Source organism: Pinus tabuliformis, chromosome 1_1 (assembly GCF_031772625.1).
Source record: "Pinus tabuliformis cultivar Carrire ecotype Pingquan chromosome 1_1, CPIR1, whole genome shotgun sequence".
NCBI classification, from domain to species: Eukaryota; Viridiplantae; Streptophyta; class Pinopsida; order Pinales; family Pinaceae; genus Pinus; species Pinus tabuliformis.
In genome coordinates this window covers 545,738,007-545,810,095 of record NC_142297.1, presented here as the reverse complement: position 1 = coordinate 545,810,095, position 72,089 = coordinate 545,738,007, and the positions used below count along the sequence as shown (strand labels likewise).

Sequence of the window (72,089 nt, the reverse complement as noted above, 5' to 3'; positions counted from 1 at the left end):
ATGGAGGAGGAAATTTTAGTTCCTAAGGTTGAGGAGCCTCATATTGATGTGGAGCAACCACATGCAGAGGTTCCGGGAGTGGAGAAATCCACTTAGGAAGAGTCTTGCATAGAGGGAAGAAAGTGCACTAAAGAGGTTGACAGATTGTTGGATGATGCAAAGGAGAATGTGGGAGCACCTTATTCTCAACGCAGACATAGGAGGTGACTAGAGAGGTACACTGGATACATAGCACTTATGAGTGCACATGTTGTGACAGAGCCATCTTCCTTTCAGGAAGCAGTGCAACAAAAAGTTTGGGTTGATGCGATGGTGGAGGAGTATGACTCCATAGTTTGAAACATTGTTTGGGATGTGGTCCAAAGACCAGAGGACAAGTCAATTGTGAGCTCCCGTTGGATTTACAAGGTAAAGCAAGCTGCAAATGGTGGTGTGGAGAAGCATAAGGCCAGATTTGTGGCCCATGGCTTTTCACAAGTAGAGGGGATTGACTATGATGATACCTTTTCTCATGCTGCAAGGTACTTATCTATCAGATCTATTTTGGCACTATCTGCACAGATGGTTGGAGTATCCATCAGATGGATGTGAAGACTGCCTTCATCAATGTCATGATTGAGGAAGAGGTGTACATAAAGTAGCCCGAAGGTTTTGAAACCTTGGACTATGAGTCGCATGTGTGCTGACTCAAGAGAGCGTTGTATGGGCTGAAGCAAGCACTCTGTGCTTGGTACACCATGATAGATAACTACTTCACTGGGTTGGGCTTCACGAAGAGTGAAGCAGATGTGAACCTGTATCACATAGTGGTGGAAGGTAAGATTTTGATCATTGTAATTTATGTAGATTATCTCATAATGATAGGTGATGAGAAGCTCATCAAATATTACAAGGAGGACCTTGCAAGAGAGTTTGAGATGAAGGAAATGGGGCTCATGCATAACTTTTTTGGCATGGCGGTATGGTAGGGAGATGGCGAGTTGTTTGTTTCTCAAGGAAAATATGCCAATGAGATACTCAGGAGATTCTGCATGGAGAGTAGTAAACCCATGGAGACTCCTCTAGCTGGTAACTAGAGGAAGGAGGATGTTAATTCAAGAGAAGTAATGGAAGCTACTATTTACAGGTTAGCAGTTTATGGGTTCACTCATGTATTTGGTGAACACATGACCAGATATGTGTTATGCAGTTAACCAACTTATTCAAGCGATGGTTAGGCCTACCAAGTTGTATCGGAAGGCAACAAAGCATGTAATGAGATACCTCATAGGCACTACTCAGTTTGGGTTGTGGTATAGACGAATAGATGGAGTGAAGCTTCAAGGCTTCACCGATGTAGATTGAGTGAGGAGTCCATCTGACGGGAAGAGCACATCAGGAGGGATCTTTAGTATTGGGTCAGTTGTAGTTTCTTGGTACAACAAGAAACAAAGATTGGTTGCACTCAGTTTGGCCGAGGCAGGGTACATGGTTGCAAGTCAAGCAATATGTGGAGCTATCTGGATGAGGACGATCCTAGTTGGTTTGTTTGGTCAACAGATGGATCCAACAATGATTTACTGTGATAATAATAGTTGTATCAAGCTCTCTGAAAATCTAGTTTTTCATGATCGGTCCAAGCATATAGATATCTGGTATCATCATCTCATAGATTGTGTATTGAGGCGGATCATGTTGTTAGATTACATTCCCACGAAGGAGCAAGATGCTGACATCTTGACAAAGGCATTGCCAAGATGTAAATTCAAGTTTCACAGAGACAGGATTAGGGTAGTGGATAATCCCTTTCTTGTTGAGAGGGAGTGTTGAGAAATGGCAACAAGAAATTCCAGTTTAATTTTTCCTTGAATTAAACTGTGAATTAAAATAGAATTATTTTCTCATAGCAATTTGAAAATAATTAACTAACTTTAATTAACTTAATTAATTTATGAAATTCGATTTGGAAGTCTTTTAGATGACATGTAATGTTCTCCCTAACTTATAGGAGTTAAGGATGAGTTATGAAAGAGTTGTAATTAGTTAACTTTGTCTATTAAGTTAAGTCCAGTTAAATTAGTTCCAATAAGTTTCACGAACTAATAGTGAGTAAACAGTCAGTTGGGACACTAGTGACCTAATTAGTGCTACTCTAGTTAATTGAAGATTCCACCATCAAAAACTCATGCATGTTGATTCTGAGAAAGACCCATTTGAGACTAGAGTGCACAGGCATTGTACTATTTGTTTTAGATTTTTCTAAGTTGCGCTGATAGTGCATGCATTCAAGAACTGATCCTTGAGGTATTACGTTATTTTTTGAGGCTTTATTTCCCTTTAAATACAAGCTATTCTTCGTAGGAATTACACATTGGAATAGAGACTTGGAGAGCTTGTGAAGAGGCTAAGCTTTGGCCATGAGCTTGCTTATGAGTTGGAGATTGAATTTGTTGAGTGCTGGGATTGTTCTAGAGAGAAAAAGCATTGTAATTTCATCTTGATTTTCTGGTTTAATACAAAACAAAAAGTGGGGTTTTGAGCCGTGGATTTTCCTGGATATTTATTGTGTTATGTGCCTTTGGTTCTCTTCCTCTATTAATTATTTTTTGCTCGATGTTTACGGGCTTCCATTGTAAAGAGTAGAAGTAGATTCTTATCTCTTGTTTTAGTAGATTACATGAGCTTGTGAATCTACAGTTTTTTCTACAGACTAATCACCTCTCTCCTTCGAGAATATTACATTTTATTGCAAATTAGTGCTAAGATTTTGTAGGTTCCAAGATGATCAAATAAGATAAATTTATGCACAAGTGGTTCTCAAAGACCAATTTATTTTTCAAGAAGAACATGAAGAATTCAAGTCCATATCGAATCACATCCATAATTCCATTACTACACATTCATTTTCCTCTTTCTAAGCTTACAGTCCATCCATGAATTTCCATCTTCATACTACTAGATCATAACTTCAAAACCATTTTCTTTGCAAATTTCATAGTTTCCTGCCTCACTTACATTTCATGAATAAATTCCTTTAGTTCACTTACAATGTTGAGTTACCTTATTGTCCTTTTCCATTTGCAAAATAAAATTTGCTTCATAAATGAAATATTTCATCTATGGTCCTTTGCATCATTACTTTATACTCACATTAGATGATGGGGGATTCATTAAGACCCTCCTTCTAATAATTCTTGACCCATCGACTTCAGCTAATTATCTAGGTTCAGGACTAGAGTTCTTTTTAGTACCTTGAGGCTTGCATGCCATAATGACAAGTTCTCTCACCAGTGAACAGTGGGAATACATCAATGTTTCATGTTTTTCAGATGAGGTGACTTGACTTCAACTCAATTATTCGTACCTAGTAATATGTACTTGGGCATCTTGACTCTCATTTACATTAATGGTGAATAGTCTCATGTTGGTTAACAACATTCATTAATGGCTGGTAATCCAATAATTTCTTTGTATGTTCAAAATCAACAAAACTTATTCACATAGATAAGAATTATACCATGATGTGGATATGTATAAAGACTATATGATTTCAGTAGCTTGCAACAATATTCCAATAAATACGATTTGGTTTTTAGATTTCAGCAGCAATAGCATTAGTTCAAGAAATAAGAAGACACAAAGATTCCACTTTCAAGATTTCATCCACTATTCATGCAACCAAAAGAAGAAGAAGCAGATCAGATTCTTTCACTTTACATTCCATGATCTAGCAGTAACAACCCAGATCTCACACATGCATAGCTTATTGAATTTTCAGGTAGGTGAAGGTATGTTGTTTTCTAATATTTAATCATTAATTCCTTGAATGCTAAAAAACATGTATTTGGAAAATTTCCCATGTGACATTTCTTTCCCCATTTTTAGAAGACAAAAACACCTTTAATCGGGGGGGGTGGTGTGGCGATATTCATTACCATTTTTCATTTTCATATTCCATAACCTCATACATTCTTGACCAACATACTTCTCCCAACTGAATGTTGTTGCTATTTTTGGTTCTTTAAAGATGGATAAGTTTTGTAAAAGATTCAAATTATGAGCAAATATTGATTGATATGTATAGATCTTCATTTTGAACACATTCTTAAGTATTCTTTGTTGCAGTTAGAAGAAGAATAAAAGAAAAGTGTTTTCACACAAGAACCAACACTTGAAATAGTTATGGTTTCTACACAAGAACCAACCATAAGAGTTGTCACTTAGTTATCTTTCAGATAAAGAAGTCTTTTTCAAAAGATGTAAGTCTTGCAAAAGTACCCCAAGCCACAAAATGGCTTATTGACAAATCTTTAAGGCTACAAAAAGCATAAAAAGTTATTCAAAATGATCAATGAAATGTTGCATGAGGACATGCACCATCTTCAGTTGGGGGCAATGTTGGATCTCCAAAATATTATTCATTTCACCCTCTTTTATTTCACTTTGCTTCAGAATTTTCCATATTCTGCAACTCCATAACCATGAACTAAGACTATCTTCATGATCAAATATGGTTTTAGACATATGATTTCCCAACACATTTATTTTGGTATTTTGAATGAATTTATGGTTAAATATTATAAAAATAACATGTAATCACTTATATATAAAATTTGGATAAGTTTTGTGACATGTGTAGGCATATTTGAAGATTATAGCACAAGCATATTTTGCCTCTAAGTCTCAAATTCGAATTTCCTCTTCAAGCTCTTGAAAATTTGAGGAAGATTTGAGATCATTGATCAAACACAATTCATGAAGAAGAATCATGGAAGTTTTCATAAGTGTCTCTTATCAAAGCTAGGAGAGATTTGTGAGAGGATATGAAGAGATGGTAATTGCTAGATGTCAACACATGGTTGCTGTTAGTGTCAGTCTTTACAGCCTTCCTCCAGTGATCAAATATGCTCTTACAAAGTGATTTTGAAGTGTCAAGGTCAAATTTTGTCATTTCAATGAGTCTTCAAGCAAAATTTGGTCACTAGCCATTAGGTCTAGGGTTTGCCCAAATGTCAGTCTATGTCACTATCCAGCTGAGTCTATCATCATTCATAGGGTTGTCATTATTATTTCAGTGTCTAATGAGTCATTTTACACCTTGTTCATGCTTCATGTTGTGCCCAGGCAAGGTCATTTCCCTCTCCTAGGGTTTTGAAGGCAATTTCTCTTGGATGGTCAAATCACCGGCAAAACTTGTTTCCTGATGTTCATACACCTTCCCCTATCCTTAAAGTACCTTATCAAACACTTCCCATCCCTTAGATCCGCCAAATTCTTCATTTTTGCACAAACCCTAGTTTCTAGCTACAACCTGGCAATTTTCTAGGTTTGGCCTGTGTTTTTCCCTTTTCGACCCCTTCCCCTCACTCAATCTCTGAGATTCCACTTTCCTCTGCTTCCTAACATCCCTCCCTACCCCCAAAAATTTCCCCAAGAATTTAGAAGCCCTCTATCCCCTTCATTTCGCTCCATTTCGACAAAATCCCTTGTTTCACACATCGGGACAAGTTTCACTCAAAAGCTGTTTCTGAGCAATCAAAGATGAATTTTGCAAAACTGAGAGAGGTTTTTGTCCAAAACATGCCAAGGAAGACAAACCTCTTTCACTTTTTACACAGGTGTCATGGTTTGAGAGAAATGTCAAAAATACCGGTGAAAACGAAGGTGCTCCAAGGACGGTTGGCCAAAGCACAAAAACGAAGGAAAACGCCCGATCCACTCCAAACTTTGGCCAAAGCCTCTTTGACTGAGCATTTTACTTGATTGGGGACTCCCAGCCCAAATTTCAAGAAATTTGGAGAAAATTTTGTCATTTGTGAATTTTTTGTGCAATTTACAGGTTTTGGCCATTGGAGTGGTCTCACCCCGCGCGCGACCATTTTGGAGGACTGCTCGGAATTTTGAAAACTTGGCATTTTTGGAAAGGGCATGCAAAGAGAAAAATTACCAATACTTGGGAGAAGCCTGATTTTGAGATTTGAGCCTCCAAAAGCTCAAAATACATCAAAAAAATGACTTTCTGCCCACTTTTTGAGTTGCAGAAAGTGACCTTGGGAGAAATGGTTTTTGAGGGGGAAAAACAACTCCAAATTCATAAATTCCACTTGGGATGGAAAGTAGACAGACCAAGATTTCCAATGAGCCATCTTGCACCTGATTTGGACTAGTGGAACCCACTCAAAAGTTGCTGCAAAGGGGCGCGACCATTTGAACAGGGGGCGCGACCATTCGAGCCAGCTTTGCCAGAATTGACCTTTTTTTTCAAAAAACACTGTTTTGACTATGGTTGACCATTTTTACTTGTAGATGATGGATAAATGTAATATTTTCATGGCACTTTGATAGATTTTATCTCTCTTTACCCTTCTAGAAGCTTCCATGATGTAAAAAGTGAAAAATTAATGCATGGATGAGTTAGCTAAGTAATAGAGGCAAGTTGTTTGGCTGCCTATTTTCTAGTTCTTAGTTTAGAATTAGTTCAAACTGCTCCTAGGAAGCTGAGCTCGACCCCTAGAGGTGGGGAAAGGAGTTAGATGGTCTAGATGGTCTATATTATGCTCTCTCCTTCTCATTTTCATGGTTGGACTCTTGTGGGAGAAACATTATTGTGTATTGTACATCTATTTCTGCAATTTAAGGAAAGGAAAGCCAGGGTTTTGCAAATTTCATCGTGGATTCTTGTGGATCATTGTGTTGATGGTGTGTCTTCTAATTGTTACTGTAAGTTTGTTTATGTGTTACATCTCTCTTTCTTTGCTGCTATTTGAACAAGATGAAGTGATAAAGTTTGAATTCATGCATGCCATGCTCAGCTTTTAATTTTGTTCAATATCTATGTTTTCCACTGTTTAAACAGGATTCAAAGTCCTTGTTTGCCCTCTTTAACCTCCTCTCTTTCTTCCCTGATCACTCATCCAAGCCAAAGGCATCAGCACAAGTTCCTACCTTGCCCCAAAGAACCCCCTGCAAAAACTGAGCCCAATCCCCGCACCCTGAAATTGCACTCCCTCCAATTGCCACCAAAAACCCCAAAAATCATTAAATCCAACCCCCCTATCAATTTACTAGCCTAAAATATTTATTCTTAATTGGTCAGCCTAATCATATTGAAAGATCTATCAAATTTTACCCGAGAGAGCCTTCTCATACCTCGTAGGGATAGCTACGAGGTGAAATGGTTTGATGTAGCCTTGAGAGTTTGTCTATCTCAGCCTAGGTGAATTCCAAGCGCTAACATAGTGGCGACCATACTAGGGAGAACAAACTTGTTTGTGGGTTGATGTGTTTGTTTCATAAGTCTTAGACGGAGCCTGAAGTTACGCCAGAAGCCTTCGAAAACGCTCTTGTTTTACATCAGCGTTAGTAGATAAACGCTGCTTCAGTCAATCTCCGTGAGCTTGTGAAAACAACACTTCGATTGCATTTTACCCCAGTACATGTATCAAGTTCAGATCTGATTGTTGATAGTGGACAACGATCAGACACTTGAAAGGCTGAATCATTCACTTGGCGACTCCTTTCACTGAAGAATCCAGCAACCTATGCTTCATGGTGACTTCACTGCAGGAAGATCAGTAGCTGTGAGATTTTCATGATGGACCTAATCGCAAGAAGATATGCTCCCTTGAGCCGAGATCACATTCCAGGTTTTCCAAATAAAATTCCAAAGGTAGATTGGTCAAGGAATTTGCCTACATTTAATGATGATGGTAAGAAGGATGCTGCTCTACATCTAGTTAGATTTCATATGCATATTCGCAAGTTGAAGGTGGATTTTCCTGAAGATTGCTTGATGAAGATATTCTTGGCTACTCTGGAAGGTAAAGCCCAATCATGGTATGAAGGTTTGCCGCCTGCTTGTATTTATTGTTTAAAATATTTTCATGCTATGTTCATTGAAAGATATAAGGACTCTTATCCATCATTGAATTTAGTTCAAGACTGTTGCAAGCATGCCTATAGTTTTATTGAAAGCCTTGAGAAGTTTTATGAAGATGATAATTTCATGGATGATGAGATCATGGAAGCCCTGTATGAAAAGCCGTTTCAGCAGCACATAGAAATCTTAGAGGATACTTGTCAAGATCAACAGGTTGAAGATGGTCATATGGCTGTAATTGATGAAAGAGAAGAGCTTGTTTCAGATTTGCCTACAGAAGAAGACAGCGTGCAAGATAGCCAAGATTCAAGTTTAGAATGTAAGGCAGTCAACTCAGCTATTTCAGATCAAAATTCAGATCATGGTGACCAAGAATACCTTGTGCCGAATCCTGAAAAGAATAGTTTTGTTGTTGAGATCATAGACAAAGTTCTTGATCCAAATGTCCTTATGCCATCAGAACAGAACCTGCATGAGGAGGTAATTCAGCCAGCTCATGAACAGCAAGATGAGATCTTTGTTCAAGTAAGTGAAAACTCTTCTTTCAATCATAATTTGGATAGTTTGATTGCCATGTCATATGAAGATGATCAACAATGTTTCCAAGTTTCAGAAGATCAGGATTGTCATTCAGATTTTTCATGTTTTGAAATGTTATTTCAAGAAGACAAGACTTGTTTGAGCAAAGGGAAACAGAAAGTCTTATCTCCTTTGTCTGAATAAGAGATAGATCAGCTTTTGAAAGGTCATGCTACAACCCAAGCTAAAGCAAATCGGAAGTGTGCACATGGTCACGAAAGTGTTGGTGAAATTTCTTCCTCTTTTGAAAATGATGACAGTGTTGTAATTAGTTTTGTAGATCAGCAAATAGATAATGTTTTCCTTCACAAAGATGATAATCCGGCTGTCATATCATTTGAAGATGACCTACCATATTGTCAAACTACCGAAGATCATAGCATTCAGGATTCCATTTCAGATTCTTCCTCATATGTCTCATGTTTTGAAATGTTATTTCAAGAGGAGATCTGCTCATCTACTTGTTCAGAATTTTTTGAGGACCATGAGCATACTTTTACTGAAGCACATGATGAAGGCAGATCAAAATTTGAAGCAAAAGACACCTTGTTCTTTCAGCAGGAGGTGGCAGTGGCAAATCTTCATGTTTTTCACGATCCTCTAGTAAGTTTGTTGCAGCCAGCAGTGATAGTGTTTATTGCAGTGTTCAGTGATGAAGGAGATCATGGTCAGCTATATTTTTGGATGCCCAGTTACCAGTATTCATTGTTGACCAGAAGATCTGATCAGGAGAACCAATCAAGAAGGCATCTGTTGGATTGGTTACATTGGCATTATGATATAGTTTGATGTATATTGTTTTGTAAGAAGCACAGGTGGTTGTCATCATGATTTCACATCTTGATGGACTGCTGCCCTTCCATAAGCTTTGTAAGTTCTTGTTTTAGTTAAGTCAGTCATGAGTCATTTGTGTTTGGTCTATTGAGTGAGTTTTTTCAAGTTATTTCAGTTTGCCATCGAGTCGGTTTGAGTCAAGTTTCAGTCAGTTTTCATTCAAGTTTTCAGTCAATAAATGAGTCAAAGTCTTGTGTTGTTTGCCGAAATAATGACTCCATTGCCCAATGATTGAAAGGCACTGGTCTGCTCTCCCAGAGGTCTAAGGTTCTTGGCACCTCCAAGGAGCTACCATCCCCATTGGAGCCAATGTTAGTGTCAGTCTTTACAGCCTTCCTCCAGTGATCAAATATGCTCTTACAAAGTGATTTTGAAGTGTCAAGGTCAAATTTTGTCATTTCAGTGAGTCTTCAAGCAAAATTTGGTCACTAGCCATTAGGTCTAGGGTTTGCCCAAATGTCAATCTATGTCACTATCCAGCTGAGTCTATCATCATTCATAGGGTTTTCATTATTATGTCAGTGTCTAATGAGTCATTTTACACCTTGTTCATGCTTCATGTTGCGCCCAGGCAAGGTCATTTCCCTCTCCTAGGGTTTTGAAGGCAATTTCTCTTGGATGGTCAAATCACCGGCAAAACTTGTTTCCTGATGTTCATACACCTTCCCCTATCCTTAAAGTACCTTATCAAACACTTCCCATCCCTTAGATCCGCCAAATTCTTCATTTTTGCACAAACCCTAGTTTCTAGCTACAACCTGGCAATTTTCTAGGTTTGGCCTGCGTTTTTCCCTTTTCGACCCCTTCCCCTCACTCAATCTCTGAGATTCCACTTTCCTCTGCTTCCTAACATCCCTCCCTACCCCCAAAAATTTCCCCAAGAATTTAGAAGCCCTCTATCCCCTTCATTTCGCTCCATTTCGACAAAATCCCTTGTTTCACACATCGGGACAAGTTTCACTCAAAAGCTGTTTCTGAGCAATCAAAGATGAATTTTGCAACACTGAGAGAGGTTTTTGTCCACAACATGCCAAGGAAGAAAAACCTCTTTCACTTTTTACACAGGTGTCATGGTTTGAGAGAAATGTCAAAAATACCGGCGAAAACGAAGGTGCTCCAAGGACGGTTGGCCAAAGCACAAAAACGAAGGAAAACGCCCGATCCACTCCAAACTTTGGCCAAAGCCTCTTTGACTGAGCATGGTACTTGATTTTGGAATCCCAGCCCAAATTTCAAGAAATTTGGAGAAAATTTTGTCATTTGTGAATTTTTTGTGCAATTTACAGGTTTTGGCCATTGGAGTGGTCTCACCCCGCGCGCGACCATTTTGGAGGACTGCTCGGAATTTTGAAAACTTGGCATTTTTGGAAAGGGCATGCAAAGAGAAAAATTACCAATACTTGGGAGAAGCCTGATTTTGAGATTTGAGCCTCCAAAAGCTCAAAATACATCAAAAAAATGACTTTCTGCCCACTTTTTGAGTTGCAGAAAGTGACCTTGGGAGAAATGGTTTTTGAGGGGGAAAAACAACTCCAAATTCATAAATTCCACTTGGGATGGAAAGTAGATAGACCAAGCTTTCCAATGAGCCATCTTGCACCTGATTTTTACTAGTGGAACCCACTCAAAAGTTGCTGCAAAGGGGCGCGACCATTTGAACAGGGGGCGCGACCATTCGAGCCAGCTTTGCCAGAATTGACCTTTTTTGTCAAAAAACACTGTTTTGACTATGGTTGACCATTTTTACTTGTAGATGATGGATAAATGTAATATTTTCATGGCACTTTGATAGATTTTATCTCTCTTTACCCTTCTAGAAGCTTCCATGATGTAAAAAGTGAAAAATTAATGCATGGATGAGTTAGCTAAGTAATAGAGGCAAGTTGTTTGGCTGCCTATTTTCTAGTTCTTAGTTTAGAATTAGTTCAAACTGCTCCTAGGAAGCTGAGCTCGACCCCTAGAGGTGGGGAAAGGAGTTAGATGGTCTAGATGGTCTATATTATGCTCTCTCCTTCTCATTTTCATGGTTGGACTCTTGTGGGAGAAACATTATTGTGTATTGTACATCTATTTCTGCAATTTAAGGAAAGGAAAGCCAGGGTTTTGCAGATTTCATTGTGGATTCTTGTGGATCATTGTGTTGATGGTGTGTCTTCTAATTGTTACTGTAAGTTTGTTTATGTGTTACATCTCTCTTTCTTTGCTGCTATTTGAACAAGATGAAGTGATAAAGTTTGAATTCATGCATGCCATGCTCAGCTTTTAATTCTGTTCAATATCTATGTTTTCCACCATTTAAAGAGGATTCAAAGTCCTTGTTTGCCCTCTTTAACCTCCTCTCTTTCTTCCCTGATCACTCATCCAAGCCAAAGGCATCAACACAAGTTCCTACCTTGCCCCAAAGAACCCCCTGCAAAAACTGAGCCCAATCCCCGCACCCTGAAATTGCACTCCCTCCAATTGCCACCAAAAACCCCAAAAATCATTAAATCCAACCCCCCTATCAATTTACTAGCCTAAAATCTTTATTCTTAATTGGTCAACCTAATCATATTGAAAGATCTATCAAATTTGACCCGAGAGAGCCTTCTCATACCTCGTAGGGCTAGCTACGAGGTGAAATGGTTTGATGTAGCCTTGAGAGTTTGTCTATCTCGGCCTAGGTGAATTCCAAGTGCTAACAGTTGCAACCACATGAGATATTTGTGGATCTAGGAGAGATTTGTGGATCTACATTTATGGGTAGTTATATTACTTTTTGTATAAATAGGAGTGCCTACTCCACTCAAAAGATGTGAACAAGTTTTGGAGTTATGCTCATGCTTCAATGTAGAGTTTTGGATATTAAGTATTGGCATTGTGCTTAGGATTGATGTAAAAAATACTGGTATAGTTCACTTTGATATGGTTGTGCCTTCGTTTGGTGTGTGATCAAGAGTTTTCTCAAATTTCCACCTCTCATGCACTTTGGGATGACCACCTAATGAGTATGGGATGTATTCTAATGTTTTATTTATTTTTTTAGTGTCTTTATGTTCATGTTTAAGTCTTTTATTGTTTACATTCTTTCATGAGCATTCCATTTATGTTATTTTGCATGTTAAAGCATTATTTCTATCATTTCAGAGATTCATTGCTTTTCAATTTGTTTGATAGATACTCATGAATGATTCTAATTTGAAAATGCACACATTAGTATTTTTAATTGATCTCTCACTTTTTTTAGAATAAGTTGCCTTTAAATTTCATAGTTTAAGAATTCAATGTTTTCTTAGTATATGATTTATTGCTTTCTATATTAAGTTTACTTTCAAGTAATTAGAATATATTTACTTTCATGTCACTAGAATAAATTTATTTTCATGTCAATAGAGTAAGTGTACTTTCATGTCAATTGTCATCTCAATTTCATAGATTAAAATATTTCTTCCCAAGTTCTGAATTTGAGACTTTTGAAAAAGAAAGTGTGCGCATAGTCATCTTAGACAATTTTCACGAATAGGTTTAATTTCAGTTTGGCCATTTCTTTCAATAGATTAGGATTCTCCTTTGAAATTGAAAGTTGATTCCTAGCATATATGGTGCAAGTATACTTTGCAAGTTCACAAACCTCGGGTTTGACAATTTCATGACCAGTAATTTATTTGACAATTAAATTACCCAACACATTGTAAATATCACATCGAGCTATGTTTATAAAGCTCCAATAAGTGATATGTTTGTCAAAGGAAAAGAGGCAATAAATGGAAATTTAATATGATAAATAAAGGAAAATAGGAGAAAAGGAATATGAAGAGATACAAATATGCATGCAAGGGAAATTAGAGAGAAATTAGAGGAAAAGGAAAGTAAAAGGAAAAAGGAAAGGAAGAGACAAGACTTCAATGATAAAAAGACATCTGAGAAATAGTTCACAGCTTTCTCCAGTTCTATCTTTTGATTACTTTTAGAAATAGAACTCTAAGAGAAGAGAGAGGGATCACTTGGACATGCAAGAAAGAAAATGAAAGAAAAGGAGAACAAGGAAAGATTGAAAGAGAAACTACAACAATAGGACATTGCAGGTAACAGGTTGCAGGTGTGATTTCATTGCAGAGATTTGGATGCATGGTACATGTATTTTGTTATTGGTTGCTTTGTTTTGTTTGGCATGGGATTTTCCTGGATTGAGATTGGTTTTTAGCCTTGCCTTGCCATTTCTTGGATAGCCATGGTGTTGTGGGTTCCTTGTTTTGGTTTAAGCTTTAGGTGACCAATAGAATTTGGATCTTGGTCAGGTGGTCTTGAGAAATTCCCAAGGGTCAAGGGTGGAGATGGTATTTTTCCTAAAACTCTTAACAGATGGTTGGAGATAGGAAAATTCCTCTTGGGTATGATGAAGAAAGTTGGAGGCATCCAAGCTTGTTTGGTGTTAGTGATTTATGGACTAGTTTAGGTGAAATACATTTGGTTGAGGGTTAAGGTGGTTTGGCCTCTGGAAGCCCTAGTTGGTTCTGCTTTGATTTATCCCATGAGATCCCACATTCAAGCTTGGAATTTGGCACAAGGGTGATTTAATGAAAGAAATATTTGGTTCAACCTAATCTATGGTTAGGTGGTACATGGAAGTCCTTGACTTGGTTGGAATTCAAATATATTAATATGATTTATTTTCTTATTGTGATCAATGAGCACATGTACTAGTTATTATGTTGATTTTATGACTGGTTGTCATGGATTCATTTTGGTTATAGGCCTGGTTAAATTATGTGTTATTGTTATGGATCCTATTCATGATTTGATACGTCGTGTAATGGTTATGAGAATGCATGGACTAACAAGTGTTGATGCAACTAGTTTGAGAGGGAATTGAGCCTTCTTATTGATTCCTTGATGAAGTTAAGGATATATTGAACAAATATGCACTCATGACATGTAGGTACTATGTTTACCATGTGTTTGATGAAATGTTTCTCATGTGTTTGGGAACTTTTGAGAAATATCTAGCCTTAATACCTATCGTACAGACTTTTCATCACCTTAGACTTGATTCTAGAATGTTATGGGCATGTTTGGGTAGTGTCCTATAGGCTAGCCTTGAAAGAGTGGCATTGATTTTGTAGTCACACCCTTTGAATTGAGAGATCTCAGTTGCAACCACACGGAGGAAGGCCTTTTCATGCGGTTGGAGCCTTCCAACCGCATGCACAACTTTATGTGTGTGTGAATGGAGTGTAAGGTCAGGGAAAAACAAAGTTCCAGCCTAGGTCAAGGTCATCAATAGATGTTGTCTGGTATCTGGGTGATGTGATGCTCCTAGGAGGTATCAATATGTTTTTGATTAGTATACCCCACTTCCATAACTAGAACTTAGATGTTGGGTCATGTCATAGTAACTCGTAGCTCATGTTTACTTGGAGAGCTTGTAAAAGAGGGTAAATGTAGGATGGGGTGGTTACAAGTAACAAAGAAAACTAATCTTTTGTCATGATCGTTTTTGTTGAGGTTCAGACCTTTTAGGGTTATCAGAGTAAATATGATCTTTAATCCAGTCAACACGTGCCATAAAGGATGCGATCTTCAATATGATTCACTGAGATGTGTCATAGGTAAAATGTGTATTATTAAGCAAATCACAGAACATCCCTTAGTTTAGAGTGTGGGTTAGTGTTTGCGGATTGTAAAGATATCATTGTTGAAAATTCAAGCCACTGTTTTTAATGTTATTAAGAGTGGTGCCATTGATGCCATTGTTGGCGAGTGATACCACAAAAACAATATAATGGGTCATAGTGAGATCTTGTAGAGAATAGATGTGAGTTACCATAAGAGATCCACATATTTATGAGAGCGAGTCACATATATTATGAGAATGAGCCACAAAATAGACTACAATCCATAATACAAAGAGGATGCGAGCCATGTGAGCCATATGCAATGCTAAGAATGAAAAACTTAGTCAACGAACAAAGAGTATAAGTTTCAGATCCATTGCATGTTGTAGAATTTATACCTTTGACAATGATCTTCAAATGCCAATAGAATGCAATCTTTAGGTCTCCTTCTTCAAACCTTCACTTTGATATCATGTTGAGAAATCATATTATTTGTAGATTAGGGTAGATTTCTCTTCTTTGAAAATTGTTTGTGAATGTTGTTAGCTTCTTATTAATGTTTATTATGTTCTTTTCATCAAAAAATTACAAAACATACAAAACATGAAGATCAAAAGAAACAAAGAACACAAGATATAAACTCTAAGCGAGGGAAAAAACCTAGAAAAATTATCTTCTTATAGAATCATATCAAAGTGAGATATTTGAGACCCATGACCATAAAAATACTCCAACCCTCAAGATACCAAGTCAAGGTCTCCCTCCACAGAACAAAACCATAAACAACAAAAGACCAACAAAATGTATAGCATCGAGAACAATCTTTCAACAAGAGGTGTCATGGCAGAAATTCCACAAAACTGAGCTCAAGAAAAACCCTTCTTTACACTTGTCAATTTTAGACTTCGACCCTTCTTTCTTCGTTGTACCTTTATGTGATATTTCAAAACATATCATACTAATTGTTTTCTCTTAAATGAGCTCAACAAGTCTTGTATTTATATTGTCCACAGGGTTTCGATTAGATATATCTTCTTGAGCAGAGCCAACTTGGCATCAAGAGGTGAATTTTGACTCAATTTACATATTTGAAAAAATCCTTTTCCAGGCTATAAATGAGCGTTTGACTTTGACAAATGCAAATAAAAATGAGCATGAAGAACATGTTTAAATAAAATAATAATTTGACTTGAGACTAAAACCCATGCTTGAAAAAAAAAATTTCTTTTTCTTTTCTTTGGTTTTACATAAAATATACAATAACACAAGTACAATGATAATTATGAAGATTGAACCTAGTTACATTTTCCAACACACACACAAATATAATTGGAATGATAATTTTTGGAGAATTGAAAACTTTGAAAGATTACTTGTCACTATTACGCCAATTACATATATTTCATAAATGACACAATGGATCACAAAAGAATCTAATATGGTCTCTATGGGTACAACCAATTGTATAACCACTACCTCAAGATCCTGTATAGAATAGATGTGAGTTACCATAAGCGATCCACATATTTATGAGAGCGAGTCACAAATATTATGAGAATGAGCCAAAAAATAGACTACAAGCCATAATACAGAGAGGATGCGAGCCATGTGAGCCATATACGATGCCAAGAATGAAAAACTTAGTCAATGAACAAAGAGTGTAAGTTTTAGATCCCTTGCATGTTGCAAACTTTATACCTTTGATAATGATCTTCAAATTCCAATAGAATGTGATCTATATGTCTCCTTCTTCAAACCTTCGCTTTGACACCATGTTGAGAAATCATATTATCTGCAGATTAGGGTAGATCTATCTTCTTTGATAATTGCTTGTGAATGTTGTTGGCTTCTTATTAATGTTTATTATGTTATTTTCATCAAACAATTACCAAACATACAAAACATGAAGATCAAAAGAAACAAATAACACAAGATATAAACTCCAAGCAAGGGAAAAAACCTAGAAAAATTATCTTCTTATAGACCCAGATCAAAGTGAGATATTTGAGACCCATGACCATAAAAAGACTCCAACACTCAAGATGGAAAGTCAAGGCCTCCTTCCACATAACAAATCCATCAACAACAAAAGACCAACAAAATGTATAGCATTGAGAACAATCTTTCAACAAGATGTGTCATGGCAGAACTTCCACGAAACCGAGCTCAAGAAAAACCACAACCACTCTTTACACTTGTCAATTTCAAACTTCGGCCCTTCTTTCTTCATTGTAACTTTATGTGATATTTCAGAACATATCATACTAATTGTTTTCTCTTAATTAATATATTCAAAGATAATAAATATTGACATTTAAAATTAATGTTAACGAAAAATCATATTATAATTATAATTTAAATAACAAAATATATAAATGGATTAATTAAAAACCTAGAAACCTAGATAAGCATTTGACTTGAATAAAGAGAAATAATAATCTTAGGTATTTAAATAAGTTTATATATATATATACATACATACATACATACATACAGATAAAAATAAGGAAGAAGAATTAAAACACCTATCAAAAAAATCGAGGGAAATTAAATTATTAATATAAAGCTTAAGAAAATTATTTTAACAATCAAATCCTATAATGCATAAAAAAATTACTTTTGTATCCCTTTTCTTTATTTAATATTTTTATCCATTAGAGGATTTGATTGTTAGATAATTTTCTTGAGCTAAGAATTAATTTTCCTCAAACATTTTTTTTAGGTGTTTTAATTAATTATATATATATATGTGTGGTTATTATTTCTCCTATTTTTTAGTTAAGTCAAATGCTTATTTAGGTTTGTAGGGTTTTAATTAATCTATTTATATGTTTTGTTTCTTAAATTAGAATTATAATATGAATTTTCCTAATCTAATCAACATAAATTTTAAATATTAATATTTATTTATCTTTTTATTTAAAAAACTATTTAGGATTTGTTTAAATTAATTTTATCCCTTTCTTTAATCTAGTTAAAAGTAGTTGTTTTATAGTCGTTTCTTTTTAACCGTTGGAAGAATTTATCCATCTATTTAACCTGATTCTTCATCTTGTCCTGAAGATGAACCACACTAGTTGGTTCAAAATGCGTTGGCAAAATTCCACTTGATGTGATTATTTCTAAATTAATTCCTTATAATATTGTTATGTATTATAGAAGCCTAAACTCTGTAACATGATATGTATCATGAAGTAGGTGTTTCGATGCCTATCAACATTTACTAGCTATTTAATTTATATGGTTGTTATAGTACATATTAATACGTCAAGCTTGGCCTTAAGATAGAGAGATTATATTAGCAATACAATCTATTTAGTTGAAAGAATATCTCAACCACACCTAAAACTAGAAGTTATCTTAGTTGGATCAAACCATTTAAATCCAATGAACTAACAACCTCCTATATAATATAGTCAAACAATTGAGATAGAGATTATAACAATGTATACAATTAATAAATGTCAACCTTATTCCATGATAAAGAATATCACACATTAAGCAGAAGAAAGGTAGGAGTCAATAACTCCAACACCCTCCCTCAATGAGTACTTGTCGTGATTTTTGTCAGGTAAGATCTTGATTAGCATCTCTAAACATTTTGAAATCTTGTAGATTATGAACTCCTTTAAGCTATCTCATAACCCTCATAAAGGGGTAGGTCCCAAATTGTGCTCTTGAATTCCACCTCCCTAATCTCGAATCACGAATCTTTCAAATTGAATTACTAGAAAGTAATATATACACATGTCTCATAGCATCAGTAGTAGACTGAAATCCACATGTGTGTCTCAACAACTAATGATGAACCATTCCTGAGATCCAAAACTTCTAAACTAACTGGACAACCATCCATGTTGAATTGAACTTCCACTTGATCCCTTCTAACTTTGAAGATACAAATTCTTTAGAAGACTATCAATTCCTCATGTAACAAATGAACTACTAGCCATCATATGAACATAATTCCATCTACCGAGACACCTATATATCAAACCATGGTGCTCGCCAATTCTCTAGGAAAATAGTCGGTCTTACACCGTGACCTATTTCATCTTATTTTAGAGATTCAACATCATTCATTTCATAAAAAATATAAATATAATACATTAACAAAATCTATAAAATCTCAATATAATTATATCACCAAAGATCCTAATAAACCTTTGAACACTAGCGACATTCCATATAGTTCCAATGGCATGCTCAATAATTGCAAATTTTTCTAATATATTATCTCATGTATTTTTCTACAAATTCAAACACTTGAATTACAATTTGAAGAAGTAACTTAGAATACTCTCTATTTGACGTTCTAAACAAAATAGATGTAATAGCCAATGCTACAATTGTTTTAGTGCCACCTTTTGAGTTAGGATTATATTTAGTAATCATGTAAATTATTCTAGGTGAGTTCATGTATTTTTTATCTCTCCCAACAATTGTGATCTACATAGTGCTCACTAACCTACACATATAAAGTGTTTAGATAAGATGGTGATTTGAGGAAATAATCTATAGCCCTATAGATTGAACTTTTATCATTTTCCAACTCATTGTGCACAACCCTTCAAAATCCTTTCACGCTCAAATATAAGATAGTAGTTGTAAAAATCATAGGAAAACACACTAATTATGGTAGGAACATTCTCTGAATTAATCTATCATGGATGATTGACTAATAATAGATCCTGGTTTTCACCAATGATCACACTCATGAGCCATGGATCAGGGCCACAATATGGGTATAAATTTCTATGTAGAACGATTGTATAGTTCTTGCAAGAGGAAATAGATTCAACAAGAAGTTTATTAAACATGTGCTAAAGAACCAAATGTGCATCGAGCACACAAAGTGGGTAGCACAATGGATGCTTACTCTAATTATTCACATAGAAAAACTCACACTAGAAATCACTCACAAAACAACTAAATAATTTACTCTCACCTAATATAATTCCGTATATTTATCAAAGATTAAAACTCACATCTCTCACAATTTCATAGGCCCTCCCATGAGGGAGTTAAGTCTAGACTAGCTTTGATACCATTTAAAAAAAATGGAAGAATAAACATGGTGTTCATACTCACAAACTGTTGTGAATATCTTATATTATCATCTCAAAATATTACATATTTATACATTAAGCTTGGCCTTAAGATAGATTGAGTATATTTTTCATACAATCTATTCAATTGAGAGAATATCTCAACCACACCTAAACTTAAGAGCTATCTTAGTTAGACCAAATCTCTTAAATCCAACTAACAATCTCCTAAATAATACAATCAAACAACTGAGGTAGAGATTACAATAACCAATATATTTAATGAATGTCAACCTTATCCTATGATAAAAATATCACACATTAAACACAAAACAAGTAGGGTTTAATAACTCCAATAGTTTCACTTGAGTCATTCAAAATGAACACGAGTTTGATATAGTCACAATGTGCATAGCTTCTTAATTATTACTATTGAAATAACCAAAGAGGAATATAGGAATGTAAAAAGAAATTACTAATAGTGTTTTTTTGAAAACTTATCAAATATGTGACATTCAATACATTCCTCATTGGTTATGAGGAATGTGTACAATTGTGCATCATTTCAATAAGTAGTTTTTTTACTTAGTTAACTTATTTATAAATTTTTTAATTAATTGTTATGTACTAATATAATTTATTTAGTGTGTAAATTTTATTTTCCGTTATTTTTATTTTAAGAATCAATTTTCATAACAAATGTTAATATTTAAAATTTTATATAGAATTGAAATACAATATTAATAAAATTTTAAGGTTTCCATTAATTAAGCTAATCAACGTTAAAATTTAATATTTTATATGTAATTGATTTATTTTTTTTAACAAGAATGAAGGATAATTTTGTATTTAAAAACCTTAAGCATAAAACTAAGATACATTACATGGAAAACTTATTTAGAGAGACTATTTCTAAGAGCTATGGTTTCTGTATTCACACAATCTCTACTTTTTTAGTATATCATATTTATACATTATGTGCTACTAGTTTCCTTACATCTCTTATAGGAGTGAAAAAACAATCAAACAAAAAGAAAAATTTACAGTTCATCAAGAAGATTATATCTAGTTATGTGTCTGATGGTCCTTGAAGGTTGCATTCCTTCCGAATTGGCGGAGATTTCCTGGTGGATTGTGTTGAGAAGGGTTTCATTTGTGTTGCCCCTTGAGGTCATGACGTTCTAAGAGGCAACAAATAGAGGAAAACACTAAATAGAGAGAACACATAATTTAATATCATAGTCTATCTCGGCCTTGTGGGTGTTGTTGCGTAGTTCCAATAGGGGCATTGATGAAGTAATCTCTATTAGGTAGTAAACCAAGGAGAAACAATCATTTTTTCAAAGGCCATATCAACTTTGTGCTAAGATGTGTTGAGAGATACGCAGGGTTACTGGCTGTGATATCAGAACCACTGGAGTGATTTTCCAATTGGGAAAATGACCCAGATAAATACAGGAAAAATTTCCTAGCAGATAATGGATTGCTATATAAATATCCCAAACAGTCCAAGAGGCAGTAATCGAATACAATCAGTCACTGATGATCCAAGAAAATAAAAACCAGGTAGATGAGAGGGAGAGGATTACCTTTATTACGAATGCTCCACGAAGGATGCCATAAGCCTTGAATTGCCATAGACGTGAATTTCCACATAATGTAAATTGTATCAGGAGGATTTCCACAATTGCGTAGCTTGGAAGATGGTGATTCAGGACCACTTACAGATGAAGGCTTTATATCCCATATTATGTTGTTAGGTGCCATGATGTTTCATCCCTCGACATTCACTCAAATACATCTAATTTATCAACATCTTTCCCTGCTCCTGGAATCATAAGGAGGATGTTTTGTCACCATGTCGTACCATCCCACTTCCTTTGTTTATCAAAGAGTTCCCCTCTGATCAAAGCATGCCTTGAAGTGGCCTCTGGCATCACTCACGTTCCATCATAAATGAGAGCGACGGGCTAAATTCACATGCACCTCCACTTCCCTTGGATTATGTTATGAGTCAAATATATATAAAAATAATATAAATATAAATAATAATGATAATTGTAATAATAATTAGTTAGTATAGAAGAGACATGTCTCTAAGGACATGATCATTCATGAAGGGGCACCTGCTTAGTATATAAGAAGGCCCTCATTTGTAACAATCATCATCTCATATCTTCTGAACTTTTCTATATAAATATATTTGTCGTATCATGGATATTTATATATTTAAGATCTTTTGAGTATTTTATTGTGTATACGAACTTTGTTCATAACATTTGGTATCAGAGTTGCTCGATCCTCTAGTCGCTCAATTGTTGCACAAAGCCAGTCTAATCCGGCCTTTGGCCATCAAACTTTCATCAACCTTGTTTTCGTTAGGATTCAAGCATTTCACAATACAATTTTTAGAGTTTATACATCCTGCCATTAGGGCTTTGGCCATAGAAAAAAAGGAAAAAAGAAAAAAAGAAAAAGAGAGAAGAAAAGAAAATAACAATTTATTTTTAAAGAAAATATATATATTAAAAAACAAAAAAAGAATATATATATATATATATATATATATAGAGAGAGAGAGAGAGAGAGAGAGAGAGAGAGAGGTGTCCAAAAAAAAGACAAATTAAAAAAAGGAACAAGAACAAAACTTGTTTATCGTCAGTCGATCAACCACATGCGTCTTCAGCTTTCTCATTTCTGCATGCAACATTCGTCCATGACGCCATACATCATTTACCGATTTCACTCCACCAGAGTCATTGCCTCTTGTGAAATTGCTACATCCACGAATCTACAACATTGTTGTCAACCTGGTTTCTAGTTGTTGTTTTTTTTCATCAAACCTCCGCCCCTAGTCCCTTCTCAAATGTGACAATCTACGACCCACCGTCGCTTCACTGCACTAACAAACAACACATCAAAATCCACCCATAATTAATATGTACACCCTGTTGTCAATCTTAATATTCTGTACATGCCTCTATTATTGTACTGTTAATTGTACATAATTCATCCATTTTAAATTGTACAAGAAGAATAAGCCATGTAAAGTTAACAGTGGATTGTCTTATTAGTAGGGCTTAATAATTTTCCAAAATGACGCATCATACTTCGTGACTCATGTTAATTAAAGTATAGGCACACACACATATAAAATAATGGACATTACAAGTAAAAAAGAAAAGGGGTGTATTATAAAAAAAATAATAGCTATATCGTAAAATACAGAGGTATAAGGTATAAAAGGGAAATTAAGTATTTTAAAGGAAAAAGTTTTGAAGGTTATTAAAAAAAAGGTGGTCACTTTTAAATCCTAAAGCTCACCTCGAAAATATAAAATGGAGACAAGTAATGGAAGATTCCCCAAAACTTTGATATATGTGTTAATACACCATTTAAAATCAAAGGATCACTTGCAGGAAAGGAAATTACAATCTCTATCAATCCTACTCAATATAATAATTATGTTAGTACTGAATGTGTTAACCAATTATTGATTCCTAAATCAAATATAACTTAAAGGATGGATTCGATAAATAAAAAAAATATGATGTGAACAATCTACAACTAAGTATTGGAAACTACACTTTTGTCTCACAACTCACAGTCAAAACCTTATTTTGTAACTGATATAATCTTGGGTTTTCCCTGGATGAAATCACTTGGATCCTTTATCCTAAATATGAAAAAGATTCTTTTGATAGGATGTTACATTGAAACCAAATTCAATAACACCAAAATACGTAAAATATATCTCAAAAATAATTCTTCAAGAAACCATAAGTCAATGCAAAATATATAGAAAGAAGCTGAAAATATTATTGCATGCAAAAATGAATAAGTTACCTGTCTCAAGGACCACAATGAGAAATTATTAATACAAATTAAGAAACTTAAAAATGACAGGAAATCATTGAAAAACAAATTAAAAGAACTCATCACAAAAGACACATCAAAGCCTTTAGACGTTATCGTCGAAGTTGAAGAAAATGGAATGAATACTGATGTAGTCAATATCATAACTGAAAGATGATAAATCAGTTTAGAAGATGATAAATCCAAATGAAGATTTTGTAACCAACTCAACAATTTCAGTATTTGAAGTAGATAAGGAAATTTACACACGGAAGATAAGGGAAAATCAAACCACAAGAAATCTTTATTGAATCTTATGATAAAAATTCACATGAAGTATCTAGTAACTGCAAGGTTCCTTAGAAGATTAATTTAGGATGGTTAGATCCCTTCTTAGTTCGACAAATTTATTTATCACTCCAAGGATCCTAACATCTCATATCTTGTGTACTTTTCTATATAAATATATTTATCATATCATGAATATTTATATATTTCAAATCTTCTGAGTATTCTATTGTGTATCATCTTGTATCATCAAATATGACAAATCAAAGAACTCTGAAAGATGTAAATAGATTACAAGACAAGAATAGGTGGCAAGCCTTTACATCAATAAGCTCTGAGAACAAACCCTTTTCAAAAAGAAGGAAATGTTATGAATAAAATAAATATAAAAGTAATATAAACATAAATAATCATGATGATTATAATAATGATTAATTAGTATATAAGAGGTATGTCTCCAAGGACATGACCATTCATGAAGGGGCACATGCCTAGGTATATAAGTGGACCCTCATTTGTAACAATCATCATCGCATATCTTCTGTACATTTCTTATATAAATATATTATTATCCTATGATGAATATTTTCATATTTCATATCTTCTAAGTATTGTGTTACATATACAAACTTTGTTCATTACAAATTGTTTTTGTCGTCTGCACATCAAGTCAAAGGTTTGAGGAGTCGATTGATAAAAGAGGTGCATGTATGCCTCATGGAATGTTTTGTGAAGGCTGAGGAGGGAAGGCATGTTAAGATTATGCTTATGACATATCATATGAATTGTTAGGGGAGAGGGACCCTTTGGGTCTAACCCTGACAAACTACGTCTCCTTTGGGGAGAGTAGAGCTAAGATTAGCCATTTTGTCTACAACCAAATTATTCACCCTTAAGACATGGTAACATTGGTTTTGGGGTTGAGACAGAGTAAAACAAGAAGCCTTTTAATGATTTGAGATAGATTGAGATCATTAGCGAGTGTTCTATCTAATATTTTGGAGAGAATGAGAAGAGAGACTCCAATCACAATGATATCTTGAATTTTTAATTGGACTACTTGTTTCCAGGGAAAATTTAGCGACTAATCTCCGCAGATGGGTTAATTTTCCGTGTTTTTTCCAAAAAAGGATTTGTTAATTTCCATTTATTATAAAAATGATTTGCCCAATATTTATAGTAGGGTGAATGCATGAATATGGGTTACACTTTTTGGAAAGCACACGAGTTTGGAGGGAGAAAAAAAGTAGCTCGATTAAGCATTAGTTTAGCACTCAATTGAGCTATTTAAGGGATTAAAAATAGACCATCGATCAAGCTACATGCTGGATTGAGCTATTTTTAAAAAATTCTTGTCAAAAACACAACAGTGAGTTTATGGTTTGAAGGGCTTGATCGAGCTATAAACATGTCAAGAGATCAATTGAGGGTTTGTTAAACCCTTGATTAAGCTATTTCAAATTTTACCTTAAGTGCTTGATCGAGCTTTTTAAGTGCTCGATCAAGCTGTTGAGGGCTAAAAAACGGGGTTTTAGCTCCCCTTCCGTCGATTTCTCTGCAACATCATTTTGTGCTCTAGCGAAATTGGGGTTGAATTTGTCCTTGAGTGGCGGACTTAATCATGTTCGTGAAGGAATCCTCTATACAATGGCATATGATTTTGACATTTTCGAATTCATATGATATTTTCCATCTAATTTCTTTTAAACATAATGTTTGAAATTTTTATGGACAATTTCAAAGGGGTTGAATAAAAAATCAATAACATAAAATATACGAAATGAAAAATTTTCAAAAAATACAAATATCTTCGTTTACGAGTCCTCTTCAAAAGGGTACACTTGGTTTTTGATTTCATTTAAATAGTAGAAAAAAATCTTGCATGAACACATGTGTTTGCGAAATGCAATTGAAATATTACTTAGCCAACTTTGAAAAATAATAAAACATATAATTTTGCATAAAAAAATATTTATTTAATATGCATAACTTTGTTCTCTTTGTGTAGATCATGGTTATATATATATATATATATATATATATATATATAACACATTTTAGACTAACTTATGCTACATGAACACACACATACCTTTTAAGATATGCGAAAATTTACAAGGACAAACATTTCATTTAATGGAAAATTGACATAGTATACGACACTAATTTTTTTTTTGCAAAAAATATAATTAAGACAACAATATAATTCTCCACAAATTGTCTTTTTACTCAAAATCAAAATTCACAAAGCTTATATGAATCTTGAGGGCTTCAATTCTATAAAAGACTAAGATTTTAAAATTTCATGGTCACATTTGGTCCAAAAGTGTAAGATATCTTCATCCATTTACCCAGTATACAATTATTTTCCCTTAAAAAGAACCAATCTTTTGTAGGGACTATCAAATAATTAGAAATTTCAATACTTTTACAAAAATATCACCAAATTTTTACAAGTTCCATATTAAAAGCTGCTAAAGATTCAAGAAAGTTTCTAAACTTCAAAATAATTTTATTTCCTTAAAATTTTTCCTATTTTCTTTATACCTTAATAGAGAGCATAAGCTTCATTTATGTTGTTTGTTGTCTTTCTTTTTTCCGAGGAAAATAGAGTTCGTAATTTCTATTAAGGAGTAAATAATAGAGATTACATGTTGTTGATGCCAAGGCATATGCGTAAGTGTGGTATTGACCACAGTTCTGAGATGTTACAAAAATACAACCAGTAGGTGTCTCTTGGATACGAAGGGGCTGTATCCATACAGTATAAACAGAAAAATAACTTAGAGTTCAGTAGAGAAGTATAGAGTGAGGTATAACCTCCGGTCATGTACTAAAACAAAAATAACAGTAACGGTCAAGCAAAGCCGATTATGTACAAAAAGTTTCTGTATATCCAAAATCTTTAGTTGGGGAGGCCGCCCCCTTGTTGGAGACCATCAATGTATGGACGATGATAAAACCTGTGCATCCCAACTGGACTGTATTCTTCGATCATCCAATCACCTAAAGGCCGATCCGCCGCTTCTTTCGAGAGCCGGTCAGCAGTTGAATTTCTTTCCCTGTAGATATGAGAAACAGTGATCCGGTCAAAAAATGTTTTGAGAAAAACAATTTCTTCCAAGATATGTTTCAAAGAATAAGTATGACAGACGGAATTATTATTTGCCCAGTCAATCACTATCTTTGAGTCTCCAAATATTTGTATTTGTCGATAATTGTTAGATAGTGCAAAGAATAGAAGATGTCTCAGTGTAATAAGCTCAGCATGATTATTGGTACCCCTCCCGAGTCCCAATCTCAGGTGGAAATAATGTGTATCAGTAACATGAAAAAGAATACCCCCGCCACAACCGCGATCCGATGCGGCCCCATCAAAATAGGCCCAAGGCATGTCCCTGTTGATGATTTCGGGCACAATATGTCTGGGAGGATTTGGTTTCGACTCAAAAGGGATTTCTGAGTAGGCAGCGCAAATGGAGGGCGGAAGGAGCTGCCAGTTGACCCTGCCCTGCTCGAAAATGATATTGTTGCGATTGATCCAAATATACCAGGACACAACTAGAGGTAGATTTCTAGCCTTTTCCGAGGACACGGCAGTCCACCAGTGCGTCCAGGCAGCTTGTATGTCATTAGCCTGCCAGACAGTGGGGATATTGAGGGTCTGGGTAACCTGCTGCCAGATCGCAATAGTGGTCTCGCAAGTTAGAAAGAGATGTGTTGTAGATTCCTCCGCCTTTCTGCAAAGAACACACCAGTTCGGACCCGCAAAAGCTCTTTTTTTAAGGTTGTCCCCAGTAGGTATTTTATTTGCCAAAATATTCCACATTAAGAGTCTGGTCCTAGGCTGAGCGTGTAGCTGCCAGATATCCGACCACCAGCTATTGAGAGTTTCAGGCTGTCTGTCTTCAATGAGCTTTATGTATCCGAACTTAGGAGCATAAGAACCAGATTTGGCCGGTGCCCATATAAGTTCGTCATCCAGCTCATGTAACTTGATATGAGATTCTGTGAGAGCCTGTGTGTATCTTTGCCAAATATCAGACCATTCGTCAGTCAGATGCCACAGTGGATCCGTGACCCATGCCTGAGAGAAAATGGTGGATCTGTGTGGATCACCAACCTGTGCCAGATATTTGATGCCCCTATTATTGAGGTGACGGATAAGGTCGTCCGGCAAGAGATGAGCGTTCCCAGACCCAGTCCATGGATCAAGCCCAATACGAACTTGAGTACCATTTCCTATTTTCCATAACAGATTATCCTTGATGAGAGGCAGAGCTTTGAGGGTAGCTCTCCAAATAGCAGAAACACTCTGTTGGTTCCATGAAGGTCTGCGGAGCCAATCAATGATGTTGGATGGCCAGATGTATTTATAATGAATGACTTCAGCCCATAAACTATCCATCTTAAGTAGAGACCAGCCCTGTTTTGCTGTTAAGGCATGAGCAAATTCAGAGAGGGATTTAAGTCCCCATCCACCCCATTTCTTGGGCATGGATACAAGAGACCATCTTGTCCAAGCAAATACCTTACCCTTTTTATTTCCATTCCACAGGAATCTGTAACAAAGTTGTTGTATTTTTTGTAAGATGCCCTTTGGAATCCATGTGAGGGACATCCAATAAACAGGTGTGGCCTCCAGTACAGATTTGATCAACTGTAGTCTGCCTGCTTTTGACAGAAAACGATGGTGCCAGCCTGTGATCCTTCTTTCAATTTTGTTGACCAGCCAAGCCCAATGTTCCGATTTATATCCATCCGGTCTTAATCTGAAACCAAGATATTTGATGCCTTCTAACAGGTTATTTTCCAGATATGGGAAAAATTGTTCAGCCAATTGAGTTTCCTGTTGTGTACATCTCGTCAAAGATCTGGTGGACTTGTCCCTGTTAATCTCCATGCCCGTGGCTTTACAGAAGAGAAGGAGAATGTGATATAGAGCAGTGCTATCTCTGATGCTGCCATTGAGGAAGATAAGAATGTCGTCTACAAATAATAAGTGTGTTATGGAGAATTGATCAGTAATCTTGAGGCCGCACAGCTCCCCATTCCGTTTTGCATCCGCAATAAGCCTACTCAGGCCCTCCATAACTATAAGAAAGAGTAGTGGAGAGAGTGGGCAGCCTTGCCGGATACCTCTGTTGATGTAGAAGCGATCAGAGGCTGCGCCATTTATGAGAATGGCAAATGAGACAGAGGATACACATCCCATGATCCAATTGATAAACATATGAGGAAAGCCCAGATGGGTGAGTATCATTTTCAGATATAGCCAGTTAACCTTATCAAAAGCCTTTGAGAGGTCAATTTTTAAGGAAACACCTTTTAGGTTCTTCAACTTAATGGAGTGTAATGTTTCCTGGGCAGCACCAATAGCTTCTTGAATATGGCGATTTTGAAGAAAAGCAAATTGTTCAGCAGATATATGGGAGGAGAGAATCGGCTTGATGCGATTTGCAATAATCTTGGCAATAATTTTGTAGAGGCAGTTACAGAGGGATATAGGCCGAAAATCATTGAAGGATGTTGGATCATCGGATTTGGGAATCAAGGCTATGAAGGTCTGGTTCATAGGAGGGTGGATGTGCCCCGAGATCCGGCTTTCCTCAATAACTGCTAAAAGATCCTCTCCCAGAAGATCATAGAATGCCAGGTAGAATTCGACAGGCCAGCCATCCGGTCCCGGGCTCTTGTCTCTCTTGAACCATTTAAGTGTACTTTCAAGTTCCTGTGCAGAGACAGGATTTGTAAGGTCTCCAATATCATCCTGATCAACGAACCGAGGGAATTTTTCTGCAACTCTAATGATATCTGGAAGGTTAATATCATTCGGAGCCGTAAAGAGCCTCTTGAAATGTGAAACCCCTAAGCCTGCCAGTTGCTGGTGTGTGGTAGCCCAACCGCCTGATTCCTTTGGAAGCCTCCAAATGGTATTTGAAGCCTTTCTGCCATTAGCCATGTTATGAAAGAATTTAGTGTTACAGTCCCCTTCTTTGAGCCAAATGGCTCTGCTTTTAAGTCTCCACTGCTCCTCCTTTTCTTGTAGTATTTTTGCTTTTTTCTCAAGCAATTGTTGTAGAGAAGTTTTGGAGGCTTCCGAGAGATATCCCGTCCCCTTCTCATCAGTCAATAAGGCTATCTGTGCTTCGGTATCTTGCAGAGTCTGCTCATCCCTGTGCCTCTTTGATTTCGCCCAGTGCTCGGTTAAGCCTGTGAGTTTTCTGAGTCTCTCACAAAAATCAGAAGCTTTTCTCTGTTCCCGTAGAGGGGGCTGAGTTGCCCAGAAGTCCGAGACCATCTTGATATAATCCGGTTCTTTTAGATACCCGGCAAAGAATTTAAAGGGGGACCGAGGCTTCGAGTTATGCTGACTGATCTGTAGAAATATCGGATGGTGGTCAGATAGCCCCCCTGAGCCCACCCATTGTCTGTAAAGGGGGCAAATCTGAATGAGTTCCTGATGCATCATAAACCTGTCCAGACGCCGCCCCAGAGCAGCCTCACCAGTGCGCTGATTGTGCCAGGTAGGTAGCTTCTTGTTCATGGGGATGTCCACAATATGGTTTGAGTCGAGGAGCAATTGCATTTGATCCGCAATGGGATCACATTGGGCATTATAACCCCAGGACTCGCCAGCTCCCAAAGAGAAATTGAAATCCCCCCCCAATATAGTATGCTGAGTAATGTGGCCACCATTGAGAAAATCTTGCCAGAAGGGGAGACGATTCTGGTTTGGCCCATAAATATTGATGATCCTGATTGGTAAACCCAGATCACCTAGGATAATGTCCATACCAAGAAAACCTCTGCCCCCCCAGGCCGAGAGGGGCCTACAATTCCGTGGGTTGATACCAATGAGAAGTCCACCAGATCTCCCACACGCATCTAGTCCGTGCAGGGTCCATCCAGGGAGCAGGGATTGCAAACAACGCACCGCCGCCTCAGCCGAGCAAAGAGTTTCTTGGAGGAAAATGATATCACATCTAGAAACCAGAAGAAGTCTCTTCAGAGCCACACGCTTTTTGGGGTTGGCTAATCCCCTGCAGTTGAAAGAGAGCCAGATCATGGATCACCACAGGTCATGGGCTCGATTGCTCTAAGTGCCCGTTCAATAGTAACCTGTCGCCCCATGGCGACATCAGCAACGGCATGTAGCTTTGCCGAAGATAATTGAGAGGGTCGACCACGCTTCAGTTTAAGATGGCGTCCAGGGGATGATCCCAGACCCAAGGTGCGGGGGCGAGCTCGTGGTCTAAGATGGTAGTGGTGTGAGCCGGATGCACCCGGAGAGGATGGGGTGTCCGAGCCACCCAAGATCAGATTGTGTGAGGGAGGGGTGGTAGAGAAGGTGGGTGGAGGGGGGGCAATGGTACAGAGAATGGAGGGAAGAGACGCATTAGCAGATAGTGGATCATGAACAGATGAATGAACGAATGAATGCATGTTCATAGAAAAAGACTGAGAGAAAGTGGGAATGGAATCATTACCCGGTCGAGAGAGAGCAGTCGCCGCAGGTTGAGAAGCATTAACAGCAGTCTTTGAGCGTGTCCTCGGCGGTCCAGATGCAGCCAAGTCCTTCTTGCGTGCAGCTTTTGAAACGCTGTCCCCTTTCTTCGTGGAAGGGGTCTCCTGTTGGTTCTGTGCCTGCTCCATAGGGATGTTATCTCCATCATGGTGAATTTCAGTGGCCGGTTGACGAAGTCCCTTGGCTTCCTCAGTATTCACCTTCAAGATCAAAGGGCAATCCTTGTAGAGGTGGCCAACTTTGTGGCACCTGCGACAACGGTATGGAACTCCTTCGTAATCTAGAGGCTGCTTGCGTGAAACGTGATTGTGATGCAGAGTAATTTTTTCCACCAATCCGGGCATGATATCCATATGGACTAGGATTCGAGCCATAGTCCTATTTCCAGTCTGCTCATATGACCTGTCGTGCTCCAGATAGGTACCAAGTGTGTCCCCAATTAATTTGAAGGTGTACAGGTTCCAGAATTGCCATGGTAGCCCAGGAAGGCGCACCCAAATGGGTCCTTCCCCCAATTTTTCACGTTCAGGATCGAAGAGGGGATCCCATCGCTTGAGTAAGACCGGGGCGAGCTCAATGTGCCAAAATTGGGATAGAACCCACTGTGTGTATGCCGGCTTCTGAAAGTGGAGAGCGAACCAGCCTCTAGTGAGCACCATTACCTCTGGGGGTTCTTTGAAGTAGGGTCCCCAAATCTCTTCCACCCAAAGTTTGAGTCGCGCTGCAGAGTAAGTTCGTCCCCGAACTCTACCAACCAGAACCTTGTTGGCGGCGTCCATAACGTCCGGAAGAGGAGCTTCCGGCCCGATGTTGATGATATAGTCCGGGTCTATAGAGCGGTGGCAGCGGCCATGCGTTACCTTTTCAGAGCGTCTGCCGAAAGGAAAACCCCTCAGAGAATTGCGGCACGGGTCCGAGGTGCTGTGCTGGGCGGATGCAGCGGAGCGCACCGGCAGAGACGGAGTGTTGAAAGCCCCGGAGAGAATCGGAGTGCGGGGTGAGGTGTAACTGGTTCCAGGAATGAGCGATGCGGAGGGATGGATGGAATGATGTTGCGCCAGCGGCATAAATGATACGGATGGAGAGTGAGAGCTCGATGGAGGTGGGGGCGGAGGGAGCGAAAGCGGAGGGGGCGGAGCAGAAGCAGGTCGAGCGTGATATTGCAGAGGGACGTCAGGGAGAGGGGAGCTGAGAAAGCAGGTGCCCAAGAGATGAGCCGTCGCAGGGGAGAGGGGTGGGTAGTCGAGGGGCGAGGAATCCACGGGAGGTAGAGCCGGAGCCTTGTTTTTCTCGGAAGCGGACAGGTGTGGCAGATGAGACGGAGCACCCGTCGATAATCCAAGTGCAACGCTCCGCGGCAGCATTTGAGGCGTCCTTGTATGTGCCCAGATGGCTTGATGCGGCATGGGGTCCGCTTCGTAATCGACAAGCTCCTCGTCCCCCATCCTAAACTGTCGGTAGCGAGGCGGAGACGGGGTTCGATTTGGGGTCCGTTCGCGGGAAGGGAGGAGAGGTCAGAGCGACAGAGAATGCACAGGGGGGACCGCAGGTAGAAACAAAGACCCGAGAAAACCGAGAGAGATGCCGCGGCTATGCCGACCGTTCACACTGAAACCGAAGTCCATACCTGTTAACCGCCATGGCCCGAAGATCTGCAGAAAACCCTAGCTAGGGTTCCACCATGTTCGCCTTCCTTCGTCCTCCAATCCTCAATCCTCCTCCCCGCCCTCTTTGTTGTCTTTCTTAATCCCAAGTGAATTTGAATTCCTAATTGTTCTCGAGATGAATAATCAACCCCTGCATCTCTTGTTACCCCTATGTAATTGAAACATATTACAAAACAAAATAACTATACAATCTTTAATATATATTTTTTATTATATTAAGTTATTTATAAATATCTTATTATGTGTTACTTATGTAATGGGAAAAAAATGCTTTTATATACAAGTAATTGACGCAACTCTCAACAAATATTTAGATAAATGAAAATAAATTAATACTAAATTTAAAAAGTTTATATGTGATTTAGAATATTAATATTAAAAGATAAAAATGACTACATAATTGAAATAAATCACATTTTCCTATGGTTGCTGAATATTTATATTTAACATTATAAAATGAAGAAACAAAATATAAATGGTTAATTATAGATATTTATAGTAAAATGACACATCCATAATATAAATGTTAAAATAAAAGATTTAGATATTTAGTAACCATCACCTTGATTATTTTTCTCGCTTTATATTATAACATTATTATTCTAAAAAAAAGGTCTTGATCTTGGATCATGTCTTACTATGAACTATGAATCCTGACCTAACATATTTGGGTGAAAAAAACATTTGGATGCAATGTTATCAGAAAATATAAAGCTCCTTGATTTCAAACAATATTTTTTTGGATTTAATACTTATTAGAATATGAGAAGTCCATTTATATGATTTCTTGTATCTTTCCAACTTATCCTAACTTTCCTCTACTAAGTTTTGATCAAACTCAACCTCAACCACCTAAATCTTGTAATAGGTGTCCAAGTATCCATTATCGAAATCCTTAGTGTGAAAAGGACAACCATATGCCCACATCTATTGGAGCAAATATACTTGTCAATAGAATGTATCCTAAATTTTTGAGAGGATTTAATGATAACCTCTCTACCCAAATTCAAATCTGATTGATATGACTATACATATATGATTATCCAAATATATATAACTTATCCTAAAATATATTATACTATCCTTCAATTTAAAAAAAAAAAAAAATGCTTTTGTTAAAAAAGGACCTTTTATCAAAACCAAAAACAAAAAACAATAACAAAAGAAAAGGCCATCAATCCTATAACCATAACATTAATAAAAACATAATAACTACTGCAAATCAATATGCATTTAAATTAAAACTACATAAATTATTATAGAATTATGCACATGATTGTTGAGATTTTCTGTTTAAAGTGAAATAGGCAGAAATCTCTGTAGGTGACAACAATAGGAATTCAGTTCCTAGATTAGCTCCAGGTTGTTGGGAGGGAGTTAATGCCTCCTATATTTGATGTGAGGGAGTTAATGAGGTTGTTAGATTCTCTATGCTATATAACAGGCAACCATTCAGATGTTTGCTATGAGTGTGAGAGTTTTGTGAGGATTTCTTGATGTAATCTCCTGTTTAATAAATTGCCGATGCCTATGTTGTGTGGATGTAGCCCAGATTGGTTGGGTGAACCACGTTAAATTATTGTGTTTTATGTGCTTGATTTATTCTGCTGTGTGTTTATTTGATTACACTGTGCATCTGCCTACCAACAAGTGGTATCAGAGCGCGTTGGAGGAGCGGCACTGCTGACGGTGGAGCGCTAAGGGTGCTGAGAAAGTTCTGTGCGTGCGTGGTGGATTAACGACTGCTGCGTGGAGGCCTGTACAGTGCTGGAGACGTGGATTGTTCTGTGCGTGGATTGCTGGTGGAAGACGCCTTGTTCTCTTACCTGCGTGGAGCTGTCACGCTGTGTAAAAGGAGCGCTTTAACTGTGCTTACAATCAGTTCGTTGTTGTGCGTATATTCAGTTCTTTGTTGTGCGTGCGTGGAGGAACAAAGGCATCTGTCGCACGCTGCTGATTGGGTTTGCAATGAGCGGAGCAACGATGTGTTTAAAGGAATGATCCAAGCGCGTCATGGAGGTGGTGCCTCTGATGCGTGGAGTCTGCTGCTACAGTTGGTTCCTTTCAGTTTGCGCGTGTAAGTCATCGCTGCCTGATGCGTGGAGTTTTCTCATAATGAACAGTTGAAATAACGCTGTCTAAATATTTTTTTTTAAAACCTATTCTATACCGCTTTAATCACAAGATAGCAATAATGCAATAAACAACAGATACAAGTAATTTATTCACATGATCAAAACTTGCAACACGTTTCTTTGAAAAAAGGAGATAGAATCATTGGATCGCCTGGCCCTAAAGTTTTGTTTCCAAACCGGTTTGCGTATACGTTTGGAGGAGACAGTTCTGTGGACGTAACTGGTATGTCCGGGGGCTATGTCTTGTTCTTATCACTTCAATATTTTTTGGGCATTTGAAACCTGTCTGTGTTAACCGCTGTCGTCTGAGATTATTGCCTTGATTAAAGAAAACCACTTGTCAGCTACCGCAAGATGCTTTTAAGTTTTCTAAGTTCTCTGGGCAATGTTTGTTGATAATTCAGAGGGCATGGATTTCAGAGGATAAACTGTAATGTTGCACAGAAATTTTTTTGTGTGAAGTGCAAACGACAGATTTTTTTTTTTTTTTAAGGCATAGGCAGTTTTTTGTTGTGTAAAAACAAAGGCATAGGCAGTTTGTTTTTTTTTTTAAATTGCTGGTATTTAAACGTTGGTATTGGAGATTATTGTGTTTTTTGATACAAATGGCGAAAACTCAAAGTGCCCGGTTTGAAATTGAGAAATTTAATGGCAAGAATAATTTTGAGATCTGGAAGGTGAAAATGTACGATTTGCTTGTCCAACATGGTGTGGCAAAGGCGTTGTTGGGCAAGTCCAAACAGCCTTACAACATCACAGATAATGAGTGGGCCGAGATGGATGAAAGAGCGATAAGTGCTATTCGACTGTGTCTAGCTGATGATGTCTTGTTTAATATCGTGTCGGAGACAACAGCAGCTGGTTTGTGGATGAAACTGGAGAAACTGTACATGACCAAATCCTTAACCAATAGGATTCTCCTGAAGCGACAACTGTACAGTTTGCGAATGAAGGAAGGTACATCGATTGTTGATCATTTAAATGCTTTTAATACTCTTCTTGTGCAATTACAAAGTATAGAAGTAAAAATTCAATCCGAGGATAAAGCTATTACTTTATTGTGCTCGTTGCCCGAATCATGGGATCATTTTGTTACTTCTATAAGTCTTAGTTCATCAGAAACTATTGAGTTTGATGATGTAGTTGCATCCTTATTATCGGAAGAAACAAGGAGAAGGTCGCATTCTGAAACCTCTACATCAGAAGCTATGATGGTTAGAGGTCGTTCGAAAGAAAGACACTCCAGGAGGCCGAGCGACTCACGTTCAAAGTCGAAAGGGAAGAAGAGTAAGCTAAAGTGTTGGTTTTGTGGCAAATCAGGGCATTTAAAGAAGGATTGTTGGAAGCGACAACAGCAAACTTCAAAAGCAGATTCTTCGACAGAGAAGAAGGAGGCAAATATGACAGATACAGGTTCGACATCTGGTTCAGGTTTGAGTGATGAAGTATTATCAGTTAATGTGTCAAATCATGGTCAACATTGGTTGTTAGATTCTGGTGCATCAAACCACATGTGTATCCATAAAGAATGGTTTAAAACATATAAATCAATTGATGATGGTGTTGTGTACATGGGTAATGATGTGACATGTAATATTGTGGGAATTGGAAGCATACAACTGCAAATGTTTGATGGGACAACAAAAATATTAACTGATGTGAGGCATGTACCAGATTTAAGGAAAAATTTGATTTCATTAGGAGCACTTGATTCAAATGGATATAAAACTGTAATTCAAGGTGGAGTAATGAAAATTTACAAAGGCATTTTACTAGTTATGAAAGCTAAGAAAGTAGGAAATCTATTTCAGTTAGAAGGAAGTATAAGGTCAGATTTTGTGTCTTCTGTGTTTGAACATGACAGTAGTTCCATTCACTTATGGCATCAAAGATTGGGGCATATGAGTGAAAGAGGATTAAAAATTTTGGCTGATCGCAAGTTACTTCCAAATCTAAAGTCTGGAAAGTTAGATTTCTGTAAGCATTGTCTATTTGGAAAGCAAAGTAAACAAAAGTTTAAAACATGCAAACATACTAGTAAAGGCATACTTGATTATATCCATTCAGATGTGTGGGGTCCAGCTCCTACAACTTCATATGGTGGTTCGTCTTATTTTGTATCATTCATTGATGACTTTTCTAGGAAGGTTTGGGTCTACATGTTGAAAAGAAAGTCTGATGTTTTTTCAGTTTTCAAGCAGTTTAGAGCATTGGTAGAAAACAGCACTGGTAGAACAATAAAGTGTTTAAGAACTTACAATGGTGGTGAGTTTACTTCCAAGGAGTTCAACAGCTATTGCAAGGATGCAGGGATCGAGAGGCATAAGACCACGGTTTATACTCCTCAGCAAAATGGAGTTGCTGAACGCATGAACATAACTCTTCTAGAGAGAGCAAGGAGTATGCTGAGTAACGCCGGGTTGCCGAAGGAGTTGTGGACGGAAGCGGTAGCAACAGCTTGTTATGTGATAAACCGATCTCCATCGATGGCCATAGACTGCAAGATTCTGCAAGAGGTATGGAAAGGACACCCTTGTGACTATTCTAAACTCAGAGTGTTTGGTTGTGATGCATATGCTCTAGTGTCTAAACATCAGCGAACTAAGTTAGATCCAAAGTCTAAAAGGTATATATTTGTTGGGTATGGTGTTGGAACAAAGGGATATAGATTGTGGGATCCTACTACCCGCAAAATCATCATCAATAGAGATGTAAAGTTTAATGAATCCTCTCTTGTACAGTTAGATGTAGATAGTAGATTGAAACAGGATGATGTATCTGACTTTCAGCACATTCAGTTTGATAGCATTTCTAACGATAGTCATGATGACCGTAGTTCAGATACTAGTCAGGAATAGGTTTGAGAATCAGAACATGAACAGGGTTCAAGTTTAGATCATGAACAGGTCTCAGATACTGATCGGCAAGAAGTTCCTACAGAAGGTAGTCAGCCAATCGTGGAAGCGCCAGAAACATCCTTAAGGAGGTCGACAAGAATCAAACGACCACCGAGAAGGTATGATGATTAGTCACTTCTGTTGCATTTACTGCTAATGACAATGAACCTCTATGCTATCAGGAAGCAATAGAAGGTTCGAAAAGTGATAAGTGGAAAGCAACCATGAAGGATGAAATGATGGCCTTAAGTAAGAACGACACATGGGATCTGGTTGAGCTTCCGAAAGGCAGGAAAACTGTGGGGTGTAAATGGGTTTTCAAGCTGAAACGAGGTGTGAATGATACGGAAGACATGTATAAAGCACGGCTGGTTGCAAAAGGGTTTTCTCAGAAAGCCAGTATTGATTTTCATGAGATTTTTTCACCAATGGTTAAAATTGTTTCAATTAGCATTGTGTTAGCATTAGTGGCTTTGCTTGATTTAGAGTTGCAGCAGTTAGATGTTAAGACTGCATTTCTACATGGTGACTTATATGAGGAAATATATATGGAACAACCGGAAGGGTTTGTTCACCATCGCAATGAGAAATTTGTCTGCAGGCTCAAGAAGTCATTATATGGCCTGAAGCAGTCACCTCGGCAGTGGTATAAGAAGTTTGATTCTTTCATGTTGAGTCAGAACTATGTTAGAAGTGAATATGATCATTGTGTTTATTTTAAACAGTTGAATAATGGCATATTCATTATCTTGGTATTGTATGTTGACGATATGCTTTTAGCAAGCAAAAGCATAGAAGAAATCAACAAGTTGAAGGCTCAGATGGCAAGGACATTTGATATGAAAGATCTAGGAGCTGCAAGACAGATTTTGGGCATGGAGATTTTCAGAGACAGGAGCAATGGTAAGCTATGGCTATCACAACAAAAGTATATTGAGAAAATACTTTTGAGGTTTGGTATGAATAATGTGAAGCCTGTTTCAGTCCCTTTAGCTTCCCATTTTAAGCTTTCTTCGAGTTTATGTCCTAATACAGATGAAGAAAATGATTATATGTCTCGAATTTTGTATGCCAATGTAGTAGGGTGTTTAATGTATGCGATGGTTTGTACTCGACTAGATATTTCACATGCAGTTGGGGTTGTCAGCAGGTACATGGCAAATCCGGGTAAAGAACACTGGTCAGCAGTGAAATGGGTGCTTCGGTATTTGAGAGGCACAAGTAGTTATTGTATTTCTTACAATAAGAGTAGTGAATTTGTTTGCGGATATGTTGATTCCGATTTTGCAGGTGATTTGGATAAGATAAGATCAACTTCAGGGTACGTCTTTACTCTTGCAGGTGGAGCTATAAGCTGGATGTCAAAGCTACAGAATATTGTTGCTTTATCCACTACTGAAGCAGAATACATTGCTGCTTCGCATGCTTGCAAAGAGGCAGTTTGGTTGAAAGGTTTGCTTGGTGAGTTTGGTAGGTTACAGGACAACATCAGGTTACTTTGTGATAGTCAAAGTGCAATACATTTGGCTAAGAATCCAGCCTATCATAGTAAATCAAAGCATATTCCAATTAAGTACCATTTTGTAAGACAGGTTATCACTGAAAGGGGAGTCTCTCTGGAAAAGGTGCATACAAAGGAGAACTGTGCAGACATGTTCACGAAACCAGTTTTGTTAGAGAAGCTACGCTGGTGTTTGGCTTCTCTTGGCTTGCAGAAAAGTTGAAATAATAATAACAGGGCATCAGGTGAATTGTTGTCAAGGTGGAGATTGTTGAGATTTTCTGTTTAAAGTGAAATAGGCAGAAATCTCTGTAGGTGACAACAATAGGAATTCAGTTCCTAGATTAGCTCCAGGTTGTTGGGAGGGAGTTAATGCCTCCTATATTTGATGTGAGGGAGTTAATGAGGTTGTTAGATTCTCTATGCTATATAACAGGCAACCATTCGGATGTTTGCTATGAGTGTGAGAGTTTTGTGAGGATTTCTTGATGTAATCTCCTGTTTAATCAATAAATTGTCGATGCCTATGTTGTGTGGACGTAGCCCAGATTGGTTGGGTGAACCACGTTAAATTCTTGTGTTTTATGTGCTTGATTTATTCTGCCGTGTGTTTATTTGATTACACTGTGCATCTGCCTACCAACAATGATCCTCATGTTTAGTGTATCATCTTCTCCAAAGAGTAACAACGTGACGTATTATATTTTTGTGTGATCACGTAACAATTCAAATGTTTGAAGGGATATTTAGCATATGTTCAAATGTTTGAAGGAATATTTCGCTTATGTTGAGGGGTAAATATTTTTATTATTATTTTATTGTTTTATTTTATTTTATTTTTGAGACAAAAAAATATTGGATTATATTATGTAATAATATATATATTCAAAATAACCAAGTAAAAAGTGAAAAATATATATCTTTTTATTGTTTCAAGAGAGATAATAACATTATCATCATAACACAAAAGGAATAGTGATTTTCCAAATCTAAAATCCCTGGAAAACATAATAAAAAAAACATAACCATATAAACTATCACAGATCATGTAAAGTCAGAAATAGTTACTAAGGTGTAGATGCATAACTTTCTGGGAATCCACAAAATGCGCGAGTGTCAAAGTTTCAGCCCTTATGTTGGTACCTGGTCCATCATTCCAAAGAAACCTGTATTGACAGACTTGGTTCACCCGAAGCCATACATGGCAACCACATTTGAATTCTGGGCAACACCATCAAAGCACCGCAACCACATTTGGAATTATGGGCGACACCATCAAAGAATCCCCGGGAAATGTAAAGAATAAGAGGGGAAGATTCAAATAAAATAATATGACATCAAATATATATTTCAACTTCAAACCAAACCAATTCGTCTCTTAAATATTATGCACATGAAATTAGAACTGCATATCCCTTATGACAACTAATGTTAGAATGAATGAATGATATTTTAACGTTCCTGTATGATATTTTAATAATTTATGGGACTACCAACGTCCCTGTTTTTTGCCTTTTGCAATTCAATCATTTCCTTACTCAAATTGATGATAAGCTAACCCAACCTTAGTATAATGCTGAAGTCGTTGGTCTTTATTACGTATAATCACTTGTGAGCATCCTTCCCTTCTGAAAGCCAGTGCTCTTTCTTTCCTATTGCCTTGACAAGTTGGGTCATCAGGTCTTGAACGATGCTCTTACCTTTTTTCAATGCTCAATGAATGAGACGTTGATGCAAAGGAGAAATTCTTTCTCTTCAAACCCCCACCCATGAACCAGCAAGCAAGCAGCTTAAGGAAGCACCAATCCAACAACTCTTCTTAATAAGAAAGGAAAGGAAGGCCTTGGAAGAGTTGACAATCATCCAGCTTGCCCGGCCAATCTTAACATCACATCACTACCTGCCCTTAATTGTGCAAGGATGCATTTCACCCAGGCCGCAACTCACCTACATATGTCTCTATTTTATTATTATTATTTTTGTTTTTTCAACCGAAGAAATAATTCTCAGGCATACATCTCTTACAACATCCTACTCAGAATTGGCCCACTGACCAAACCTCTCCACCTGATCATTAAACCTCAATATGAAAAACTACTCAATTACACGCCTATAAATACCAATATTAAGTACCCACCGTGATTGCAATCGAATTTTGGGAATTGCTCATAACCTCTTGACGAAGCGTTTTCTCAGAAAATTTATTTCATGTATCTTATCTGTGGCTGCCATTAATCCTTTCGTCTTGCCCGTCTTTTCCCATGATTTCGGTTTGTTGCATGTGCTCTCGGAATTCTTTGTTTTGAGTGTTTCAGATCTCGGAATACTTTTATATACAAGTAATTGAGGCAACTCTCAACAAATAAAAATACTTTTATATACAAGTAATTGAGGCAACTCTCAAGAAATATTTAGATAAATGAAAATAAATTAATACTAAAATTTAAAAAGTTTATATGTGATTTAGAATATTAATATTAAAAGATAAAAATGACTATATAATTGAAATAAATCACATTTTCCTATGGTTGTTGAATATTTATATTTAACATTATAAAATGAAGAAACAAAATATAAATGGTTAATTATAGATATTTATAGTAAAATGACACATCCATAATATAAATGTTAAAATAAAAGATTTAGATATTTAGTAACCATCACCTTGATTATTTTCCTCGCTTTATATTATAACATTATTATTCTAAAAAAAAGTCTTGATCTTGGATCATGTCTTACTATGAACTATGAATCTTGACCTAACATATTTGGGTGAAAAAAACATTTGGATGCAATGTTATTAGAAAATATAAAGCTCCTTGATTTCAACCAATATTTTTTTGGATTTAATACTTATTAAAAGATGAGAAGTCCATTTATATGATTTCTTGTATCTTTCCAACTTATCCTAACTTTCCTCTACTAAGTTATGATCAAACTCAACCTCCACCACCTAAATCTTGTAATAGGTGTCCAAGTATCCATTATCGAAATCCTTAATGTGAAAAGGACAACCATATGCCCACATCTATTGGAGCAAATATACTTGTCAATAGAATGTATCCTAAATTGTTGAGAGGATTTTAATGATAACCTCTCTACCCAAATTCAAATCGGATTGATATGACTATACATATATGATTATCCAAATATATATAACTTATCTTAAAATATATTATACTATCCTTCAATTAAACAAAAAAAAAAGCTCCTTTTGTTAAAAAAAAACCTTTTATCAAAACTAAAAACAAAAACCAATAACAAAAGAAAAGGCCATCAGTCCTATAACCATAACATTAATAAAAACATAATAACTACTAATATATATTTCAACTTCAAACCAAACCAATTCTTCTCTTAAATATTATGCACATGAAATTGGAATTGCATATCCCTTATGACAACTAATGTTAGAATGAATGAATGATATTTTAACGTCCACGACTAAAAATAATTTATGGGACTACGAGCGTTCCTGTTTTTTGCCTTTTGCAATTCAATCATTTCCTTACTCAAATTGATGATGAGCTAACCCAACCTTAGTATAATGCTGAAGTCTTGTTTTAGGGGACGTTGTGCAAGGATGCATTTCACCCAGGCCGCAACTCACCTACATATGTCTCTATTTTATTATTATTATTTTTATTTTTTCAACCAAAGAAATAATTCTCCCGCATACATCTCTTACAACATCCTGCCCAGAATTGACCCACTGACCAAACCTCCCCACTTAACCATTAAACCTCAATACTAAAAACTACTCAATTACATGCATATAAATACCAATATTACGTACCACCTGATTGCAATCGAATTTTGGGAATTGCTCATAACCTCTTGGCGAAGCGTTTTCTCAGAAAATTTATTTCATGTATCTTATCTGGGGCTGCCATTAATCCTTTCGTCTTGCCAGTCTTTTTCCATGATTTCGGTTTGTTGCAGGTGCTCTCGAAATTCTTTGTTTTTGAGTGTTTCAGATCCGATGGTTTTTAGATGTGATTTTTTCTATAAAATGTGTAATGTTGTCCATCTATTTTTGGTTATTCGATGAGAAATTTCCCTATCCATTATTTATTTCAAGATTTCATGCTGTTTCTCTGTAGGATGCCACGTTTATGTGTAACTCAGGGTTTCATTGCGTATTACATTGTGAGGATTGATGGTCATCCGAAGTCTCTAATGTTGCGTGCGCTTCCATTGTGCAGGTATTGTGTTTCTAAATTTTAGATTTCAAAATGAAAATATTCGTGAAGGCATTGACTGGAAAGACCATAACTCTTGAGGTAGAGAGCTCAGATACTGCAAAGGATGTTAAGGTAAAGATTCTCTCTGTGCAGGGAATTCCTCCGGATCAGCAGAGGCTCATTTTTGCTGGCAAACAGCTTGAGGATTGCCGAGCCCTATCAGATTATAACATTCAGATAGAATCTACTCTTTACCTCGTCCTACTTCTCAGAGCGGGAATGCAGATCTTCGTGAAAACCCTCACTGGCAAGACCATCACTCTGGAAGTCAAAAGCTTTGACACAATTGACAATGTCAAGGCTAAAATTCGAGACAAGGAAGGGGTTCCACCCGAGCAGCAGAGGCTAATCTTTGCCGGAAAACACCTCGAGGACGGACGCACTCTTGCCGATTATAACATCCAGAAGGAATCGACTCTTCACCTTGTTCTCGGTCTCAGAGGAGGGATGCAAATCTTTGTCAAAACCCTGACCGTCAAGACAATCTTTATCGGCTTTAGATGTTGTCTGTTATTAGCGATTTTATTGCAGCAGAGACGGACAGATGTTTTGATTTATACGTTTTTACAGTGCAAGAAAATAGTCTCTGGATGAAATAAAACCCTGTGTTCAAATTATTCTATTCTTTATAACTGTTTTTTTTTTCTTTAAGATCTTTTCATCTCAGGATGTTTCATATGTAAATGTTAACCAATCTTTTTGAAAATTTAATGTTAACTCTCGCAGAGCGGCCATTTAGCGGCAATCCGTAGTATCTGTTCATAAAGTTTCGTTGTACAGGTATTGCAGAAATAAAGAGAACACAGTTCTTTGCTGAACATATACTGTATGTAGCATATGAAACATCTAAAATCTGATCAATGGAATCGTTTGTAGCATAAGAAACATTTAAAATCTAATAAATGGAATCGTTTTCAGCAGTAAACAGAACTATTTTTTGGTTGGAAATTAATTGATAGGGTTTGGTGTTTCTACATGAACTCTGGTTTCTAATTGATAGGGTTTGAGAAATTGAAATAATACAATGATTCAGAAAAATTCATCATCCAGTATATGAAACCTGTTAATAGACTTTAATTGAATAGACTTTTACAATTCACAATACATCATATATTTGTTTTGTTGAGAGAGTTCAAACTGCAAAGTAGAAAATGTGCAACTGCAAATCAATTTGATTGTATTTGTGTGGATTGGAGTGTATTGTCCTGTGCATTAGCCACTCGCTGCTGGTGCGTTTTTCGTTTTTCAGGTGTTTAATATATATAATTATACTATTTAATAAATAAATATATTTAATAATAAAGATAATTAATAATAATATAATTATTTATTCATTTTTACATTGCTTTTTATTTAAGTCTTTGCCATGTGATAAACCAAATTTGTTGATTTGAACCACACTTACTGGTTTGAAAAATGTTGGCCAAACATTTCCCTTATGTGATTTCTACTTAAAAAAATTTCTTCTAAATTCACAAAATATAATTATTATTAAATAATAATAATAATTAAATTTTAAAATTTTTATTTAATAGTAAATCTCTAATAATCATTACTTATTAATAAATTTCTAAAAATTTTATCAAATTTATGATTTTTATTTATTTAAGCCTTTGCCATGGTCTGTGGATGAACCACACTTGTTGGTTCAAAACAGGTAGGCCAAAAAATTCTCTCATGTAATTTCTACCAAAAGATGTTTAATTCATTATGAATCATAGAAATTTCTAATAATTATTACTTATTAGTAAATCTCTAAGAATTTTATTTATTAGTAAATCTCTAATAATTTACTAAAATTTCTACTTACTGGTAAATCTCTAATAATTCATTAATAAAATTTTTGCTCTTAATAAATTTTTATTTTCTATTTATTAGCTCAAGTCAAGGTTTTGAGCTCACACTTGAGCTCTTATGAATTTATTTTCTATTTATTAGCTCAAGTCAAGGTTTTGAGCTGACACTTGAGCTCTTATAAACACAAATTAGATATTGACACAAATTTTTGGTTCAATTAAAGGTTTTGAGCTTTTATTTAGTCCCTTCAAGAAATATGGTTTTACATTCTTTACTAATTTCTTAGGTTAAAAGAAGCGTCTATTAGCTAAGGCTATGGAACAAGTTGCTTTAGAGATGGCAGAATTGATTCAAGGTATTCCAACCATGAAAAAGGAGCTGAAAAACATGCAAGTCACTCTTATGATGCAAGACAAAAAGATGGATGATATTGTGCAGATGCTCCAAGCAGGGGGTTTAGGCGTCAAGGTGGAGACAGAACCAAAGGATGTACCGAAGCAGTAAATGTTTGCAGCTGAGATGTCGAGGTTTTTCTCTATGTAGCTGATTTTCTGTTGTTTTGTTTATACATATTTTGATGATTATGTCTCAGAACTTTAAACTGTTAGTAAGGATAGACGTATATTTAGCATGGATAGATAGGCTGGTGACATACTGTTTTTGGATGGCTTTGAAACAGTTTAGATGGTAACGAAGCCCGGTTTCCCTTAAGGGCAGGTGGAGACCTGTCCATTTTTGTAATCTTCTTATGGTTTTTAGTAATGGAGAATAGAGTACCGCACTAGCTTACAAAAAAAAAAATTCTTAGGTTAAAAGGTCATAATATGAAGAAAAGGTCATATTTATTTCATATTATTTTCAAGTGAAGTAATGTTAATACTACTCAATATAATTAAATTTTTGTGGTTATATTTTTTATAAAAGACCTTGAAATAAATTGAAGTATGCAAGTTCATAAATAAACATGAGTGTTGATTCAAATAATGTGACAATCGATTCAATAAACAAAGAGGATGTTCACATGTTCCATATGTTGGGCATGAGTGTAGCATGCAATGTGTTGTTTTGAGTGGGTGTTCCTTCTTAATTTACTCCCCTTTTCCTCTCATCCCTTGAGGGTGGTTCAACTCTTTGATATATGTTCCATTGATTTTGGTTTTAATGTATAGTCCATTGGTGTTGGAGTTTCCCCACTTACAAGTTCATCTGACTTTAGTGGAGTTCAACTAACTTTAGTGGTGTTGGAGCTCCTCATATTTGCGGGTTCAATTGATTCTAGTGAATCAATTATTGTATCTATTTCTATATCTTGTATATGTTGCTAGCTTTTCTTAGAGAGATAAAACATTTTCATACTCTTAAAAACTCTATTTCAATACTAAATGCTATATGCCAAGGCGTTTGATGAACATTTTATCTTAATACTCTAATATACTAGTTATGTGCTATAATTGATATATACTTACCTTATTTGGCTGGAAATCAAGTTCTACAGGGTTAGCTCTTTAGATGTGGTTAAGTTAGTTTGGCAAGGGTGAGTTTATGATCTACTCGACTAACCATACGCAATCTATTAATATAGCAAGGCCTAGAGAATAAGAATTTTATATTTCTTCCTTCCAACGCCCTGCTTGCTTATACCTATCTTGTGATGATAGAAGGCTTTGTTGCTTCAACCCAGTCAAATAGAACTCAAACAGGTTGTGCCTCCCATACTTTTTCCCCTCCCACCAATGGGATTTCTTGCTTCATTGTTTTTTACTTTGTTGTTTGATCTGCTCCTACCTCCTATGTCTTTGATCATGTGGCTTTTGACTCTGTTTTCGGGTATTTATTTGGAAGGGGTATTGGCTATCTTACTTTAAGGGATGCCACCCCTATTGATGCCACCCTTGTTTCTATTTTAGTTTCTTTAATTTTTGAGACTAAGTTTGGTAATATGAGAAAGAATAATTCTAAGGGGAATGGGTTGAGACCTTTTGAGAATGTGTGGTTGGTGTCTTCCATGACCATGTGTAAAGTTTCCAAAACAACCGATGATTCTAGCAATTTTAGTAGGTGGGTAGGAAAATGATGAAGAGTTGGGTGAGGAGGCCCATTTCCTTATAAAATACAAAGAAGACCTTAAGAGTCTTGAAAACGTGCTTCAATCCAATGTTGATTGTATGGCAATTGAGTTATCCCTTATGCTACCTGCCTACAAGATGACATTGATATCAATAAGTGATGCTCTTAAATATCCATACATATTGTACACTATATTTGTACTATGTCCAATGTCCCCCTTACCATCAGTGCCGTCATAGTGGAAGAGTAGGAAGTTTGGAGCATTGATTCATTATCTAGATTTCGAGTGTCGATCCAGCTAAGGCCGAACAAAAAGATTATTTGATAGTAGTTTCAAACAAGAAAGATAAAATGGAACAATCACTATTCCCATGACCCCACCCTCCTTTCTCACTTTAGCTAGTTATCTCTAAATGAATTCACTTCAATGGTCATTATGTCCTTACTGATTCCTATCTCAAGGTGGAGGCATAGGTACTCATTTGTATTAACAATGCCCAAGTGTTATATCTAAAACTCAAAAACAGTTCTTCCCCATTATTTAGTAAAGATATTTGCTAACTAATCTCTAGATCCACAAAATTGAAGCGATATGCCATTTTTTTTGACAAGTTCACGAATGAAGTGATAGTGAGTATCAATGTGATTGCTTTTCCTATAAAATACATGATTATTTGATAATGCAATTGATAAATTGTTGTCACAAATGATAGAAGTTGGCTCATTCTCCACGTACGCAAGGTCTTTCAAAAGTCTTCATAGCTAAATTGCATGGCATGTTGTTGTAGTAGTTGCTACATATTTTGATTATGTGGAATATATTTATACAATCAACTTCTTTTTTAAAACCCCACAAGATCAAATTTGTGCCCAAAGAAAAACATATCTTGAAATGTTTTTTTGATAATCAATACTAGTAGCAAATTCATTTTCTATGTATCTTGTAATTGTGTTTTCTTCATAATTTTTGTACCACAATTCATAATTTGTTGTACTTGCAATATACCTCAAAATTATTTTTCCATATTTCCAATGAGATTCCTTGGAAAAATCCATAAATCTGGAAATGTAAATAATTACACACATAACATCAGCTCTAATTGCAGTAAGGGACATGAAGTTGCCTACAAGCCTCTTATGCAATGTTGAATCAACCACTATACCATCATTCTACTTGCTCAATTTTTTTCTTGTTGTAGTAGGCTTCTTTCAGTTTGCATTTGCCCATTTAGAATCTCTTTTAAGATATATATATATAGCATACTTTTGTTGACATATGAAAATCCCTTGAGAAAATTGCTCAAGTTCAATTCCTGAAAAAATACTTCATGCGAACAAGGTTTCTCATCTCAAATTCTATTTTCATAGACTTTGAAATCATCTAACATTGTATTCCCAATATATATCCGATGTCATTTACATAAATACAAATTGTAAGGATTTTACCATGATCTGATTTGGTATAGAGTGTGGGCTCATTACTACTCCTATTGAACCCATTGTTGACCAAATATGAGTTAATTTGACTATACCAAGCTCTTAGAGCTTGCTTCAAACCATACAAGTTTTTATTCAACTTGTAAAATTTATACTCCTAGACTTTTAATTCAAATCCGAGTGGCTAGTCAAGATACACCACTTTTAGTTTATTATTCAAGAAGGTTGACTTCACATCCATCTAGTAAGCTAGCCATTTGTTCTAGGTTACAATGGGTAATACAACTTGAATAGTATCCAACCTTGCCACTGGAGAAAAGGCTTCACCATAGTCAATACTTGGTTGCTGAGAAAATCCTTTGGAAACTAGCTTCACCTTATATTTCTCTAGTTTGAATTTTTCATCTAGTTTTATCTTTTACATCCACTTAACAACAATGGTGGTGTTGTCATCACTACAACATCCTCCAAAATTTTCACCACATTTGAATTTTGGACCCTAATTCATTGTCATATCAAGTGTTGCCTCGTTCGTTAAGTGTCGTTTCATGTTGCTTAGCATGTCATAAGTGTCCTCGAATGATCTCAAGTGTCATCGCATTGATCATAACATCTCTAGGTGCATTTCATGGTCGAAACATCTTTGTGTTGTAAAACGACACTTTCGGGTTGCAGTCGCACACACTTCACTCGTTATACTTAGGGAACATGTATAAAGTGGTGTTTTGATGTATATTCATTGTTGATCAAGATTTTCTAAGTTTATCGATGATTTGGTATGTTTCACATGTGGTTTTATGTCTAGAACTCATCCTATTCACCCCTTGCCTTATCACCAAGACTTCAAAAAAATTAGGTTGCAAAACGAGCTCATTAAGGCTAAGAGCGCATGAGCACACTTCGAAGCCTTAATGGGAGACCCTTCGTTGTTTGAAATTTTTCCCTGTGCCCTCCTTGAGAGCTGGGTGCACTCCCAAAGCATAAATCCCCTTCCTTGTTTCAAATTGCGCCCTCCAAAACCAAGCCTTCTTTTGAACGCACTCCTTTGACCTAAAGGAATGTGCCCTCCTTGAGAGCACTCCTTCGACCCAAAGGGATGAACCCTCCTTGAGCACATGAGTGCACCCGAAGGCCTTAAGCTCCACCATTCACCCTTCCACAACGCACCACGTGCCCTATTGACGCTTTGAGCGAATGAGCGCACTTCGAAGGCATGAAGCTTCATCGTTCAGCCTTCGCACTTGCGCCATGTGATATATTTGGTCTCTTGAGCACATGAGAATAATCCAACGACATGAAGTTTCAACCTTCAGCCTTCAGACTTGTGCCATGCACCCTCATTAGTTTCCTTTGAGCACACTCCTTCGACCTAGAGGAATTCGCCCTCCTTGGAGCACTCCTTTGACTCGAAGGAATGCACCCTCCTTGGGAGAACTCCTTCGACCCAAAGGAATGTGCCCTCCTTGGATCACTCCTTCGACCCAAAGGAATATTCCCTCATTGGGAGCACTCCTTCGACCCAAAGGAATGTTCCCTCCTTGGAGAACTCCTTCGACCTGAAATAATGCACTCTTCTTGGTTTCTTGAGCGCATGAGCACACTTTGAAGGCACAAAACCTCATCCTTCATCCTTCAAGAGTGAACACTACACCCTCTTTCTCTCCCTTGAGTGCACAACACACTTGGGAAGCTCAAACCCTTCCCCTTCATCCTTCATACTTGCACCATGCACCTTGCCTTGACTATCTCCCTCTTTTGAGTGCATGAGCGCATGTCGAAACCACAAAGCCTTCCCCTTTAGCCCTTCAAATTTTCAAAGTGCGTGCATGTTCCCAGAAGCCCCTTTTGTCCCTCTCGAGTGCACTAAAAAGGAATGAACAAAAAATATGCATAAAACATGGTAGAATAGGAGATTTTCAAGCTGATCGTTACTTCTCATGAGTGATTGTAGATGCAGGTATTCTAGGGACCTCATGGAAAGCACGCATGAGGAAGATCGGGCAAAGAGGAAAAACAAAGGAAGCATGAAAAGAACCAAGAACACACTTTAAACTTTATGATCCAAGCACCCCAAATACTCCAAGATTGAATACCCTTTGGAGGGTGAAAGTGCCACAATCAAAAGATAATCAAAGAGAAAAGACAGAGTGGCAACCATGTCAGCACTATAGAAAATCCATGTCATTAGTCATCATCAGCCTTCGTCATCAAATATAGTGACATGTCAAGTCCCATCATATGATGATGTAGAGATCACGATGTAGTATTGTAATCATTGTATAAGACAAACAAGTGGAAGTCCAAGAGTCATATGTGGAACATGAAGATTCACATAGTCAAATATGGAAACATATTATATAGAAGTCCAAAAGTCAATTAGAAGTTCAAGAATTGTTTAGAAGTCCAAAGGACACATTAGGAGTCCAAGAGTCATGGGGGTAATCCAAGAGTCATGAGGATATGAAAGGTCATTCCTCTTGTTATAAAAGAAACCTCATAACTCAAGAAACAAGGCTTTTTGGAGGCTTAAGATTTGGAGATCTAGTCTTGGCTTCTCTACTTGGCATAGGAGAGAAAACTATTATTTGGAGAAGCAAGAAGTGACTTGATGTTCCACTACTAGAACCAGTGTTTTCCATTGTAATTAATGTACTTGGATCTTTCACCTTATAATTGAAGCTCTATGATCCAACACATTTTCATGCATATATCACAAATGTTTTAGGACTATGCTTTGGATGTTTACGGTATATGTTGTGTTCATATGTACTCGAGAAATTGAATTATTTCGGTGGCTTCGATACTTATTTTATTGAATGCATGTTGTATTTTCCTTAATATCATTTTGTTAACTATTTCACTAACGAATATTCCCATGCTCTTGTGTTCCTATTCTAGGATAGTACTATTACTTTCCTCTTAGAGACTCACTTTTTGTCTCCCCTCGTGAAGGTTTCCTTTTACATCCTGCAATTGGTGCTTCACAATGTCATCTTACTTGCTTATTCAAGGTTTATGTATATAATCTCTTATGTTATCTATTGAAACCAAGACAAACCTTTGTGTTATGGTGGTCGGGTTGATACTCTGAACAGGGCTCCTACTCCAAATCGTGTGAGATCTAATTAGGAGTCCACATTGGGGAGACCCCTGTATGTTGATAGTATCCAACACCGTCAACATTTTGGTGCTAGAAGGAGGGCCAAATGACAAGTTTTTCCCATTGAGTCTGTTTGAATCTCTAATTTATAATGGCTCGTCCTCAAATCATACTCTCGGGGTGTTTCTCTAATTTTTCTATTAGTCAAATTTTAATCCCTGATGAGCTTCTTCATGACTTGTCTCAATTGAAGTTTGATGGTGTGGATGGAACATCCATAGCCAAGCACATTTTTGATTTTCTTAAATTTTGTGAATATTGTGAAATCAATGATGAAGAGTTTTCTTGTGTGATTTTATTCCTCGCCCTTGAAGATTGTGTTAACCAATGTTGTCATACCTTACCACCTGCTTCCATCCTTTCATTTGATCAATTTATTGAGGAGATTCATCAAGCTTTTGATAGGTATGTGTTATGAAACCAGCTCACAAAAAGATAGAAAAGATAGATCAATGCCTTAGAAATAAGCCTCTTCAAGGGGGCAACCTCCTTTACATTACACAAATGAGCAATTCTTGGATGATACAAATGACAAGACCTCCTTTCTATATATATGAGTCTAAGGCGTCATAATATAATCAGAGCCGACATAACAATAATAATGTAAGGGCACAATAATAACAATAGTGGGCTTCTATGGGACACCAAAATAACAATATGGGGACTACATGGGTACAACAATATAATAAGGGGGTTGTACTAATAACAATAAGGGGTTACACTAGTAGTATAGGGGCCTAACATGCCCCTCTCCTTCAAAAGGTGTTGTCCTCAACGATTGAATAGTTCTTGATGATTCTGTATAAGATTCTTGTCCTCCCATGTGGAATCTTCAGCGGCTAAGTTCTTCCACTTGATGAGATACTTTGAAATTGATTGATTTTGTAGCTGTGGGGTTCTTGTTTCTGTGATTGCTCCAGGTTCCAATATGATTTTTCCTTCCTCTTCAAGTTCTGGCAATATTGTTTGAATTGGGATATTTTGCAACTTTTGAATGAGTGGCCACACTTCTTTTTCCTTCTTCCATCCATCCCTTACTTCGTTTATCCAATCTGGTTGGATAATAGAAATAGCACAAAACAATGATTCCACATCCTCATCCTTTCTTGAGTGTGCATCTACAACAAAAATTTTCTTCCCTTTTCTGTAGATGATGTCAAAGTCATAACCCAACATATTTGTGACCCATTTTTTCTGTTCTTATAAAGATAATATTTGTTCTAAAAAGTACTTAAAACTATCATGATCCATTTTTACCTTGAAGTTTCTTCCCATTGGACAAGGTCGCCATTTCTTAAGTGCATGTAATATTGTCAACATTTCATTCTCATAAATAGCTTGCTTGAGATGTAGCCCTAAAATACCCAATCACCTACATCAATTTGTTTTTCACTGCAATGTTGATCTACCTGTTTTTTCATTCGATTCTGCACCAAAGTAGCATTATCCTTTAAATTTGGAGAACTTCTTGTTGATGCTCGATGTGATATTTCACTTCTTGAACCTTTTTCGTCTTGATATGTCCTTCTATCTTGAGATTTTGAGGAGTGGTAATTTCTTCCAATGCTTTACAAGATATGGTCGGATTCATTTCTTGATGCTTGATGTGATCTTTCACTTCTTGAACATTTTTCTTCTTGATATGTCCTTCTATCTTGATAGTTTGAGGAGTGGTAATTCCGGCCAATGCATTACAAGATATGGTTGGATTCATTTTTTCTTTCTCGATGTGATCTTTCACTTCTTGAACCTTTTTCTTCTTGATATGTCCTTCTATCTTAAGAGTTTGATGAGTGGTAATTCTTGCCAATGCTTTACAAGATATGGTAGGATTCATTTCTTCTTTCTTTGGGGTTGGGTCTTGGCGTATATCCTCTTCTTTTTATGTTTCTTGATCCTTTTCTTCCTCCTCTTCATACTCTCTGTAAAATAATTTATTCTCAGCACACTTATGACCTTTAGTGCATTTGTTATCACAATTGTAACAAAGCCCTTTTTCTCTTTTTTCTTCCAATAGTTGTGGTGTAAACCTTGTAGGTTGTGGAAGGCTAGGAGGAGAAACTCTTCCATAATTATAGTCATGAGTTGTGGGATTCCTTGTTTCCATAATTTCGCTTTCAATTTTTCTTGCTTACCTAAATGCCTTCTCCAATGAATCAGGTTCCCAAAGACGAACCTCATGTTGAATGCTATCCTTTAAAGTACCTATGAAGACATCAATTCTTTTCTTCTTTGGAATATCATTTACTCTTATATTCAATTTTTGAAAGTCCTCAATGTGCTCTGTCATTGAACACTTTTGTTTGAGATTTATCAATTGGCTAAAGAAGGTGTTTCTCTTTGTATCCTCATAATGTGCTATCATTTCCTCCGTGAAATTGACCACGTAACAAGTGGTTTACAAGAACAAAGCCCTTTATACCATAAAAATTGATCCGGTTCTAAATATGAAGATGCAATACTTACCTTTTGCAATAGTTGCACCTCATGTAGATCAAAATATTGGTCCATCTGTCGTATCCAATTGATCGGATCCTTGCCCTCAAACTTCCTCATATTGCCTTTTCTTTATTTTAGGAGCTCGATCTTGAAACGACTATAAATATGTAATTTTGACTCTTCCAGTTCTGAAATTGTGACCTGAAGTAGCCCTCTATGTCCTCTTTCCAATACCACCAGTCTGACAAAAATTTGATACTCTAAGAAAGAGTTATCCACAATCTCCCAAGATGACCTGATTATATACCTTTTCAGAAGAGTGAACTTGTATGAAGTACCATGTGTCACTGTTTTGACCTTTGGATCTGAAAAATATCTAAAAGAAAAAACAGTCCGTCCTCTTTTTTTAACTTCTAACGAAATTTTAATCTAATGCTCAGAGAGACAGTTATGATGATTTTCCCAAGGTGACCTGTTTGGAATGTAATTTGTAGTTCTATAAAACCCTAACGTCCTCAGACTATATCTCTGAACCTGTAATGAGACAGGATCTAAAATTCGGAGCCGAGGTTCAGACCGATTTCTTCTCAAATGGGTTTTTGTTTTGGCTTCTGAAACTTCGTAAAGAAAGAATTATAGTGGAAATCCCACGATGACCTATTTTAGTTGAAATTATGAATCTTGAAAAAACCCTAACTTCCTTAGATCATATCTCCGAAAATATAGTGATACAAGCTCTGAAATTCAAACCTGAGGTTTAGGGCGAGTTCTTCTCAAATGGGTTTTTTTTTTCGCTTTTGAAACATCGCAGAGAGAAAGTTATAGCGAAAATTCCACGATGACCTATTTGGAGTAGCGAAACCCTAGAATCGAAAGCTCTGATACCAAATGTTATGAAACCAACTCACAAAAATATAGAAAGGATAGATCAACACCTTAGAAATAAGCTTCTTCGAGGAAGTGACCTCCTTTACATTACACAAATGAACAATTCTTGGATGATACAAATGACAAGACCTCCTTTCTATATATAGGAGCCTAAGTAGTCATAATATAATCAGAGCCGACATAACAATAATAATGTAAGGGCACAATAATAACAATAGTGGGCTTCTATGGGGCACAATAATAACAATATGGGGACTAAATGGGTGCAACAATATAATAAGGGGGTTTTACTAATAACAATAAGGGGTTACACTAGTAGTATAGGGGCCCAACAATATGATTACCAAGACGTTTTTAACAAAATCAATCAACTGATAATGAATCCTAATGAATCAATTGAGGATTTTTCTAATTGATTCCTTCACTTATGCTATGAGTTTCCTTGAGAAATTTTGGATTGGGATTTCCTTAAAAGGAAGTTTAAAAGTTTGGTTTGAATCTATCTACATGACAAATCTAAAACCCCTATTGTTTATGTTCCCCCAACTTTTCTAAATTGTGAGACACCTCTAATTCCAGAGGATGAACCTACTATTCCTTTTGTTCCTTGTCCTCCTCCTTTTCTAATATTGATTTGGGTGCCTCCTTGTGATAATGTTGAAGTTGGGAAATCTATAAATAAAATTCCTAATTGATAACCTTCTCCCACTTTTTGTGATTTAGATCCAATGGAGAAAATATTGGAATGGTTCATGGATCCCAAGGTGAAGCCTAATCCCTTGAGTTCTGAAGATGATATTAACACTCATAACTTTATCCCTGAATATGATTTGGATTCTTGTCATCCTCTATCATCTCTTTTTCATGACCCCTTTCCCCTTGATCTGCTTAATCACTCTCTTCCAAATCCAGACAGTGATCATGTGCAAGGTAGTCATTCTTCATAGATAGAGGAGCAGGAAGGTGAGGATCCTATTGATCTTTCTTTTCTTTTTCAAAATCCTCCATGTCAAGGTAATGTTCTTCCATCCTTGGTTTATTTTGAATCTAAGAATCTAGGTGATGGATCAAATGAAATTGATTTTCCTAATCAATCTAAAATATTGGGAAACCATCATTCTGAGGATGATGATTCTATTGATGTACATGGTAACGAATGCCCAAGTGCACCTACTGATCTTCTGGTTTCTCAAGAATATTTTGATTTGAAATATTTAGATCTTGAATATGTTTCGGTTAGAGAAGATGTTATTATGGGAACTCCCTCTTCACCTCACTATCCCTTGTGTTCTACTTTTTTTTCATCATCTAATGAGTTGGAGTTTGAATTGACACAAGATAGTGAGGTCATCCACAATGAAGAAGAAGGTAAGAAATTGATCAAGTATCCATTCCATTCCTTATCATTTCTAGTCTTGCATGAGGAGAATTCCTTAGTTCAGGTTACTCATGAAATTCATTCAATCTATTCATCCTTAGAGGTGCAATCAAAAAAACCTTATGAATTGGGTAATTTTTTTGTCGAAGATGTAAATTTTGACCAAATCAGTGATGTAGGTGGTTGCCATTTGGATAGTAGTAATCTGGTTGAAATTATTGGTGGTAGTTATCCACACACCATGCATGATCTGATTCAATTCTCAAAATGCAATTCTATAATCTTTGAAAGTTCTATAACTTGTCAGAAAGTCGAGGCACTTCAAATTCTATTGATGGTTATGTTACGTTCTCACAACTCTGGTAAGGTCCCCGAACTAAATCAGATTTGGATATTCTTGCAAAATTATTTCCTTTGCATGGTTTCATTGGATGCAAATTCCTTCTTGAAATATGTTCGTTATTTTGAATATAGCTCTTTCAACTTTCAATATTTTGTTTCTAGTCGGATTGAGAATTATGTTTCAATTGATCATTCCTCATGCAAGTCTCTTATATCTAACTTGGGTTTAGAGTGTATACCTTTCATGGATGATCGAAGTTTTGAAGTTGATAATTCTGAAGATTATAATTTTTCAAATGATTCATGCCTGTCACATTCTTTTGAAAGTAATCAACTCCTAATCCTTCTTGTGAATATTCTAATGTTAATCATTTTCGTTTTGGCATGGAAATATCCTCTTGATAACAATAAGATTTCATTCATATTCTATCTGAATTAGTCCTGATGATGGACCCTCTTTGGGGTTTGAAACGTCGATAGAATGAACACAAAACTGTGGATAATCCGGATCATGCCACTGCAAAAGAACTTCCACAGAAGCCTAAAATCTAACAATGCTTGTGTAATTTTTTGAATCAAGTTCCTCTTTTTCATTCACTACATCTCGATTGGTTTCATGTGTTTTCCACATTGGCATTCCTTTTTAATGATTATGATGTTAGTCCTCATTGTAGCCAGTCACAAGTATATGGTTTGTCACTTTCAACATATGAGGAAGATAATTATTCCATTCGAAGCATTTGTAAAGTTGTTCAAACTGATTTATCTTTGTTATCTCCCCATCGAGAATTTTATGTCTTAATCAGCCCATCTGATCATGGTTCTTGTTCTAACAATAATCATTCAATTGATCATTTCCCACTAGTGTACATAATGATGGTTGTTTTATATCAGCCGATATTTGTGATTTATCATCTCAATATTTAGATACTTGTTAAGCAGTTGAGGCACTTCAACCTCCGTTGATGGTTATGTCAGGTCCTCACTTTCTTGACAAGCCTTCTAAATTTGATTAGATATATTTTCCCTCACAAGATTCTCGTCTGATTCCATGCCATTAATTGAGAAATTATCTTTTCAAGGATTTCAGATTTCTCAAGAGGATGTTTTTGAATTTCATGATCCAATCTATAATCAGCTGGAGGAATATTACTTAGAAATCCCATTTTTTAGAAACAAGTTTCTATTTCTCTTGGCATTTACTAACGAAGATAATATAAGTGCGAGCACTTTCACAAGGATTTGTAGAGGTTTGTATGCTTTCTGTTCTTATAAAAAAGGTAAGGTTGTAGGTTGGGTAAATATAGGTAATATGACACATATTTCTTTCTTTAAGACAAACCTTCTATTTGTTGTGCAAGATATTAAAGCTTTTATCTTTTTTGATGCACTTTATCATATATTGGTTTTCATGGCTCGTATATTTGTGATGGTAGGCCGGGAAAAATTACGATGGATTCATTGGAAATATAATTACACTTAGCCCGGACCTTCTAGCTGGTTAGGTTAGGAGTAGGCTTTGTTGCATTTAGTTTCCTTTACATTGCATACACCTTCTTTCGTGCTCTCCATCTAGTGTCTGCATCTGTTTTTTTTTATGATGTTTTGGCTTCAATCTCCATTTTTTTAATCTCTCAAATCTGCTTTTAGTTTTTTTTACCTTTATTTCGTGTTGCTTAATAAGACCTTGTGTGAAAAAGTGCATGGCTCAAAAGGGACTTTTTCATGGAATAAAAGAGAAGTGTGACAACCACAACACTTGGATTTTTCTTGTTCTCCTTCTTTGTTTGGGAAAATTCCATAGGTTGAGCTAACTCCAGATGGAAAATATGATTCATCCAAGAGGAGAACCTCGAGGGAACCTATTAAATCCATGCCTATGTTAGTGTTTAAACTACTCAACTTGGTGTAAATATACCTGTGTGTTAAGGGTTTTCCAATCTAGTAGAGAATGGATAAGGGGAAAATATAAAGCGGGCAAATAAATATTAGAGGCCTTAGAATACTTCTATGAAGGAGAATCCTCCCCTGCTCTCAATAAGTTGGGATCCCTCTTCCACCCATTGAAAATAATAAGTGTCGATGCACAGTTTATTAAATAAATAAATAAAAGATGAAAGAAGAGAAATGCTTCCTGCGCGGGAAGGTGAAGCAAGTGACTTCGCGGGGTATTGTCCAAGCTCGTTGGTAGCGAAGCAACATTTTTTCTCCTAAAGTGACTCCATTGGAGTATTGTCCATGCCTGCTAGGAGTAGAGAAACACCAAAGATGAAAATTCATACTCTGAAAATCATAAACTCCTCGTGCACATTACCCTTTATTGTATCGAAACAATTGTGATATAGTGTATCTTTTGTATGTGTTTCAATCAAGTAGATAAAAGTAATATGTTAAGTATGAAACATGTTCAAAGGGGGGACTCAGGGAAATTGATACTTCCTGAAGGTCTAACCCTTGACTAAAAAAATTTCCCGAACAGAGAAGTTGAAATTTGCCCAGTGTGTCACCAAGTGTTGTCGTTGCTACAACACCCTCCAAAATTTTCACCACATTCAAATTTTGGAGCCTACTTCATTGTCATATAAAGTGTCACCTCATTCGTCAAGTGTCATTTCATGTTTCTTTGTATGTCATAAGTGTTCTTGAATGATCTCAAGTGTCGTCACATTGATTATAACATCTCTAGGTGCATTTCATGGTCGCAACATCTTTGTGTTGTAAAACGACACTTTCGGGTTGCAGTTGCACACACTTCACTCGTTATACTTGGGGAACGTGTATAAAGTGGAGTTTTGATGTATATTCATTTTTTATCAAGATTTTCTAAGTCCTATCAGTGATTTCGTATGTATCGCATCTGGTTTTATGTCTATAACTCATCATGTTCGCCCCTTGCCTTATCACCCAGACTTCGAAAAATTTCGGTTGGAAAACAAGCTCATTAAGGCTAAAAGTGCATGAGAACACTCTGAAGCCTTGATGGGATACCCTTTGTTGTTCTAAAGTGTGCCTTGCACCCTCCTTGAGATCTTGGTGCACTCCCAAATCACAAATTCCCTTCCTTTTTCCGAACTGTTCGCTCCGAAACCAAGCCTTCTTTTTAGCACACTCTGATCGAATTGAAGGAATGCGCCCTCCTTACGAGCAATATGTAAACCTGAAGGGATGCGCCCTCCTTGAGAACATGAGCACACCTCGAAGTCCTTAAGCTCCACCCTTCTTCCTTCCACGATACGTCATGCATCCTCTTGACCCTTTGAGCACATGAGTTCAATTCGAAGGCACGAAGCTTCATCCTTCAGCCTTTGCACTTGCACCATGCGCCTTATTTAGTATCTTGAGCACATGAGAACACTATGAAGGCACAAAGCTTAATCCTTTGTGTGGAGTAGGTAAATTCTCTTTATAGACAGAGATAATCCCTCTAGCCCAGGGGAGAGGGTCTAGCTACAAACAAGACAATCTGACATAAGTTCCCTTAGATTGAAATTGGATAAGATCCTACCTCTTGTATCGCTAATCCTTATTTGATGAAGTCCTTGCATCTTTGCTCCAGCGATAAGCCCCTTAATGTTCAATCAAGCACCTGAACCAAATAAAAAAGAAAACAAAACACACATGATAGCATACAATAAGTTCAACCTACTTAATAGGCTAAGGAGTCTTAAGCTATCAAATACCATACGCAATTGATATAGGAAACAAAATATCAGTTGTTTTATTATGACAAAAAGGAAAGTACAAACTTCACCTTAGTGTTGCAGGTCTCCTTCGACATGTTCGGGTTCCAGCACCACTTTTAGCATCTCATGGTTCACCTCAAGCAATGGAAGTTCAAGGCTTCTTCCTCTTTGTTCCAAACCAAACACACTACAAACTTATTCTCCCTTTACAAACACAAACTAGAAGGCTAAAGCTATCAATATCTTGTTGGTTATTCAAGCTCCTTCATTAGCTATTCATTAACTAAAAAGACTAGTTCAGGTTGGAAAAGGAGGAGTTTATATAGCTTTGAGAGAGGGGATATGGATCCTCTTATGATGGGAGAGGTCTTATCTCTTTTGGTTTGTTCCATTTTAATAGGGGAAATGAGCCCAAGCAGTCTCTCTCGGCTTTATCTCGCCTAACCATTTACCAAACTTTCGTTCATGAAGCTTCTAGACCCGAAAGCTTCGAATCCATTTTTAAAAACTTTCCAAAAGAGGGTTGGCGCGAGTCAAGAATGGATTACCAGCATTGTTCGGTGCTAGGCCCGGTGTTAGAATCTGAAAATTGGAGAAGGGAAGAAACTAAGTGCTAGCGCCGGTCTTGAGAACTGGGTTTGAAGGAATATTCTTAGGAAATGATGTAAGAGGGAAATGTTTTGCATATGAAGAGGGATGTAAAGGAATGCTCTTCATGATGGGAAAGCATATGAGGTTCACTATAGAGGTCCTCCAGGATCGAGGAACGGGGAGTACAGGGACAGTGACAAAATGTTGTGTAGCACTTTAGCCTTTGGAATTGCACCATGCACCCTCATTAGTTTCCTTTGAGCGCACTCATTTGACTTGAAGGAATGCACCCTCCTTGGAGCACTCCTTCGACCCAAAGGAATGCATCCTCCTTGGGAGCAATCCTTCAACCCAAAGGAATGTGCCCTCCTTGGAGCACTCCTTTGACTCAAAGGAATGTGGCCTCCTTGGGAGGACTCCTTCGACCTAAAGGAATGTGCCCTCCTTCGACTCGAAGGAATGCGCCCTCCTTAGAGCACTCCTTTGACTGAAAGGAATGTGCTCTTCTTGGTTTCTTGAGAACATAAGCTCACTATGAAGTCATAAAGCCTCATCCTTCAGCCTTCAGGAGTATGCCCTATACACTCTTTCTCTCCCATGAGCATAAAATGCACTTGAGAAACCTATATCCTTCCCCTTCGTCCTTTGGACTTGTGTTATGCACCCTACCTTGATGATCTCCCTATTTTGAGTGCATGAGTGCATGCCAAAGCCATGAATCCTTTCCCTGTTAGCCCTTCAACTTTTCAAAGTGTGCCCATAAGCCCCCTTTTTCCCTCTCAAGCACATTGAAAAGGCATGAACATAAAATTTGCATAAACATGGTAGAATAGGATATTTTCAAGCTGATCGTTGCTTGTCGTGAGTGATTGTAGATTCAAGTATTTCATGGACCTCATGGAAAGCACACACGAGGAAGATCGGGCAAAGAGGATAAACAAAGGAAGTATGAAAAGAACCAAGAAAACATTTGAAGCTTGATGATCGAAGCAACCCAAAGAATCCAAGATTGAAGAACCTTTGGAGGGTGAAAGTGCCACGATTAGAAGATAAAACAAAGAGAAAAGACAGAGTGGTAGTCGCGTAACCATTAGAGAAAGTCCATGTCATCAGTCATTATCAGTCCCAGTCATCAAAGATAATGACATGTCAAGTCTCATCATATGATGATGTGGAGGTCATTATGTAATATTGTAATCATTGAAAAAGACAAATAAGTGGACGTCCAAGAGTCATATGTGGAACATGAAGAGTCACATACTCATATATCTACAAATGTTGTATATAAGTCCAAAAGTCATTTAGAAGTTCAAGAACTGTTTAGAAGTCCTCTTGTTATAAAAGAAACCTCATAACTCAAGAAACATGGTTTTTGGAGGCTTAAGATTTGAAGAGCTAGTCTTGGCTTCTCTACTTGGCATAGGAGTATTCTTTGGAGAAGCAAGAAGTGACTTAATGTTCCACTATCGGAACTAGTGTTCTCAATTTTAATTGATGTACTTGGATCTTTCACCTTTTAATTGAAGCTATATGAGCCAACAAATTTTCATGCATGTATCGAAAATGTTTTAGGACTATTCTTGGGATGTTTACGGTACATGTTTTCATTTTTACTGGAGAAATTGAACTATTTTGGTAGATTAGGTACTTATCTTGCTAAATGTGTGTTGTATTTTCCTTAATATCGTTGTGTGAACTATTTCACTAATGAATATTTTCATGCTCTCATGTGCATCTCCTAGGATAGTACTATTACTTTCCTCTTATAGACTAAATTTTTGTCTCTCCTCGTGAAGGTTTCCTTTTACATCCTACAAATGGTGCTTCATAATGTAATCTTACTTGATTATTCAAGTTTTATGTATATAATATTTTATGTTATCTGTTGAAACCATGATGAAGCTTTGTGTTATGGTGGTCGGGTTGATTCCCTAGATGGGGGTCCTACTCCAAACAATATGAGGTCTAATTGGGACTTCACATTGAGGAGACCCCCTGTATGTTGGCGGTATCCAACACCGTCAACAGGTGGTTATATATATTGGGATATCAACATGATCCCATGTCTCGTTCATTTCAATATCTTCAATCTCTTCATTCATTTCCTGTACACAATCCTCTTGTTTCACCACCTCTTCAAAATAGGTAGGTTGATAAGATAATAATGAAAAATTAGCATGTTTATCAATTTCATCACACTACTCATATATTTCACTTAATCTCATTATTCTTTGATTTTTCACTTAATTTATTGACTCAATGGAAGAATAAGGACTATTTTTTTTATTTCTCAATAGATATGTCGACTCTTTGTTGGAAGAAGCCTATCTTTTTCCGTTTCACCTATAACCTTAGCAATCTTGGTGGAGGGACTTACTATATTAATATTTCCACTTATTCATCTATTGGAAGAGATGGATATCTTTTATCGATTTCTTTATTTTCTTTATCGTTCCAAGATTTTCCCTCCAATAATTTTACATCTTTTCTCACCATAAATTTTGTAGTGACTAGATTATATAACCTATAGGATTTGAGATATTCACTGTATCCAATGAAAATACATTTTTCGCTCATTTTGTCAAGTTTCCTTGTTAAATCTTATAGGACATGTGCATAAGAAATATAACCAAAAGCTATAAAATGAGAGACACTTTACTATATGGAACTCCCTGCTTCTTGAGGCACTTTACCTTTCACTCTATTTGTTGGATATTTGCTCAATATGTAAATTGAATGAGCAACAACCTTAGCCAAAAAATCATTATATGAATTTATAATTACAATTACAATTAATAATTAAACCATCCTATATCCATCTTAACTTCGTATCTACCAAGCACTACGAGGAATCAAATCTCTTTTCACTTTAAAAGAGGTTTGCATCTCAAGAGATTTGATCCCTCTAGGCGCTTGATAGATCCAGAGTTAAGATGAATCTAAGTTGGTTTATAGTGTTCATTCTACAATAAATAAGTTAACAGTTTCCATTTGGATTTTTTATTACTTTAGTACTGAGAAATAGATGGTATTGATGCAATGGTGAGTTTATTACTACATGCAACTACTTGGCATGACAATTTCTAATAAAATATTTTAAGATTTTTGTGTGCATATAATACCATAAATATACATTAATATTGTAACTATATTAAGGTTATTAATTTGTCTTATTATACAATGTGCACTTGTTAATATGAAAATAATTTTATAGTTAAGTTATTTTTTAGTTTATAAATATATATCATAATTTGTGTATTTTATTATGAAATGATTTTATCCATAGAATATTAGGCGGGGAATAGAAATGAATTCAAAGAAAGAACATTCAAAGAAGATAGCATGGCATACTTTTTGGAATTTTAATATAAAAGTAATATATTTTAATTATTCAAGGCATAAATTATGTGTATCAGTTAATATATGTAATAAAGAGAAAAAAATTGATAAGGAAAAGAGTGAAAAATCTTTTATGGAAATGTTGTAAAGAGAGGAACTAAGTGGATCAAAAAGTGATTAAAATGAATTTTTCCTTTGACATTTTACTAGATAATTTACTTCTTAGAAATAACCACTATCATGTTTAGCTCCAAGGGTTAGTTTAATTGGTCAATTCCTCATTGTTAAAGCACCTTTGCTACTGAGATGCCACATGTTCAATTCTCTCAAAACTCTCGGGGTCAGGTGTAGAAAGTAATGTGTAGATTCAATATTGCTCATGAAATTTTCTAAATCACAAGACTTGAAGCTACTCTATTGATTTGCAGAAGTTAATTCACCATCTAAAATAAGAATCATAGACATGCAAAAGGAAACATCACACATGCACAAATATTTATCTAAGGGAAGAAATTGCTCAAAACCCCTTACTATCTATATTGCATTAATCAGACTGAACCTGGCCAACACTTAGCCAATTCCAAGCCTTCCTAAGCTCCTATTTCCTGTCATTGTTCCCTTGGGAAATTTCCCCTATTTTTTAGGAATTTCACACCAAGGAATTGTGCAATAGCTTTAGATCAATCTCCGATTGAATGCACCACATGTACACATTGGAATATGCTACAACTCATAGTACATTTCCTTGGAATCTCCATCTCAACTAGGTAAATCGAATTCTCTGCATGCAACAATTATTTTGGGTTGATTGATCAGTTAACTATTTGATCACTGAGTTTGGTTGAAGTTCCACTTCCAAAACTTGACCTCCACTAGTTCTTCTAACAGTTAGAACTAGTTAAGTTGGCAATAGCTCAAATTAACTAAAATAGATTGCTACAAATTAGAAATCAATCACATCGAACTGAACTCAAGCTTCCCTAAATCGAATTTACTGACTTAACTGAGTGAAAAGAGCCATGTCACCTCAATTAACTACTTCCAAGTATTATGTTGAAATAGAAATTCAAATTTTAATCTACTTTGACCAAGAAAAGTCAAAACTAGATTTTCTTGCTGCATTTTCAACACTCCCTCTTAGCAAGAAATGGATTATCAACCACCCCTATCCTGCACATGTGGAGCTCAAATTTTCCTCTTGATAAATCCTTTTTCAAAATATTTGCATCTTGTTCCTCTGTTGGAATGTACTACAACAACATAATCCATCTCTACACACAATCCCATAGATGGTGTTACAAGATATCAATATGCTTCGATCGATCATGAAAAAAAATATTCTTAGAGAGTTTGATGCAACTTTTATTATCACAGTAAATCACGGTAGGATCCATCATCTGACCAAACAATCTAACAAGTATCTTTCTCATCCAGATCGCCTCATATGTTGCTTGACTTACAACCATGTATTATGCTTCTACTGAGTTGAGTTCCACTCATGTATGCTTCCTGTTGTACCAAGAAATTGATGCGGACCCAACACTAACAATTCCACCTGATGTGCTCTTCTGGTCTAATGGAATTCCCACCCAATCTGCATCAGTGAAGCCACACAACTTCACTCACTTTTTCTATATGTGCCAAAGTCCAAATTGGGTAGTGCCTCTGAAGTACTGTAGAACATGTTTAGCTACCGTCCAAAACAGTTTGGTTGGCCTAACCATGGATAGACTAAGTTGGTTGACTACATAACACATGTTTGGTAGTGTCTTCACAATATATATAAGTGAACCCACCAACTACCAGTAAACAGTCACATCCATTTCCTCTCATGAATTAGTATCCTCTTTCCTCCAGTTGGTCACTAGAGAAGTCTCCATGGGCTTGCATATGTCCATGCAGAACCTATGAAATATCTCGTTGGCATACTTTCTTTGGGAAACGAACAATTCCCTATCACCTTTCCATACTTATAATCCGAGGAAGTAGTGCATGAGGCCAATGTCCTTCATCTCGCACTCCCCTGCAAGGTTCACCTTGCAAGACCTCATCAAATGCTCATCGCCAGTAAGGATCAAGTCATCAACATATAAAAAAATAATCAATAATTTATCTTCTACCAAAATATGATAGAGGTGTGCATCCGGTTCACTTTTGGTGAAGCCCAAATCGGTAAGATAGCTATCGATCCTGGTGTACTAAGGACGGGGTGCTTGCTTGAGACCATACAACACTTGCTTAAGTCTACACACATGAGACTCTTGGTCATAAGTATCGAAGCCTTCTGGTTGCTTGATATACACCTCATCATCAATAACTCCATTGAGGAATGTTTTTTTCACATCCATTTGGTCGGTCTTCCACTCTATCTATGTGGCTAAAGAAAGGATCGATATGATGGATGAGTACCTTTCTTCAGGAGAAAAGGTCTCCTAATAGTCAATCTCCTCCACCTAAGAGCACCTCTTGGCCACAAATATGGCCTTGTACTTTCGTATGCTTCCATATGCTACGTGCTTCACCTTGAAGATCCATCTCAAACCCACAACTGATTTGTTTGTTGGTCTTGGGACCACCTACCAAACATTGTTCTTCAAAAATGATTTGTACTCCTCCACCATTGCATCAACCCATATTGGTTTCCCTATTGCTTCCTCGAGATAGGATAGCTCGGTCTCTACTAGCTCAGTCATAAGATCCATGTAGAGAGTGTGTTGATCTGGTGACCTTCTCTGCCTACGCTGATTTGAAGGAGAAACCACATTCTTCCTCGAATCCTTCACAAATCTCTCAGCTTCTTTGAATGATTATTATTGAGTGAATTTCTCCGTTCTCTTCTCATCAACTTGTGGCTGCTCCAAAACATCCTCAGGCTCCTCCTTTGGAGGTAAAAGTTCCTCTGGTGGGATCTGAAGCTCTCTCTCAAGAGAGAACCGCATGGATTTGTCTTCATCAAATTTGACATCCCGTCACACAAATGTGATTCTGAGGGATGGAAAATACACCTGATAGTTGTGGGAGTTTCTATGTAACCAAAAAATACCCGCAACTCTGTTGTCGGCTCAAATTTATTCCTTGACTCTTTGGAGACATGGCAATAGATAGAGGCTCCAAATATCCTAAAGTGTGACACATTTGGATTCCTCCCCTACAAATCCTCCTCTGGTGTGATCATGTCAAGAATCCGATGAGGACTCCTATTCTGCAAATAGACCATTGTGTTGCATACTTCATCCCAAAAATGAAGAGGTAGGATTTGGTCATGTAACATCACCCGTGATTCTCCCACAATGCTTCGATTCTTCCTCTTAGCCACCCCATTCTGCTATGGGTTTTGGGGTGTTGTCAACTCTCGTCGAATTCCTTATTTTCATAGAAAATTTTAAAATCATTAGACACATACTCACCTTCATTATCACTCCTAAGAGCCTTCACCTTCTTTCCCGTTTCTTTCTCCACCAGTTACTTGAACTCTAAGAACTTGGAGAAAGTCTCATCCTTCTTCCACATGAAGAAGATCCAGCACTTCCACGAATAGTCATCAATAAAAATGACAAAATACTTGTGCCTGGTAGTGGAGGCTGTTGAGAAAGATCCACAGACATCAGAGTGGATCCTTTCAAGGTATGCATGCACTCTATTATACCGATCATGGAAAGTGACTTTTTTGTACTTTCTCTAGTGATCCTTTATGGATGCCTGTGGTAATCTTCTGCATGATATTCAAAGCACCATGATGCAAAAGGCTAAGTCTTTTGTGCCAAATTTCTCTGACATCATGGATTTGCAACTTCTTCGTCCTTGTGCTCAATGCAACACAATCCTCCACATCTAGCTTGTAGAGGTTCTTCACACGAACCCCAATCTGCTTCACCTATTTCGTGGCTATGTGTCTCAAGAACTCCTTTCCTTTTTTGAAGATCACACTGTAGCCACGATCTTCCAAAACTACAACAGAGACAAGATTCTTCTTTATACCCGGTACAAACATCACATCCTTGAGCCTGAGAGGGGAGGCTAAATTCCTTTGAAATATGACAGTACCAATATTGGTCACGTTGTACCTTCCATCATCTCGCATCTTTATGTGCATGTGGAGATCCTGCTCCTCCAAATCACTGAAAAAATCTATGTTCCCCGTCATATGGAATGAGGCACCGCTGTCGAGATACCACACACTTCGCATCACCTTGTTGGACATGCATGCAATGAGAGTAAAATCAAGCTTGAACTGTGAATCCAATGCTTCACTCACTGCTCCTCCAGTGGTATTCTTACTTGCCTTCTTGTGTGGACACTTTGTTGCATAGTGGCCAAATTCATTACAGTGAAATCACTTGATTCTGGACAAGTCTTTGTTCTTGTCCCCTTGACTCGATTTTTATTTGGATTGGGATTTCTTCCCTTTCCCTTTATTTTCCTTTCCATCCAAGGCAGTATTTTCCTCATCCTTTCCCTTGGATGAAGTCTTGTCTATGATATTACGCCTGATCTCTTGATGTACCAAATCATACCACAAGCGTTCCCAATTTGGTAGTTTCTCCCTCTCATTCACAAAATATTGGTAATTGTGCCAACTCATCCAGGCTACAAGGGAAGGCCTAGAAGGGCTAAGGTCACCAAATCATCCTCTACTACAGTAAAACCAACTTTACCAAGTTCATGATGTCATTGTTTGAACCTGCATAGGTATTGTGGAACGGTCTTATTCCTCTACATCTTGATATTTCGAAGCTTGTCCTTAAGTGCCAATTTCTTGTGGTCACTGCTATTTTAGAAAACAGTTGTCGACACTTGCCACATTGCATATGGAATCTCTTTCCCATGGATATTAGAGACAATATGGTCTTGTAATCCCTCCAATATGATCCTCCTTTTGTTAGCAACACTCTTCTTCCATTCTGTTAAATCCTTTGCATAAGATGTTGCTCGTTACAGAATATCATTATCAAAGAATTCCTTCAACCCATTATCCTTCAGTACTGCCTCCATGAAGTCCTTCCATGCAACATAATTTGAGCTTCCTTCAAGGGAATAATTGAGCCTTAGTCCATTGAAATCCATTTTCTCAATCTAGAAGAAAACCTGCAACTTGATCTGCAACCTTGAAGCTCCTGCAATGAAAACTTTGAAATCTATGTTGTATAGTGATTCGAGCTTCGATACCATGTATAAATTAATGTGTAGATTCAATATTGCTCATGAAATTTTCTAAATCTCAAGACTTGAAGCTACTCTACTGATTTGTGGAAGCTAATTCACCATCTAAAATAAGAATCATAGACTTGTAAAAGGAAACATCACACATGCACAGTGATTTATCTAGGGGAAGCAACTTCTAAAAACCCTTACTATCTATATTTCATTAATCAAAGAATATAGAAGAAATGCAATGCTTTCTCAAGCTTGAGCACACCCTGCAAGTGTATAGTTTATCCCTTTGCTTGACTGACTGAACCTGGCCAACACTTGGCCAATTTCAAGCCTTCCCAAGCTCTTATTTCTTTATGTCATTCCCTTGGGAAATAGCCCTTATTTTTTAGGAATTTCACACCAAGGAATTGTGCAATAGCCTTAGGTCAATCTCTTACTGCATGCACCACTTGTACACATTGGAATAAGCTACATTTGATAGTACACTTCCTTGGAATCTCCATCTCAACTGGGTAACTCAAATTCTCTATATGCAACAATTATTTTTGGATGATTGATCAGTTAACTAGTTGATCACTGAGTGTGGTTGAAGTTCCACTTCCACGACTTGACCTCCACTAGTTCTTATAACATTTAGAACTAGCTAAGCTGATAATAACTCAAAATAACTGAAATAGATTGCTACAAATTAGAGATAAATCATGTAGAACTGAACTCAAGCTTCCCCAGCTAGAATTTACTGAGTTAAATGAGTGACAGAGCCATGTCACCTCAATTAACTACCTCCAAGTATTCTGTTGAAATAGAAATTCGAATTTTAATCTAGTTTGACAAAGGCAAAGTCAAAACTAGATTTTATTGCTGCATTTTCAACATCATGGTCCATGGTTGAGGGGACAAGAAGTGATCCCTTTGGTTAAATTTTCTTGGTACAAATATTTTGTGGACATAGCAGACACAATCTTCAGGGTCTATGAACCACATAGAAAAAAACAATAACATGTTTCAAACATTCAATTTTGTATTTATTGGATTTATTGTGTGGGGACCAATATTGAGGGAACAAAATGCCATGTTAACAATATACAAGTTACAAAGGATATAAATGATTTTGAACCAATACTTGATTCATTAATAGTGGTGATAGAAATTAAATTATGAATGAAGGAAAAACTTTTATAAAACTATGAGGGATATACTGAAATGAATGTATAGCCATTCTTTAAACTTAAAATAGAAAAATCAATCATGTAATGTCCCTAATTTTAATACCTTGATTATTGCAATTATTTTTTATTGATATTTGGTAATATTTCGACATGGGTATTTTAAGTATTGTGCTTTACTTTAGGCCATGAGGAAGACATGCCATGGCTACCCAAATATTTTCATCATTGTCAGTGATAATATTGTAATACTGCTGCTAAGTAGGAGCACATGAAAAGGGAGCTATAATAAAACAATATGGGAAGAATTAGGGAATCCTTGAGAAATTATGTATGGCTAATAACCCTATGTTATTTCCTAAATAATTTTTCCATCACCTTCTAACCCTTCTTTGACTTATCAAGACCAATCATTGAATAAGGTTGGTAGGAGAGTCACCTCACCTAGATATGAAATAATTTCCTTAGTACATACATGTAAGAGGATGGTGGGAGAGTAAAACTTCCACAGTCGTGGATGCAAGGGTATTAGAACACTCCCAATTGGATTTTAAGAAGAGTAGTCAAACCTAGATTTACTCTTATTTTTCTTGGAAATCATCCCCACATATTAAGGGAAG

General features: G+C 36.6%; 1 protein-coding gene across 1 annotated transcript; it reads left to right on the top strand.

Annotated features, from left to right (window-relative positions):
• Positions 1 to 43,590: 43,590 nt before the first annotated feature.
• On the top strand, positions 43,591 to 44,622 carry LOC149214267 (polyubiquitin 11-like). Its single transcript, XM_089389349.1, has 2 exons — positions 43,591 to 43,726; positions 43,990 to 44,622. The coding sequence occupies exon 2, from the start codon at positions 44,020 to 44,022 to the stop codon at positions 44,620 to 44,622; it is 603 nt and encodes a 200-aa protein (XP_089245475.1). The 5' UTR covers positions 43,591 to 43,726; positions 43,990 to 44,019.
• Positions 44,623 to 72,089: the final 27,467 nt, after the last annotated feature.

Coding starts and splice junctions, on each gene's coding strand:
- LOC149214267 (XM_089389349.1), top strand. CDS start 44,020: ATGAAAATATTCGTGAAGGCATTGACTGGAAAGACCATAACTCTTGAG.